This window comes from Ochotona curzoniae, unplaced genomic scaffold (assembly GCF_017591425.1).
Source record: "Ochotona curzoniae isolate NIBS_2020 unplaced genomic scaffold, NIBS_Ocur_1.0 scaffold_2587, whole genome shotgun sequence".
In the NCBI taxonomy this organism is placed as follows: domain Eukaryota; kingdom Metazoa; phylum Chordata; class Mammalia; order Lagomorpha; family Ochotonidae; genus Ochotona; species Ochotona curzoniae.
Genome location: NW_024467096.1, coordinates 2,435,363 through 2,505,700, shown reverse-complemented (window position 1 = coordinate 2,505,700; position 70,338 = coordinate 2,435,363). Strand labels below are relative to the sequence as shown.

General features: G+C 51.4%; 1 protein-coding gene across 2 annotated transcripts; it reads left to right on the top strand.

The window, feature by feature from the left end:
* The first annotated feature begins 27,494 nt into the window (after window positions 1-27,494).
* Window positions 27,495-69,824, top strand: SEMA5B (semaphorin 5B). Of its 2 annotated transcripts, none has more exons than XM_041002819.1 (21): window positions 27,495-27,699; window positions 32,897-32,996; window positions 37,753-37,798; window positions 53,566-53,628; window positions 53,911-54,009; window positions 54,778-54,991; window positions 55,531-55,816; window positions 58,385-58,520; window positions 59,457-59,664; window positions 59,764-59,971; window positions 64,543-64,660; window positions 64,805-64,986; window positions 66,023-66,166; window positions 66,318-66,465; window positions 66,575-66,800; window positions 66,917-67,135; window positions 67,655-67,825; window positions 67,938-68,087; window positions 68,476-68,520; window positions 68,940-69,145; window positions 69,303-69,824. In XM_041002819.1, exons 1-21 carry the CDS (start codon window positions 27,546-27,548, stop codon window positions 69,459-69,461), a joined length of 3,282 nt encoding a protein of 1,093 aa, XP_040858753.1. In that variant the 5' UTR covers window positions 27,495-27,545; the 3' UTR covers window positions 69,462-69,824. The 2 variants fall into 2 exon arrangements, with proteins under 2 accessions (XP_040858753.1, XP_040858754.1); XM_041002820.1 differs by having other exon boundaries at window positions 27,546-27,699; window positions 66,917-67,130; window positions 67,758-67,825; window positions 69,303-69,461.
* Window positions 69,825-70,338: the final 514 nt, after the last annotated feature.

The window sequence follows — 70,338 nt, the reverse complement described above, 5'->3', positions numbered from 1 at the left end:
TCTAAGCCATCACCTGTGGGTGTTTTCTAGAAGTTGTCCCAGGCAATCTGGCTGGGCATGACCCACAGCAGGGGTTAAGTCTTGCCCGTGGGGCACATGGGACAATGACGTGGGACACATGGGCTTCATGCCTCCCCAAAGGGTAGTGCCCAGATCCCTGTCCCCAATCTCACCTGGTGCACATTGCATGATGAAATCCTCTGGGGGGAGGTCTGGGACCTGCACAGGGAGTGCTGATCCCCCTCCCCAGGCTTGGTGGGGGCCTGTGGAGGGGTACATGCAAGCCTATGTACATGCACACATATTGGCCTGCAAGAACCGGGGACATATATGTGCTTGTGCATGAGTGTGTGTGCTGGCCCCCTTACTGCCTCCATACCTTCCTTACCATGTCCCCTCCCACATGCTACCTGGTAACATGCTGTAAAACCAGCCCAACGTCAGGTGCAACAGCACAGTGGGACTTTGCAGATGCTCAAAGTGAGTCTTTAAGGCACGAATGTCATATATTTGCACGTCCAAGAGGCTCCTTGAACAGCCAGAGTGTTAGAGGCAGAAGTGGTCCTGGGGTGGGAGGGAGGGGGAGTAAGTGTTGAACAGGCACAGCATTGGGAATGGAGGCGCTGTCTCTGAACTGTACACTGTGGGAAGGTTATTAAGGGAAACTGTCACATGTATTTTACCACCAAATAGATCCTGCCAACTGTTTGGGCCACTGCCCTGTCATAAGACGATCACTACCAGCCACAATGATGGCACCTGATCTTGATGTACTCTGCGGCTCAGCCCTGCCCTGTCCAGCAACCTGTAACCCTAGGTAGGGAGAGCCAGCATCCTTTTGTCCATGAGATGCACAGTCATCTGGGGACTGGGAGAGGCTTGGTGTCAGGGGTCAGAGACTGGCTTCAAAGCCAAGCCAAAATAAATGATCCCTCCTAGCACTCTTTGGTTGAGGGTAGAGGGGAAGTGGGAAAGTCAGTAGCAGAGACCAGTAGGAAAAAATAAGTGGTTGGCATCCAAAGCTTCCAAGGGATGTAATATCAGGCCCACTGGGGTATATGGCCCCCAAAAATGGGAGTTTCGGTGTAGCCTGGATGTTTAAGATCCCCATATTTCAGGAGAAAATCGGTAGAGCTGGGAGTCCCGAATACCCTGCCATGGTCTGACAGATCTCAGCAGATACTTAGAACCATTTTCCTACAGGCTTTGGTGCCAGCTGTTGTTTGGGTGAGGTGTTCCAAGTGATGCAGCTCCCGGCTCTGGCCTCTGGCCAAGCACATGTGTCCCTGGATGGAGGGATTGCCTTTCTGATGCTAGAGGAGAAACTTGCCCTCAGCTCAGCGCAGGAAGGGAGAGTGAGGAGGGGCCTGCCTCCTGGCCATGCACTCCTTTCTCCCTGTAGAGGCAGCAACCGGGGTGACAGGTGATTGTCAGCTCTTAGTGTCTGTAAGCAGAACATGGGAGGGATGTGGCACCGAGGCAGGCGAAGGAAAGGAAGTGCAGCAGGTTGTAGGCCTCTGTTGATCCGACAACTCCCAGAGGTGGCAAGAGCTAAATATAGGTCTTGACTTGGGAAGAGTGTATGGACATTAAGGCCACAATGGGTGGCCAGGGGGGTGCTGGGCCGTGGTGGGCAGAATGGCCCTTCTTGGGGACAGACACCCCTGAGTACTCTTGGGTGGGGTGGGTCAGTCTGCCATTTCTTTGAGGTAGGTCCCACATGTGGAAGGAGAGCCCTGCCCCTCCACTTCCCATCCCATTGGATCCCCTTCATTTTCCAGGTATTGTCGAGCCTCAGCCCTGTGTCCTCTCTTTGCTGGGCTTCCTTTGCATCCCATCTCTGTCTCTGGGCCCCCTTTCCCAACAAACACCAAGGAGGACCCAGGCGGGAGCACAGGGGTCAGGGGGTGGGGTCCCTCTGGAAGTGTGGGGTTAGAGCAGTCTAGAGCAGGACTCAGTGACAAGTGGACCCCGCTCCCCCTTCCCATAGCAACCCTCTTTGCTCCATCCCATTGGGGCTGACTGTGCATTTCTTGAGCTTGAACCCACTTCACATCAGGTTGGCTGTGGTCTTCTGATGGGACCATAGTTGTCAGGGCTCTTACCTGGCTTGCTTGGCTTCAGCCTCTGCCTCCTCCTCCCTGCTCCACTTTGTGGCATGGCCAGGTGGGTTAGAGAGATGGTGCCAAGAGATAGGGCCCAGGCAGTTAGCTGGGATGCTACACAGAGCTCTAACTGAAGAGTCTATTAGAAACACAAGCTGTGTCCTAATGGGCTTCTCCCGCCTCCAGATTGCCCCCAAGATCGCCAAGGATCGATTTTCTTCCTTTTTGTAGGTGTTTAGGATGCCGTGCCGGTCCCCATAGCCCTGCGCCCCGCCTTCCATCCCCCGTGTGAACGCTCAGCTTGCCTGCTCAGCTTGTCCCTAGCCGAGCAAGGGCTGCTTTTCAGGGGCAACTGACTGCACACAGATTCCTGAGCCATGATCTCATCGGCACATGAGAGGCCAGCACATCCACCCTCCTAAGGGGCACCCTCGGCTCTGGGGGCAAGGTGGAGGTATTGAATGAGCACGCCTGATTGGGGGAGGGGGTGAGTGTCTGGTGAGTGCCAGGCCTGGTGTAGGCACAGGTCTTGCCCTCGGCTGCAGCTCTGCCTCCTACAAGACTGGGAACAGGCCTGGCCATCCATCCCCACTGCCTGCCACGATATCTCCCGCATTAGAGACCACAGCCCAAGGCAAGCGTTGTAGGGTGGCCTGGCCCTGGCTCCAGACACCTTTCTGCCCACATTCTTAACCTCCTTCATTCCTGCATTCCTTCAGTTGGCAAATACGGAGCACCAACTGTGCTGCTTCCCAGAGCAGGCCCTGGACCCTTGGATTGGAACCATCTGGAATGATGGCTCCTGGGCACCAGGCCAGACCCTCATGCATCGAGTTCTCCTGGGTGGAGCCCCAGGGATTTGCATGCTAATTGGTCTCTCAACGGATGTTATTGTGCCCCAATGTTTGAGCCTGCTGATGCGGCTAGCTGTTATTATATGTGGGTCCAGATCTTTGCTCAAATGTGATTCTAAGGTGTTTCTGAGAGAGTGTTTGAAATACAGGCAGCCTAAGAGGCAGGCTGGGCAGAGCAGGGTTCCCTGTTGTGCAGCTTTGTATTTTCTCTGGATGGAAGGGTCCCAACCCTGCTGCATTTTTGGGACAAGGTAGTTCTAGAATTGCCAGACTTAGCAAATAGAGACATAAGATGTCTAGTAAGTGTGCATGTTTGATGGGCCACAGATGTTATTTCAGTATGAGAATACCTCCTGCAGTAATTGAGACATACTTGAGGTTGGCATTGTGGCACAGCCTGTTAAGCCACCTGCAATGCTGGCATTCTGTATGAGCCCCAATTCAAGTCCTGGCTGATCCAGTTTCATTCCAATTCCCTGCTAATGTGCCTAAGAAAGCAATGAAAGATGACCTGAGTGTTTGGGCCCCTGAACCCACATGGGAGACCTAAAGGAAGCTCCTGGTTCCTGACTATAGCCCACAGTCATTTAGGAAGTGACCCAGCAGATGGAAAACCTTTTTTTGTTCCTCCCATCACCCTCCCTCTGTCTCCTTTTCTCTCATTCTCCCTCCTCCCTGCTTTCCCTTTGTAACTCACCTTTCAAGTAAATAAAAATAAATTTTGAAAAAAATATTTGGGACACACTATATATACCCCCCCAAAAAAAAACATCCTTCATCTGTGATTGCTATTTCATCCTGTAGCCCTGTGACCACTCTGGCACCCTCTCCTCCAGCCTGCAGTCAGGCAGCGTTTCCTGTGCATCCCACAGCCTTTTTACAAGGTATTTCTCAAGTGCACAGTGCTGCTAGCCCCATGAAGATGAGACGGGCGGGTTGGATGGGCATCTGCCTCCTCACCCTCCTCACCCTGTCCTCATCCTGGCCTCATGGAGGGAGTTGAGCCCAGAGGCTGGCAGGATTTCCGGCTGGGATCAGAGTGGCCCTTGCTTCACAGTGTAATCACCTAGAGGGTTTTAAATGACTCCAGTGTTGGGGTGAAGTGTTTGATGCTGCAACTTTCTTTGAAATGCATCCAAAATAAAACAGATGAATGCGTGGATTGAGGGGTGATGGACAGGTGATAAAGCAAAACAGCTAAATGTTGATGAGAGAATCTAGGTGGTGGGTACACAGGTATTCACTGTACAGCTTTTTAGCTGTTCTGTGTGCTTGAAAACCTGCATCAGAACACACAGGCACCACTCCAGACCAGTGAATCAGGATCTCAGTAGGTTGGGCTCAAGGAGCTTTGGCAAAGCTGGTGAGGCTAATTGGACCCTCTGTGCCGTATGCATTCCTCTGTAGGTAGGGCACCAATGCTTCAGCAGTGGGGTCTGACCTGATCAAAGGACATTCTGGAGGGCCACTTTAAACATGAACTGCTGGCTTCACCCCGAGTGCTCTGATCTGACAGATCTGGGGCAGAACCTAGGAATATGCATTTTAAGCAGAGTATACACCATTGCCGCTAGGTCCCAGAGCACACTTGCCCAGCCCACCAGCACGGAAGGGGTGGGGGTTAAAAAGGCTGAGGATGGATAAGGCATCTGCTGCAGGGTCTACAGAGGAAGCTGGTAGGTAGGGTAGCTGAACAGGATCAGAATAACCTTCAGAGGAGGGCTGGTGCCTGTCTGACCCACTAAGGGAAGCTCGTAGGAGGGGAAGCAAAGGCATGGGGGCGGGCCAGTGCATGATGGGCAGCCAGGATTGGGGTGGGCTGGTGATAGGGGGAACCAGGCAGAAAAGGGGTTGCAGAGGGCCTGGCCAGAGAGGAGGCATGAGAGGCCTGGCAGAGCAGTACCTCTGATGTAACTGTGTAGGCAGGCAGTGGAAGGCTGCCAGCAATGATGGTAAAGTGATGGCAGACACTCACTGGTTGTTTTTTAAGGCCCAAGCTGGGCTGTGTGTTTTGCAAACACTGTCTGTCCATCTTCTTCCTTGAACTTGGTCTCACTGCAGAGAAAACCCTACCAAGCAGTTAAGGAACCCCCAGACCTTGCTCAGTGTGTGAATGCTCTGTGGACATCCAGGCTGAGCCAGAGCCAGGAGGAGCAGGAGGCCGGCAGGTGCCTCTTAAGTTTCCATCTCTCCAGGGCACACATAGTAGTGGTTCTGTGGTGCAGAATCTCAGGGCTTTCCTTCCCCTGCCCAGGCTGAGACTCAGCTGGGCAGCAGACATCCTCCATACCCCTCCTCCCAGCAGGCAGGGACTCTGCCAGAATCCTGGCCTAGTACCCCAACAGCTGCCTGTAGACCACACCTGCACACACTTGACTGAAGCTACTTGGGGGGAAAGGCACATGGCCTGCCCACACCCGGCCACATCCCAGCAGGCCTGTGTCATGGCCACGTTCCAGCCAGGCAGTGTCACCAGGGAAGAGGAGAGCTGGTGGGGGAGGGAGTGGGCTGGGGACTGGGCCGTGGGGTCTTGTGAGCCGTTATTCTTCCTATGACTGGGCCCCATGAAGGCGGAGCTCTTGGGGGCTTGGCAGCCATGGCCAGGTTGAAAGAGAGACATTCATCAAGCACTGGAGGGGTTTGTCAGCTCTTGACCATCTTTCTGCCCCCTGAGAAGGCCGCTTTTATCCTGGCTCAGAAAGAGCTCACTGTGCATCCCCTGCAGACGGCTCTCCTCTCTCTCTAGCCCTTGGCCCATAGCCCTCTGCTCTGCCCCCCACACCATGGCCCAAGGCCTGCTGGCCTCCTAGATACTGTCCACCTGGCGAGCACTTGAACACGTGCTCTTGCCTTAGTCTGCCCTCCCTGTCCACCCAAACCCCAGGAGCACCTGCAAGAGATGTGCCCAAAGCATGAGTATATAGATCCCAGGCATGTGCACAGTGATCACACGTGCAGCCATGCACACATGCATGTGTTTATTGGCCATGTGGTGGTAGGGGCATAGTCTTACTCGGTCTGAACACAGACCCATCTTTCACCTGTAAGTGAGGAGGGAGGGACTCACTTCACTTCCCACAGAGGTTTCTGGCAAGGACTGGACAGCGGAGCTGCCTGGGGCCACTGCTCTTGTCCTCAGTCTCCTCTCCTTGTCAGTCAGCACCCTGCTGCTCTCCCCCTGCCTGCCTGGCTACAGTGTGTGCTGGGTGCCAGAGCAGATGAGGGCATGGGGGTACCTGGGCTCTGTCCCCCCAGCCGGCCTCAGCCAACTGCTCTAGCATCTGGCAGCCAGGGGGTCATGCTTGAGGGATGTCAGTGGCGACTCCCTGCTGCCCCAGGCCTTGCTTTGATGAACTGGGAGGCAGTGATGTTCTGAAAGGTCAGGTAGGTGTCTGCGTCTGAATTCCAGATGCCAGGAATTCAGCTGGGTGAAGAACAGTTGTGTTCTCCCACCCCACCCCCCGGAGGGGACAGGAAGAGGGGAGGACATCCTGGAGACATTTAGGAAATTCTTCCTTTCCTTCTCCCCCACCTGCACACTGTGCTTTTGGTCCTAGCTGCCATGCAGGCCTCTGCAGTCCAGTTAGCATACAGTGGTGGGCTCCTCCAGCACTGAGCACAGGCACTTCACGCTTCCCTGTTTGTTGTGCAAGCACATCAGAACAGCAATGATGCAGACCCAAAGGAAAAATCCTCCCTTATCACAGCCGACTTAGCAGGTGAACTGTCTTTGATTTTCTTCCTTCCCATCTGGTCTCCCTCTCTGATTACAGCTTTCCTCACGGCCTCCTGTGTTTCCTTCCTCTATAGGAGGACACAGTCTCCAGCATCTTCCACTGCTTTCCAGTCTCTGCCCTGCTCACCTTGGGGTCAGAGGGAGGATGCGCCTGTAACTCAGGAGCATGGGGTTCTGTCAGGGCTGTTGGCATTGCAAAGGCTGAGCTGGGGCAGCCGGGGTGCCCTGGTGAGCAGCTTGTTTGGTTGCTTTGTTTGTGGGCACTGGAGACTCAGGTCTGGCACCCCATGTGAAGAAGCAGGGGTCAGAAGAGGAAAGAAAGATAGAACTGCAAGTTGAGCATAGGCCAGGGCCAAGGTCAGAGATGCAGACTGGAACACATCTAGTTTCTCTCTCCGGTTCCAGACTCAGTTATGGTTCACTGTGCAAAGACAGCATTAATGAGGAGTATTCTGGGGACACTGGAGACCAGTCATTTCTAGCCCCTAAGATTGGAGGGCTTCCCCAACAGGTTCCAGCTTATTCAGAGTGCCAGCCAGCCAACAGGAGCCATCTCAAGCTTGACTTGGAGTTTAGGAGCGTGAATAGAGGGAGCATGACAGTGGGAGGGCAGAAATGGGCTTGCTCCCCACACTGAGCGGTCACTTCTATGGCCAGGCCACTGTCGGGACCTCGAACTTTGCATCTGTTAAATGGCAGCCATGGCAACCTGCCAACAGACTTCAGGGTTGTGAAGAGCAGCAAAAACTCAGCCAGGGGCTGGGCATCCGTGTGACTCATGAGGCCGTCTGGCTGCTCATCCCCCATATGGCACCAGGTTGGCTGTTTTTAGCAGCTTAGGCAGGGGTCTCTCTCCTGGGGCAGGTGTGATGGCTTTTGTAGGATTGTCTGGAGCCAAAGGGGTGAACCGTAAGGAATTGGGGAAAGTCACACCTTAGCAGATGTGTAATCCAGGGATAACATTTTGTTGATTCCAATGGCATGGGTGGCTGGTACAGGCTGGATCTTGTACGTACAAGACTAAAGGAGGCAGGATATCCAGAAGGGGTTGGAGTTTGGAGGAAGGGCTGGTGGGCTTCACACAGCTGAGAGGGTAAGCAGCAGAGCCACATACACATCCATATGGCTTGTACTTTCTCTGACCTGGATATCAACTATCGCACACTCAGTATGATGTTAGTACACGGTGCCAAAAGGCCCAGGACTGCTGGTTTCTTAGACAGCAAGAGGAGAGCCAGCATTACAGAGACCCGCTGCAGTCACTATGGATGTGGCTTCAGAGTTTCAGTTGCTGCGGGGAGAAAGCACATTTGAGGACAGTGGAAGATTCTCCTATCTGAAGAAATAAGACACTTTTCAAATCTGTGCAGGCTGGAGAAGTGATCCAGCCAGTGCAAACCCAGCACGAATTCATTTGGTTAACAAATATTTTTTGAATGCATATCCTATTCGTGGTGCTACTGCTTTGAAAGATTTTTTTTCACAAGGCAGAGAGATAGAAACAGAGAAAGAGAGCTCCTACATCTACTAGTTCACTCGCCAAATGGCTGCAATTGCCATAACTAAGCTGATTCAAAGCCAGGAACCTGGAGCTTCTTCCAGGTCTCCCACACAAAGTACAGGGTCTCAAAGCTTTGGACCATCCTCTACTGCTTTTCCAGGCCACAGGCAAGGAGCTGGAAGTGGAGCTTCTAGGAAGTGGAGCAGCCGGGGCATGAACCGGTGCCCATATGGGATCCTAGCACTTGCAAAGCAAGGATTTAGCCATTGAGCCATGACGCCGGGCCTGTGCCACCTCTTTCACAAACATTTCATCCTCATGAGACATTGTTATTATTATTGCCCATACTTCATTTGTTTAACCTTTTGAAGGATGTTTGTTTATTTTCACCTACTTAAAAGGCAGATATAGATTGGTTGATGGTGGATCAAGATTTTCCATCTGCAGCTTTACTGCCTAAATGCCTACAACAGCCTGGCTGGGTCAGAGCAGAGCCAGGAGCGAGGACCTCCATCCTTATCTGCCACATAGGTGGCAGGGGCCCAATATCTAGAGTTATCATCTGTTGTCTCCCAGGGAAGGCATTAGTAGGAAGCTGGATGGGAAGCAGAATAACAGGGACTCAAACTGGTGGCATGCAGAGGTTCCATGTAGCAGTAACTCTGGCTGCACCCACAACAGCTGCCCTGATGTTCCTTATTTGTAGAGAAGGGGAAGGGACAGTGGGGCCCAGTGCATGAGTACACAGCACCTGCCTCTGAGCCTGCAGATGGGTTTAGGAATGGCTGGTGCTGAGCCTCCTGCTCAGTGTCTTTTTTTTCCCCATGTTTGGCCTGTTTTCCCGACATCCTTGGGGGAAACTCCCTGGGTGGAGGTAGCCAACATGCAGGCAGCCGTGAGCATGCGAACACTTCCCACTGAGCGTGTGGAGTGGGAGCCACACATCCGCTCTTTCAGCAGACACTGCTGGGCATGCAGAGGTGAACAAGACATTATTCTTGCCAATTCCTGGCAGACCCGTTAATATCTTTGTTCTCAGCCTTTGATGGATTTGGAAAACATTTCTGATCCATTACCTTGTGCAGAATTATCACCTGCCACACCTCCCTGCTCAAGGCTGGCTGCTTTATGTATATCTCAACTTTCAACCACGAGCAGGCATCTTAGCCAAAGTCCCTTTGCCGAACCGTGAAGATGCTCTGCCCTTTGTTGCAATCGTTCAGTCATTCTCACCCTCAGGAAAAAAAAAAAAATCCAGTGTCTGTGACTATGTCAGCCACTGGTTTAGCAGTTATGGACGTGGGGCTGAGCCACACAGACACAGTTGCTTGTCTAGATGAGCTTGAAGACTTGAACTAGACAGGGTGTCCATCCTGCTCAGACTAACGCACCTTGTGTGGGAATGACTTTCACAGGCAGGACATTTCTGGGACTCTCTACTACCCCAAGACCAGCTCAGACTGCCTCCTGGAAATTTTAGGCACCCAAGGACTGGATGGATCTTGGCTGATCTTTCCATTTGGAAGAAGGCAAAGGAGTTTCCCTTCTCCCAGCTTCTGGGCATGGGATCCCATCCTTCCCATGAGTTACCCTATGTGGGGCTGACATGTGGCACAGCATGTTGAACTGTCACTTGCAATGCTGGCCTCCCATAATGAGATACTGGTTCGAGTCCTAGCAGCTCTGCTTCCAATCCAGCTGCCTGCTAATGCTCTTGGGAAAGCAGCAGAGGATGGCCCACGTGCTTGGGCATCTGAAACCTAAAGGGGAAAGCCAGATGGAGCTCTTAGCTCCTGGCTTTGTTGCAGTGATTTGGGCAGGTGAAGCAGTGGATGGAAGATCTGTTTGTCTTATTCTCTCTCACACCTTCTCTTTGCCTTTCAAGTTAATAAATGACTCTTAAGGAGGAAAAAAAGGGGCCATTCTTTGCACAGGGAGCTTGTTTCTCTGTGCAGTTTGATGGCTTGGGATTCACATGGGTGTTGGAATTAGCTGCTAGGGACCTTAGAACCAGAACTTCCAACTGTGTGATCCTAAGAATGTCTTGAGCCCCTTTGCGCTCACCTTGCAGGGCTCTAGAGGGGCAGGAGAAGGGGTGCACGCTGCTGCTGTGAACTTGACCTTTCCATGAGTATTCCCCCTTCCTTCTGAATCCATCACTTCCACCTTCTTAAGGACAGTTACCTCTTGCATTGACACCCCCCACCCAAAGAAGGCTAGCAATCACTCAGAGGTGAACAAATAGGAAGTCCCCTGTTCTGCAGCTGACACTCTCTTTTGTGTTTCATGGCTGAATTCTTTTCTGGGCATCAGTGTTTGTGACCCGGGTTCTGGGTTGTGGGTATAAAATAGCAAGAGCTCTGCTTTGGTGGGTTTTACATGTCAGCTGGCAGCTCTGAGGAGCCAGTGGCCTGACAGGCACCCGGAACAGGGTGGACAGTTATCTGATTCCTAAAAGCCGCAGTTAGATCCCGCTGGCTGAGAGCGTCAGTGTTTGGTTTGAAGTGTTGTGAAATCCCAGCACCTCACACACACACCCACATTCAACTACAAGTCCAAAAATACCCTCCAGAGCCAAACAGAAATGGTTCTTGCCTTCCCCACTACCTTGGATTATCTGCCTTGCTGCTCGCAGCCACCCCCGCATTTGGCACAGTAATGAGTAGTGACTTTGCTGCAATGGCGCATAAGGAGGTGCAGAATGGGCTGCTGCACCTGCAGCCCTGAAGATGCTCAGCAGGACACAGAAATATCCAAGGCAAGCAGTGGGGATGGAGCCAGGAAGCGTCCCCCTGAGGGGGGACCCAGGCATTGTGATGACTGGGGGCGGAGAGGAGTGGAGTGGAACTGGCAGCTCTGGTTGGAGAAGCTGGGTGAGAAAATCATGATCAAAGGCTCTGGGAGCTGTAGGCATTCTAGCCCAGGAGAAAATGGGTGCAGGACCCACCATGGGCTGGAGAGAGGAAGCTCCAGGTAGAAGGAGAGGGGCTGAGCTGGGTTCTGCCTTGGATATAAACAGGGAGCGAGGAGTGGACCTGGAAAGCGTCTCTTCTATGTGGCCCCCTCACCTTCTTCCTCCCGGGAGGACTCTGTCCATAGCCATCCTGTAAGGCAGTGGGAAAGAGCTAGCTGAGAACACACACTCTGTCAGCCTCTGCATGGCCCTGGCCAATACCCCTAGTCCCTCAGAGCTTTGATTTTCTCATCCCCCAAAAGGCAATAAAGCCTCTTTTATGGGTATAGGGTAAAGATAAAATAGGATTGCAGGTAAGCGCAAGAAACATGATAAGAAACAGCCCAGAAAAGGCCATGGAAAGCTACACACTGGCATACAATTGGCAGACGTGGGGGCAGGACCAGGCTGAATTTGTCCACATCATCCGCTGGCAAATCCAGGCACCAGTGTGGGTTGACCCAGGTTCGCTCGCAACAAAGACTAGTGCACAATATGGAATGCCGAGGTGAGGTTGCCTGTACCGGAAGGGACCGCAGTGCCCAACCAGCCTGAGAACAAGAAAGGAAGTGGGCAGAGCCGGCAGGGGAATAAGGGAGGGTTCCTTTGCTGGACAGCTACTTCCACAGGAGAACATAGGCTGGGATGGGGGAAGACCAGACTAGGCAGAGCTACCACACCTGCGTGCCTCATGTGGACTACATCAGGGAAAAGCCGGGCTGGGCAGATTATTCCTACTGGTGCCAAAAAAATTAAAGTGGGAGAGGGTTGTTTGGGCTTAGACGCAGCATCAGCTGGAATCTGGGAGTGGGAGACGCCTGGGAGGGAAATAGTGGGCTCATTCCTCTTGGGTTACCACTTCCACAGGAGAACATAAAACTAAGATAGCGGCTTGGCTGGAATGGGGTGTGGGACAGACTGGACTACTGCTACACTTACTGGCAAACCAGGGTAGGGGTTGGGCCTGGTGGGGGTTATTGTGGGTCGCTCCAACTAGGCTGCAGCTCCCATGGTTTATGTGAGGGCCAAGTATGTGCTGGGCAGAACCAGGCTGGACTGCGACACCCATTGGTTCCAGTGGAAGTCGGGAGTGAAAACAGAACCAACCCAGCAATTGCAACCACCAGCTGATTGGAGCGATGGACGGTGCCAGGCCCTGTACTTGTTAGCACATACAAGAAGTTTCTTTGGAGATCTTCCTAATCTAAATGCTGGACTCAGAACCCTAACGAAGAAAAGAGAGAAGACAGAACAGGTCAACCAACCATCTCAGCTATGATGGACTATGTCAATCAGTGGATTTTTCAAAGACCTCATAGTGCTTGGAGTGGCAAGATTGACAGCAATTCATAACTGTTGCAATATCAAAACCACTTGAGCAAGAACCTCAGAGCATGCCCTACATCCGGGACCTGGGGAGGGTGGGAAAACGGGTGGGCCTTCTCCCTTCATACCCCCCTTTAAACATGAAGGTAACAATATGGAAAACATACTAGTCTTATCCACTTTCCTATAGCCCTTGAACCTTCTTACCCTAATTAACTATGTAAAAAATGCCAAAATAAAAATTTAAAAAATATATATTTATTTGGAAAGCAAAGTTACTGGGCCTGACGTGATGGCTCAGTGGCTGAATCCTAACCTTGCATGTTCTGGGTTCCCATACGGGCACCAGTTTGTGTCCTAGCTGCTCCACTTCCCATCCAGCATCCTGCTTGTGGCCTGGGAGGGATGCTTGTGGCATGGAATTTGGTCTAACTCCTTGGGACCCTGTATCCATATAGGAGACCCAGAAGAAGCTCCTGGCTTCTGGCTTTGGACTGACTTAGCTACAGCCATTGCAGGCACTTAGGGAGTGAACCAGCAGATGGAAGAGCTTTCTTTCTGTATCCCCTTTTCTCTGTAAATCCACCTTTCCAATAAAAATAAAGAAATCTTTTAAAAGGAAAGCTCTTCCATCTGCTGGGAGAGAAAACAAAAGGAAAGAAAAGAAAAGCAGATTTACTGAGAAAAGGAAAGACAGATCTTCCACCCTCTGGTTCATTCCCCAAATGGCCTCAGTGGCCAGAGCTGAGCAGGTCCGAAGACAGAAGCCAGGAGCTTCACGGTCTCCCAAGCAATTACAGGGGTCCAAAGATGTAGGATGTCCTCTGCTGCTTTCCTAGAAGCATTAGCAGGGAGCTGGATGGAAAGTGGAGCAGCCAGGACTTGAACCAGTGCCTATATGGGATGCCAGCGCTACAGGCTGTGGCTTTATTCACTATACAGTGCTGGCCCCTAAGATTGAATGTATAAAACAATCAGCACATGTCTGTCTTAGAATAAAGGAGATCAAATAGCAATCATAAGATAGCATACACCATGTGTTGTTACTAAAAGACCTGGTGCCAAGGATATGGAAATTGGGGTCACTGGTGACAAAAATGGAGTGGGATTTGAACCAGCCCACGGACTGCTCAGAGGAGGGATTCCCCCAAAACAATGACCACCCCAACACTGAGAGCCCTGGTGTTTATTTGGGCCCTTGGTAAATGTTGGCCCATGCAGCAGAAGGAGTGCAGATGTATCCTGCCAGGGATGGATCACCAAGAAGGAAGTGCTCCGACCCTCCCTACTTTCAGCCTCCCAAGCAGAGTGAGGAGCTGCTGGATCCATGCCTGGAGAGGGCTGGCTCGACCTCCAAAGTCCATACAAGGCCTGATGAACTGCAGGGTCATCCAGGTCCCCCTACTCAACCTGTGCATGTGTGATGGTGTTGTGGGGCCTTCCATCTCAGAGGCATAACCCCTGGGGCGGCACTCCACCCACTCCACTTCACCACCAGCAGCGGGGAAATGTCCAAGTTTTTCACCATCTCACAAAGTCTACGAGATCATGGGCAACAGAGACTAATTGCTGGGTAATCCTTCCAAACTCATTGCATTGGAAGGCTTTATACTAAACTTTCTCAAAGTGACTGAATTTCTACTTCAGCTGATGCGGCTAGCTAAAGTAGTTCACATCTAATGGCAAAAATTCAGGCAGTACCCCAGGCATCTGCCTCAACTGTTCTTTTTAGGGGGGCTCTTCTCCGAGCCAGTCTCTAAGTTCTCCACCTCTTATTACCCCTCCCAAGCATCCACCCCCCAAATGAAGATACTGATCAACCCATCTCCAGGGTTTAAGACAATGTTAGCTTTGGGACGGGGCTTAAAAGGGATGGCAGTGTCTGTCTGAAAGGGCTTATAATCCAACCAGGCAGCCAGACAGGGAGGTAAGAAGGTAGGTGGGCATCATGGGAATTGAGGGGAGCAGGAAACTGATGGAGGGGAGAGGTGTTCCAGGTGTTCCAGGAGCACCTTCCAGGTCTCCCGTGTGGGCACAGAGGCCTAAGGACTTGAGCCATCCTGCTCCACTGCTTTCCCAGGCCACCAGCTTGGAGCTGGATGGGAAGTGGAGCAACTGGGACCCAAAGAGGTGCCCATATGGGTTGCTGGCATCACAAACAGAGGTCTAATATGCTACAACACTAGTTCCTGAACTGTATTTCTTTAACTGCCTAAGAATCCCTTTCTGGGGAGCAGGTGTTTGGGACAGCTGTCAAAACACTGTTTGGGATACCTGTGTTCTTTAAGAGGATCCCTGGGTTAAATTCCTGGCTCCACTTCCAATTGCAGCTTCTGCTAATGCGGACCATGGGAGGCAGCAGGAGGTGGCTCATGTTCTTGGGTTCCTGCCACCCATGTGGGGAGCTGTATTGAGTTCTAGGCTCTTGGCATCCACCTAGTTCAACCCAGGCTGTGGTGGTCATTTGGGGAATGAACCAGCAGATGGAAGATCTCTCTCTCTCCCCTCTCCTCTCTCTCCTCCCTCTCTCCTCTCCTCTCTCTCTCCTTCACCCTCACCCCATCTCTCTGTGCCTTTCAAATAAAATGCAAATAAATAATTTGTAGAGTTCTTCCTGGCAGATGCCAAAAAGTGCTACCTCCCTCAATGCATTTATGGATTCATCCAAATTTGTGTTGACCAAGCTCCTGCTGCATGGCCAACTCTAAGAAGGCCAACTAGGAGCATCTGTGGAATACAGCAACACTGCTGCCTGCTTTCCCGGTCCCTGATCCAGAGCCTGGGCAATCCTGACTGGGAAGTACTCCGGGCAGCATGTCCACTCTTGCCTTTCTCCATTCAAAAACAACAAACAGTCATTTAACCTATATCCCTGGAGAGAAGAGGTGTTAGCCGAGGGAGTGAACCACTTAGGAATGCATTTGGCTGCACTAACAAAAAGCATCACCCATTATAGCTCTGAAAGCCAGGATCACTTTACAAGAGGTGGGGAAGTTGCATCTGCTCCCTGACTTGGCAGTATCAGGTCAGCTGTTGCTCTTGCTTCTTGTTTATGGCTAAACTGTAGCTGGCTGCTGTACTCAGAGCAGTGCATTTACATGCCAGGAAGGAAGGTGGAGGGAAGGCAGGAGCTGGTGCTGGCTGAATTGTTCTCTGGCAAGACAAGAGTCTGTAGTGGCTTTTGCTTCTCTCTCAAGGGCCAGATTGTGCATACAAACTACACTCCAATGCATCCAAGAGGCTAGAAAGTTAGCTGTCTAAGCTGGGCCTGAAACCTGCTGCTCAGTACCAAGTAGGAGTTTGCTATTAAGGCCAAGGTTAATCGCTGTCTAGGAGGCAACCCATGGTGTGTTTGGCACTAAGAGAGCAGAGACTCCAGTTCAGACCTAGGCCCTGGCCCAAGAGATTTCTGGCCTAATTGTAGTCCCTGTGGCTGAGACATAACTGCCTTTTCCTAGCCTGTGGAGACTGCAGAGCTGCACATGGGAACCCAAACAAGACCTCTGCATACACCTCCTCTGGCACAGCCAGGAAGGAGCCTGCTGTCTTAGTTTCTGCCCAGGGTCGCATGCCACCGTGAAGCCCTTCTGGACTTAACCAGCAGGGAGCATGAGAGAAGCAGGGGGGTGAGAAATAGACACCAATGCTTAACTATGCTGAGTAATGGCTGCCTTGACCTTAGTGGACCAGCCTCCTCTTCTCCCTTGCCTTCCGTGCCTATCAGGAGGGTCTTGTATCTAGAGCAATGGAGCTTGTTTGTTCCGGGGGCCTGAGATGAGCAAGGGGGGAGCTGGAACACTTGGGCCAGGGACACTGGCAGGAGGTAGGGCCTTCCATGTCTGGGAGGAGGTGTGGACTTGGGTCCCGTGGGCAGTGAGAACTCAGAGCCGAAACAGTGGGCAAATGGTCACAGCCTGGAGGTCATAAGCAGATATATTTTGTTTGGTGCATGTAAGATTCCAAAAAAATGCAACTGATTACCAATTTTTAAATGTGAGAGAATTCTCATAGATCCAAAAGTGTGGGTTTTCTTTAGAGATAGACATCCAAGACCATAGTCAGCCAGAGGACAGGAGAGCTGAGTAGCTGTTTACCTATCCCTATGGGTCCAGCATATCACCTGCTAACCCTGGGGATCTCTGCAGTTGGAACCTAGTGCTCAGGGACAAGTATACCAGGACTTGGCAGTAGATTGGGTGTGGGAGCTGAGTGACAATAGAGTTTGGATTTGCTGGGATGTGCATCAGGACCCCAGAGAGAACTGTGGGACACATGGCAGACATGGGAGTGTGGTGGGAGCAGATTCAGCGAGAAAGAGAGCAAATTCATGTGGGGCAGGCTGCAGGAGCAATGCCAGGAGTACTTGTATTGGGATGAACTGTGTGGTCTGTAGTCCAGAGGGATGCTGGAGAGCTGGACAGCTGGTAGAACAGGTGGAAGTGAAGCCCTAGGAAAGGGCAGACAGAGGCTGGGATTATCCAGAAACATAGGGGAGAGCGTCCTGGAGAACCAAAAATGGAAAGGAACATTAGGACAAATGGGACAGTGCAATCAGGGGGAAGACAGGGAAGTAAGGCCAGCATGTACATGGCCCTGCTAGTGTCACCTGTAGCAGTCCTTAGTATTTTCAGGAGAGTCACATATGGCCAAAGTTCCTGGTCTCTCTGATGCCTTGGTTGTCTGTCTCCTTGTCTCCCATGGTGGCTTCTCAAAGAGACACAATATCCCTCACTTGCATCCTAGCATTTTTACCTTGCTCAGGCATCTGGGCTCCTAAATTAGAATGAAAGTTTTGTCCCCATTCAGAAGTTTCAACATCCTACCAGAAGCCACCCTCCTCCTCCATGAGCGTGCAGGAGGAGGCAGCTGTTCCCATGACTGTACACAAAACACCCCAAGAAACCTCTATTATCTAGGGAGAGGCCAAAAGCACAGGGTTCTGGAGAGAGAAACCTGGTGGCAGCCCAGGCCCGCAGCTGACCCTCTGTGACCTGTCCCTTGCATGTGTGACGGGGAAGATTAAGCAGGGTGACTTTCATGCATGGGGGCACAGGGTGGAGTCTCCCCAGTTGGCGGTTCCTTCTGTCTGTCTATGCCAGCCCCAGCTTAGAAGGCAATCGGCAGATGTGACTGGTATCACTTCATTTCCGTGGATTTACAAGCATCCCGTATGTGTTACTGAGAAATTGGGTGTCAGACCTATTTTAAGAACCTAGTAGAACTCGTTACTGGAAGAAGGAAGCTTTGGAAAATCCTCCTGGGGAGTGAGCGATAACCACTCTTTGGGAGGGCTTGGGTGCTGAACTTCGTGGGTTTCCTTCTTTTGATGTGGGATTCACCTTTCATCCTGTGGCTTGTCATCTTTCCCATGGACAGACACTGTCATATGGCCTGCAGGTCCTCCTTCTCTCCATGCCTGCAATCAGCCCCTCTCTACCCCCGCCCCCGATGGTACCTTCTGCAGTTTAACATTCGGCTATCATGGAATTGTAGTAATAGACAAAAGTAGAAAATCTAGTATCCTATTGTCAAGACTGAACTGTTTCATTGGGAGTCCTCCTTTTATTCGGCAGTAGAGATGCATACTGCCATGGATCTTCCGTTCCCAGGATGGTAATCTCCATTATCCAGTTCATCCATGAGAATGTATGTATATACTTATTCACCTATATATCTATTGATTTTGTATTTTGCTTGAATATCAGCAAAGGGATTTTTGCAGATGTGGTTCAGGGAAGGGTGCAGAGGAGGGGAAGTAGTTTCCTGGGTTGCCTGGGAGGACATGATGTAATTACACAGGTCCTTAGCAGTGTGGCCTATCCCCAGCAAGGGAAGACTGGCTAGGGGCAACACAAGGGTGCTAGCTTGCAGGGGTCTGGGCTCCAAGGTTTGAAAGAGGCCAGGACATGGACTGTCCCTGGATGGGAGTTCCAGATGGGAGCGCAGCCCTGCTGTCACCTTTGAGAGAGTCACAGACTGGAATTCTAGAGAGATTATAGAGTAAGTGCACACTGTGTTAAGGCCTGGCTCAGTGACAATTTGTTAGAGGAACATAAAGAAACAAGTAGGAATTAGGCAATCCTGCGGACCCTTGCATCATATCAAACACTGCCTCTGTGGTCCATGGACTCACCCCAGAGTCTCCTTTTTTGCTTAGTGTTTTTTTTTTTTTTAAGATTTATTTTTATTATTTTTTTATTGGAAAGGCAGATATACAGAGAGGAGGAGAGACAGAGAGGAAGATCTTCCGTCCAATGATTCACTCCCCAAGTGAGCGCAACGGGCCGATACTATGCCGATCCGAAGCCAGGAGCCTCTTCCAGGTCTCCCACGCGGGTGCAGGTTCCCAAAGCTTTGGGCCATCCTCCACTGCTTTCCCAGGCCACAGGCAGGAAGCTGGAACAGGACCCTGGCCTTGGTCTCTAAAAGATTGTGTGGCTTCACAGACCTTCTTGTTGCTGCCTGTGTCCCAGTCACACATTTGGCTGTGGATGGACAATAAGGGCTGGCTTCATTCACTGGGCAGGGTACAGGTGCCCTGGGCAGACGCTCGGGGGAGGGAAAAAGAAGGTGCTAGCAGAAGGTGTCAGACTGAGTTGAGTGGCAGGGAGAAGACTGCATCACCCAGACAACCATTGACATCCCCCCAGGATCTCGGCGCAGGGTACATCAGGAGTTACTTAGAGGTAGGACCCTTTAGGACCCTAACCGTCTTCTAAGTGAACACTTCACTAGTATTTGTCACCATTCCTCCGTCCACTTTAAGCCTCTTTTCATCTTACTGTACACCCACCAAGCAATGCCGATCCCCTCTCTCTGCCGCTCAGCAGTCACCACTCTTCTTCCGTCTGTGTGCATTAGATGCAGGATCTCTTGTAAATAGTCACACGGTGTTTCCCCCTGGTGACTGGCTTGTTTCCCTTGGCATAGTGTCTTCAAGTTCATCTGCATTGTAGCATCCATCAGAATTTCTTTTCTTCTTTTTTTAATGTGTATTTATTTTCTTTGACTTGAAAGGTGAAGCAACAGAGAGAGGAGAGAGATCACGGTAGTCCAGTGTGGGTTAGGCTGAAGCCAGGAACCCAGGACTTCACCTGGCTCTCCCAGGTGGGTGGCAAGGACCTGTGTACCTGAGCTGTCCTCTGCTGCTTTCCAGGATGCCCCATCCAGCAGGAAGCTGGATCAAAAGCAGAAGTACTAGAACTTGAAGTGCAGTGGCCTGACTCTTGGCGCCACAAAGCCTATCCCTCTTCCTTGTTTTTTTTTTTTTTTTTTAAGATTTGTTTTATTTTTTATTGGAAAGTCAGATTACAGAGAGGAGGAGGGAGAGAGGAAAATTTTCTGTCAATTGATTCACTCCCCAAGCAGCCGCAATGGTCGGACCTGAGCTGATCTGAAGCCAGGAGCCCGGAGCCTCTTCCAGGTCTCCCACACAGGTGCAGGGTCCCAAGGCTTTGGGCCATCCTCGACTGCTTTCCCAGACCACAAGCAGGGAGCCGGATGGGAAGTGGGTCTTGCTGGGATTAGAACCGGCGCCCATATGGGATGCAGGCTCATGCAAGAGGAGGACTTTTAGCTGCTAGGCTACCGCGCTGGGCCCCCTCCTTCCTTATTAAGGCTGAATATTATTCTGTTGTAGGAATGTAGCACAATTTGGGATGCATTCACCTGTTGATGGAGGCTTGGGTTGCTGCCACTGCTTGGCTATTGAGAAGAATGCTATGACCATGGATGTGCAGACACTTCCTCAGGATCCTGCGTCCAGTTCATTTGCGCATGAACCCGGAGCTGGAAGGACCGGATCCCATGATAATGTGGTGTTGACTTCTTTAGGGAATGCCATTTGCCTTTCCATCAGCCCATTATGGAGGGAACCCTCCAGCAGCATTAAGTAAGTGTACGTGGATTGTTGTGCCACTATCACCATCGCCTGCCCTATGAGCTTTAGCATGAAAGGAAGGCCTACACATTAGGATGAACAGCAATGGGCGCTCCCGACTAAGGCTTGTTAAACAGAGATGCCTGTTCTAGAAAGCCAGAGGAATCCCCAGGTCCTTCACGGGATCTGTGGTCTGCTATCAAGCCACGGGCTTATTTTGCAGTGTGGTTTTTCTTTTAGACTGCAGCCGAATATCTGATCGCATAATATTTTCCCAGACTGAGGCTGCCCCGTGGGGAGGAGGAGAAGGGCGCAGCTCTAACGAGTAGATAAGCTTGATTTGTGTTTAGCAACATCCTTAGCATTTAATTCCTGTAATTAAAGTCGGGCAAGCCTCCTTGGTCTGCATTTTTTCTCGCAAAAAACAATCAAATATTTCAGAGTGTTTGGGGGACAGGAATTAGGACACCTCATTATCATGTCACCTTAGTGCACCATGGCCACCACTCTCCCTTGACCAGTGTGTGCAAGGAGCCAGCCACGTCGGCTCTTCCTCTGTTTTCATTGAAGCCATGTGTCAGGAGCTAGGGCTGTCTGTCTCCCTTTGTCATTTTCTCTGCTTGTCTGCCTTCTCCACAAGTCATCCTTCTGAAGTTCACGATGGTTGTCCCAGATGATGCGAGCCTGCCCTTCATTGTGTTCAGTCCTGCCCTTGTGCTGACCTTCTGTGTTCATCAGAGTAAGTCCCTGCTCTGTGATCACAGTGCACAGTGAACTGTGCATCATACCTACGAGCTGTTACCGACCATGGAGGAAGCCCTGGAGAGGCCTGGCCTTCCCTCTTCGTGCCAAATTATGCCATTCTGTGTGCTCTCCTGAGCCCAGGCAAGGGGCATGCTCTGTGGCCAGCTACTGCCAGCCTGGTCGTGGCTGTTCTTCATCTGCACATCCCCTGCCTGATCTCATACTTGGGAGTCTTGGTCTGTACGCAGTTGAACCAGATGACCTGTGGGAGCCCTTCCTGTTAAACTCCCTTGAATGTTTCTCTGCTCTTCTTGCACGGCTTTAATCGTAGTTGGAGAGATGTTGGGTGGGGCTGCAGGAAGTTGCTGAGCACAGCTGGGACTTGGCAGGGCTTGGTGGGTTTCTAGGAATCCAGGGAGAAGAAGCAGAGCCTAGGGACCCCTGCGGAGGCCCAGTCCAGCTCAGAGGCAGGAAGTGAACTTGTCTTTGGGCTAGAGAGGCATGTGAACAGCCTTACCGCAGGCCCTGGGGCTGCGGGGGTGCTGTGAATATTTTCTGCCCCTCCCTTGTCAGATCCCAAACTTTCTTGGAAGGGTGGAGAGGTGGACAGTCTTGCAGTCTAAATGGGAAGAAAAGAGGAAAATCCGTATCCAATCTGCTCTATTCAGAGCAAAGGGAAAGGATCTGCATCTCAATCTTATCTTTGTGCTGAGTTTGGCTGAGCTGGCCCCCCCAAGTAGTGAGAGGTGGGTGGGTGGCTGGGAAGCTGCCTCCATCGACTACCCCCTGAGAAGTCCTGGGCTGGGTCCTGGCCTGTGCAGGATTGGGGAAGGGGGCAGTTAGGGCACCCCCACATCCCATCCCCTCCCTGCCAAACCACAGACAAAATGCATTCTTTCCTCCTCTATTTCCTCTTCTTTTCTTTTTCTCTCTTTCTCCCCCTTTCCCAGGCAGGCAGCCAGAGGGAGGCTTGGAAAGAAGGCAAGGGGCCTAGGGCGGAGGCCCAGCCAGAGCCCCTTTTCTGAGGTCCTCAGAGGGTTGAGCTTGAAATGGAGACTGGAGGAAGTCTCTCTTGCACTCCCACCTGCCCAGCCCAATGACCTATGGAGGCCCTGGGCCCTGGCTGGTGGGTGCGGTCCCAGCCTGGGGAGGCTGCCAGGCAGCTGTCAGCACAGCTCCGAGCTCCGGACTCTGCCCTGTCCATCTGGAACCGCTGGAATTTGTTCTCAGAGCTACTCAGGACCTGGAAACCTGGCTTCATACAGCCCAAATTCACAGGAGGACACTTTACAGCAGGAAGTCAGCTGAATAATTGATAACCAGAAATCACTCTCCTTGTGCAGCGCGCCAGCACTGAAATCCAACAAAAAAAAAAGAAGTGCTAGGGCTGCTTGGAGCGCATGTGGAGCCAGGGTGATGACAGCCAAAGGCTCTGTCGGGACCTGGGCCCATGTGTCCTACAGGGAAGTGGCCAGAGCTGGGCAGAGGGTCTTGGATTCCAGTCCCAGCTTCACTGGAAACTGATGCTGGGGGCTTGGTTGCTCAGTTTCCTCCCAAGTTTTGCAGGCCAGAAGCTTTAGCAGCATGTCTGATGTGCTCACTGTTTGTAATCAGGCCTTCATTTTCTTAAGTTTGAAGACACCTCCCTTCCCATCTCCTAGTGAAAAACAAAAGAGTTCGCCCCCTGCACCTCCACCACCACCATCACCACCCTGGCCGACTCTGGAAGGGTGCTTGGGCTGCTGGGACCTCTGCTGAGAGCCAGGCTTGCATTTGGGACACCATCATATGCATTCTGCTGATACCTCCTGGCTACTCTCCTCTGGATGGATGCCCTGCTGGCCCTCCTTGCCACTGCTGCCATGCCAAGGAGGCTGGTTCGGGCAGGCACTGGGCTCTCTGGCCAGCAGGCAAGGGCACAGTGGTGCCAGGGGAGCCTGGATGGGTGACTGACATGCACACTCTACAGCCATCGCCGGTTCCAGCTGTCTGGTCTGGCCCTTGGCTCTGTGCTGCTTCCCTCTCCCATGTAGCTGGTCTTGCTGCTCCCATCTGTGCTAGCAAGGTGAGCCCTAGAGAAAAACCTGTAGCAGGCAAGCATCCTCCACAGGCACCTGTGTGACTGCGTGCTTCCTGGCCTGCAGGCACATACGCTCCCTCGCCTGCAAGCACTGCCCAAGCGACCCTGTGTCCAAGCCCCACATGAAACTGGGGCAGCAAGCAGACATAGCCAGTGACGCTCTGATTGGAGAATGGGGCAAAGGCTTCTCTTGTCCCTAAGAGTTTCCCATCAGGCCCCTTGTCTGCTCCCAGGGCTCTCTATGCCCCATGCCATTGACCAGTGGCTTGAGACAGGGCAGCAACGTGTAGGCGGTATCCCCTTCCCCAACTGTGCTCCAGGTCACTGTCTCCCATTTGGGGACACAACTTGTCTTCCCATTAGAAACTCAGTGAAGACAGGGACCGTGCTTTTGTCATGCGAATACCCTCTGTACTTCTGCATCTGAACAGGACCTGGCATGTAGTGGGTGTTGAATAAGTACTCAGTATAGCATTTTATAATAACTGAATGGATGAACATGGTACTGGCTGCTCAGGTAAGTAGCTGAAGGTTTTCAATACACTTTAACAAGTTGCTTTAAACACTAGTTTTGTTTCTTTGAATGGCAGAGGGACAGAAAGAGAGACACAGAGAGATCTTTCATCTGCTGGTTCATCCCCTAGGTGGCCACAGTGGCTAGTTCTGAGCCAGGCCATAGCCAGCAGCCAAGAACTCCATCCTGGCCTCCCATGCGGGTGGCAGCAGCCCAGGCACTTGGGCCATCTTCCACTGCTTTCCCAGGCATATGAGCCAGGAGCTGGATCAGAAGAGAGGCAGCCAGGACTTCAGCCCACATGCTAATATGGGATGCTGGTGTTGCACCCAGTGGCTTAACCCATTGCACCACAGCGGTGGCCCCAGGCTGTACGTATGCTAAGAAACTTATGGGAATGGGCTTGATAAAGGGCCTGCTCTGTGCCAGATTGAGTGCTGCATGCTCCAGAATGTTATCTTCAGGCAGCTTTGCATCCAAGTGTGACAGCCTTGCAGGTGCAGTGCCACCTCAGGGAAATCGGCTGACCACCTGCTGCGCTCTGCCAGTGGCTACACTCTGTGATTATTTTAGCATCAGGTCAGACAGACATATCAGAAATAGAAATTCCTGGGAATCGTAGGAGTATTTGGTCTGAGTATGAGAAATTGAAGTGTGTGGGCTAGATGTGATGTTTGATTAATAATGGAGGCCCATAAAGTAAGGACTTAAACTAGGAATACCTTATTCTGTAGTCATAAGAGTCAGCATTTTGAAAATATGTATTCATCTATTTGATTTGAAAGACACAATTACAGAGAAAGGGAGATACAGAGATCTTCCATCTGCTGTATCATTCATATGGCTGCAACAGCTAGGCTGGGCCAGGATCCCTGAACTTCTGAACTTTATCTGGGTCTCCCACATGAGTGCAGGGGCCCACACATTTGCACTGTTCTCCACTGTTCTCCACTGTCTTCCACAATATATTAGCAGGGAGCTATGCCCTCCACCGGGTCAGGTCCCTGGAGGCTTGCAGCAACCTGGCAGTAAGCATTATCCCACCTCACCCACATGTGAGGAAGTGGGGGCAGGAAGGACAGCACCCTGCTGGAATTTTCCAGGCCTGAATTGAAGGAGTGGCACTGAGAGGGGAAGAGGGAAGAAGGCTGGCGGTGAAGGTGTTCAAACAGGAAGACACCCAGGGCCCTCCAGTCCTCAGCTGTCAACCTGGAGAGGCTTCTCAGAGTCACCTCTGGACTCTTTGACCTGCCCCCCCAACCAGGTCTATGCCCCCAGGGCAAGTAATCCCCTGACCTAATGCAATCTGACCTTTCACAGAAGAGAAAAGCTTCTCCCTTTTCAACGGCTGCATAATATTCCTTTAGGTAGACACATGTTTCTGGCTGTTTGGCCATTTTCTGTCCTATCATTTCAAAGAATGCCACCAGGAGGCATCTCATCTCCAAGTCCCTTTGCCTATGCGCTGTTGCCTTTGTCATCTACTGCTGCCTCTCAGTCCTGTGCCAAAGAAACCCATTCTGGTTTCTCCATTTCAGATCTGTCACAGATGGATACTTATGTGAAATTCAATAAAAAGTGAATTACTATCGAAAGGAATTGGAAAAATAAGCGCATGCAAAATATAGGCTCAAATATTTTGTTATTCAATTCAGTACACATAAAACCACTGTCAAATCACAATAAAGGTTTTTATACACCAAATCCTAAGTTTCTGTATTTATCTTACCAGAGTCAATACAGGATGTGAATTCATGTCAGTTTCTGGACCGCACTTTGAGAAGCCTGGGTCTTCATTCCCAGGACTGGGTTGGAGGTCAGTATGTATGTAGGTGGTTCTGCCAGTGGCTGTGCCAAGTTGCACAGTGTCTCTTTCTCCACAACCATATAAAGTGTGACTTGGAGCTCTGCTGCGCCGATATGTGACAATTTGTGTATTTGCCCATTTGGGCTTTCTACACTGAAATAGCCCAAGTTTGTTTAGGTCAGTCTTGGAGTTTAAGGGGAAGGTGCCAGTATTTGGCTCTGGTGAGGGTCCTCTTGGCTGTGCCATATCATGGTGGAGGTACATGAAGCCAGGATCCTGTCTAGAGACAGAAAGCTGGAGTGCAGACCTACTCCAAAGGCACTCCCAGAGGTACTCCAGGGCCCTAGGGCCTTGCCATCAAGCATCACCTTGTATTAGAAAGATTTATTTATTTGAAGGACAGAGGTACAAAAAATGAGGGAGGGAAGAAAAGAGAGAGAATCTTCCATTTGCTGGTTCATTTTCCACATAGCCACAAAAGCTGGGGTTGGTCCAGGATGAAGCCAGGAACCTGGAATGCTATCTGGATCTCCCACCATGGGTCAGGGATCCAAGCACTTGTTCCATCTTCTGCTGCTTTCCCAGGCCATTAGCAGGGAGTGGGATAAGAAGCGAACAGCTAGGATTCCAGCAGTTGCTCATATGGGATGCTGGGGTTGCAGACAGCAACACAATGCCAGCCCCTGGCCCCTGAATCCATGTCTTACAAGTTCTGTCACCTGTTGAATCATCACAAGTGGGGACTAGGCCTCCAACTCATGAATCGTGGGGGACAAACTGCAGTCAAGCCAAAAAGGGGGTGTCTACTCTGCATGTAATTGGGAGCAGCTGTCTTTCCTGTTTCAGACTCTGTTTCATTTCTGTTCTTTGTGCATTTTTTTTTCTTGTGAATTGTTCGTCTTTTTCTTCTTGATCCTCAGAAGTTCTTCGGGCATTAGGAATATAATACATAAATAACTATCTTAGTCCTAGTCCTGCTATGTCCCAGCGCAGTCTTGTGTGATCCAAGGCTTTGAAGGCATTGTGTCTGTAATATGAATTGGAAAAAGCCGTGTATGATATGTCATTTGTGTTTTGATTCTGCCTGATGATTTTCAGAAGGAAGAGGGCCCTCCACAGGTTTGTGATTTTTCACATGGTTAAAATGTCCATCTTTTTCTTCATTGGCTCCTGGATTTTGAGTTGTGTTTTTCCTCTGCAAGGTGTAAAATATTCTTCCAAATTTTCTTCTAGCATTTTAGTGGTTTCATCCATAGCATTCAGATCTTCTATCCACTTGGAATTTTTCTTAGTGCATACAAAGTGTGAGATGTGGATCTCAGTCTATCTTTTTACAAATAGCTTCCCCCTTATCCTGCTCCATGTATTTAAATCACTAAGATAACCACCTTTATCATTAAGACTAACTTTGAGCCATTTGGGATCATAATGGAAAGGTTTTATAATGTGACAGAGTTGTGCAGAATACCATTATGAAGGAAATTAGCTCTCGAGTTATGATCTACAATTTTGCATTGCTGGAAAAACTGAGTGAGATAAATACAATCTAAATTTATCTTTAAATCCTGTGGAGGGGCAGTGGGTGGTAGGTATTTGGCACTGTAACTCAAGTTGCTGCTTAGGATATTTGCAAGAGAGAGAGAGAAATCTTCCATCTGATGGCTCACTCTCTAGATGGCTGCAGTGGCCAGAGCTGAGCCAGGCTGAGGCTAGGGCCTGAGCTCCATCCTGGTCTCCCATGTGGTAGCAGAAACCCAAGCATCTTCTGCTGCTTTATCAGGCACATTAGCAGGAAATCAGATTGGAAGTGGAGTAGCTAGGACTTGAGCCAGTGTTCATACACGATGGTGGCGTTGAAAACATCTTAACCTGCTTTCCCATAACACCTGACCCCCAAATAAATCAATTTACTAAAATCTGAATGTATTATATATACAGGACTAACAGTCTCCACATGGGAGGACATGTTTGGCAACACTGAATGTTTGCATTGCAGGTCTTCCCCCAAGCTCGCCTCTGGGAGCTAGGACGGCCGACGGGCCCACCATGGTGATTCCAGGACCCCTGGCTGTGTCGCTGTTGCTGCCCAGCCTCACTCTGCTGGCGTCCCATCCCTCCAGCTCCCAGGATGTCTCCGATGAGCACAGCAGTGAGCAGCAGCTGTGTACCCTGAGGGAGCACCCCATCGTGGCCTTTGAAGGTGAGCACCTCCTGCCTGTCCCTTATGCAGCCACCAAGACCTGCCATCCATCCTTCCTTCCTCAACAGGATGTGTGTGGCAGGCTGGCAAGCATAGTTGGATGTCCGTGTTCTGCAGGGTCCTAAGATCCACCCTCTCTGTGGGTGAATGTTCCATAAGAGAGGATTGCAGTGGGTTGTAAGGTCTCATTGGCGTGTCCAGATTGCTATTCAGTCTCCCTCTGTGTTTACCTGGGGAGAAGGGTAGAGGACTCTCTCTCTCTCTCTCTCTCTTGGGTTCCTTTACTGCAGAGGAAAGTCACATGTGGACAAGCTAGGTGTAGGGGTAGCTGAGAATTGGTTGATGGTCTTGACTCTAGCCTTCATGGAGGTAACAGAAACTCCTCAATATCTTCTTGGCTTCTCTCGGAAAGTTTTCTGAGCTCAGAGCCAGCAAGGATGCCTAGCTGGAGGGGTCTGGGAACCCACAGCCAAAGGGGCCCTGGTGACTAATCAAGGAGGGCGACCTGAGAGTGTCCCAGTAAAGTATTTCCCAAACTGGGATTATGAGTCCTTGTCCGTGTTCCAGGGGCCACCCCCGTCTCTCACCCGTGTGAGCTTCTGAAATCAGCATGTGCATTCGGTGATAAGCTAAGAAACAGAATACACACACCCCAGCACTCCAGATGTAGAAGGTTGGGGAGCCTCTGGCTGTGATCTGACCACATACACACTCCAGGAGCCACTGGCTACGTAACAACTCGCATGGACCCTGCAGGTGTGGCCTCCAGTTCCCAGGTTCTGAAGTTGATCAGCGCTGGCTCTACTGGTTGTTGTGGGAAAGCAGGGTCTAAGGATTGTCACCTCCCTGTTTCAACAAGTAGACTGAGGCACAGAGGGTGGCAAGAGTGGCCAGTGCCTAACTCCACAGTTCTGCTGACTTCCCACATGCCACACTTTCTGTCTCCTTCTGGCTGAGCAGTCAGCCTCTGTGGCCCCTACTTCCCTAGGCAGGAGGCCCTAGCCCAGAGAATGCGGGGCCAGAGTGTGGAACCAGATGCAAACCAAAGTGGGAGAATTCATCAGTGAGCCCAAACCTGTGTGGGGTTTGTAGAGGCAGGTGGAATGGTATGGGTACCATGTGGCAAGGGGGCTGGGCTTGCTGGAAGCATGGATTCCTAGCTGTGGACAAGCCCTGTGGGGAAATGAGGTTTCCTGCTATGTCCCAGCGCTGTCTTGTGTGATCCAAGGCTTTGAAGGCTTAAATGGATTAAAGGAAATTAGTGATGTCCTAAGCCTGCAAAACGTGTGCACACCCTTAGACTCCTGATGGCTGCTGAGAGAGGGCCAGTGACTGTCGCTGGAGGGGAAGACAGAGGACAGGAAGGGAACTGGGCTGTGTCGGGCAGTAGGGGTGTGGGGGTGGAGGGCTGCTACTGGCCTGATTGATTCTGAAGCAGGGATCCTGGGAGTCTGGCAGGGAGGAATTTCTTATAGCCTTCTCTACATGCTGACCTACACTGGGCAAATCGGGTGAGGTGGGAACTGGCTGATGAGGTGGAAGGTACATCCTCAAGTGCCCAGGTGCCTGGAGTCATGATTGATTCTTCAGATATGGGCCTGAGTCAACCTGGCCTCCCAGCCCCCCACCAACCCTCCTCTGGTCTGGTAGCTTTGAGTTGTTCCTGTCTGGGCACTAAATTTTGACTGAGCCCTGCTTGGTGCTTGAACACTATGGGCCCCCCTGGAGGTGAGCAAAGGTTTCCTCATAATCCTCTATTTTGTTCTGTTGTACATTCAATGTCTTATACATTCATAATCCTCTATTTTGTTTTGTTTGTACATTCAGCCTTGACCTCCCCGCCTCCCTGGTGGCCTCCATGCTCCTGGGCCAGGGCTGGCTGTGTTCTCCCTTGCATCCCTGGAAGGGCCAGGTATGCAGTTAAGGACTCCCCCAAGCTGTGTGGCCCCTGTGCAATGGGTGGTGCCCTGTTTCCCAGGAGCTGTTGCCCTATGGCCGGGTGGCTTGAAGTTCCAATACCCCTGTGGGCTGTGACCCCTGGCTTGTGACTGGTCTGCAGCTGTGAGCTCTCTGTCCCCTTCCGTGTGGCTGATGGGCGAGTAACCCCTCAATGCCCTCCAGGAGCTGCAAGCTGCAGCATCATCCAGTCGTGTCTCTTGCAGGTATCTGTGCTTCTTGCCAGCCTGTGGGCTGCTCCATCGGTCACCAAGTGGCCTTCCTAGGTGGCAGGGAGAAGCTGGCCTGGAGTTAACACCAGTGGTGGTTAATCCACAAAGTGGGTAATTGAACTGACTGTAATTAAAATCATGGGCGCTGTCATGGAGAATGTCATTTTTCTCTTCAAGTTGCTGTCCCAAGCCTGAGCTGCACAAGGAGCTCTGGACGTGCTTGGTGTTTCAAAGACAGCCTTCCCTCTGGTTCCCTGTGCCTGTTGATGAAGTGGAGGCTGGCTCCCTTCCTGAGGCTCCCCAGATCACAGCGCTGCACCCAACTGCAGTCCGCATGCCTCGCCCCCTCCTACTTGCCACTGCCAGTTCCTCTGAGGCTGGGGCAGAGGGACTGAACCTGGAAGGGTCCCCACACCTTCCATGCCTCCCCACTGGCCTTCTCCACTCTTGCAGTCTTCTCCCTAAGAAAGGGTGTGAATGAAACCCTGAACCGCCCTACATGGAGAATTTGCTGTAGATTGTCCATGCCACCTCTGCCCCTCATTGCTGTAGACTGTCCATGTCACCTCTGCCTCCCACCCTGGCTGGTTGCCCACATTTGGAGTATACCCCTGTGAGAAGGGAGCAGAGGAGAGAGTGCAAACAGACAAGCATCCCTCCCACTCCCAGCCACAGACACACATGCACAGAGAGAGAGAGAAGACATGAGTGCAGGCAGAGTGACAGTGACATACAATGCGAATGGAATACAGAGTGACAGTGACACACAAAGAGACTGGAACACGGTGCCTACCGTGCAGTGCAAGTGTAACCTGGAGTGACAGTGACATACAGTGCAAATGGAACAGAGGTGGCTGATAGAATATGGAACAAGGTAAGATCAGGGTAGAGGGACTATAAACCCAGAAGGCATCCTGGAGGAGGTGGAAGGGGACCCTTGGTTGAGCCTCCAAGGTAGGATAACATCCTGCCAGGATTTCTGATCCTGTGGCCTTGAGGTCAGCCAGACACCAGGCCTACCAAGCCCAGACCCTCTGCTTTGTCCCTCCATGACCCAAACACCGTGGTGGCTTACATGATGATTCCTGCCAACCTACCCACAGTCACCTGCTGGGGACAGAGGCAGACCCAAGGGCCTGCCTCATCTTGCTGCAGAATTTCTTGCTTTTTTTTTTTTTTTTTTTAATGGCGCACATCACAGTTTTCTGAAAAACATCCAACTCGCAAAAACCTCCCGGTTCTCCAGGGAGCGATTAAGTGTTTGCCTGTCGTGCAGAAATGAAGGGCTGCTTTTACTCGGTAGTGGAGGGATAATGAGCAATGATTTATTTCCCCTGGATTGCGCGTGCACACACATGCACACACACACTCACTCTCTTCGGGGCCGTGTGTGAGCCAGCCACTTAGGTGCTGTGGGCACAAAGCCCGATACTTCCTTGCTCCCCCCTTCCTCTTAAGACCCAAGTGTCAGAAAGCTTGCCCTACCACACAGCTTTCCCCTCCTGCTGCTGCTGCCTTCATCCCTGAGTCATGGGCCGTGGACCAAAATGGAAGAAGCAGGTGTCTTGTGGACATGAATGAGGGAACATTGGCTGGTGCTGCTGAATCAGCTCTCGGCCATGCAGAGAGCTGCGAGCTGGCCTCTGCCCACCCAGACCCCTCTGCCCAGGGGTCGGCCATAGCTTAAGAAGGGTCTCATTTAGACAGAGGGCTTGTTGCTGACCAATACTCCCTGTGCCATCTCCATGGGGCGTTGTCCAAAAACCTGACTCTCCTTATTATTAAAAAGAAAAAAAAAAGGAGGCTGCAGATTATTCACAGTCCTTCTGACACTGAGATGCTGGGCTGGGCCTGGAGGTCCGGGGCTCCCAGGTGAACCATCCCGTGAAACCCAAGTGTGATGGGCCTTGTAATATTCAGAAAAGCAGACAAACCTTGAGTCCTGACTCTTAGGAGTTCAGGAGGGCTTCTTGGAGGAGGAAAGGTGGTGTATCACTCTTTTTTTTCTTTGTAATCTTTATTATTATTATTATTTTATAACAGCCTTAAATTTACAGAGCACAAATTGTGACATATTACATGAAGTTCTTATGTATCCACATCCAAGCTTCTTTATTCATTGACATCTTATGATATAACATTATGTTCTAATCAGTAGCACCTGCTTTTTATTTTTATTTATCAAAAGATGTTTTTCTGAGCTCCTTGAGGAAGGGGAGCATCTGCTGGGTCACTTCTGCTTCCAGCCGTGTCTTCTACACAAATCAATGGGTGTTGCAGCCCAACCCTGTCCTGCCCACCACACAGTCAGCCTCGTTGGAGCAACTCGCAATAACCTCCTCCTGGCCTGTTCCCTGCCCTGGTTTGCATGCTTGTCAGTATGTACAACAGATTGGTCTAGTGTGATGTATCATTCTTTAGTGATGGCTACAGAATGCATGCACCAGGCCTTTGATGTTGGAAGCCAAGGGGACCAGAACTTACAGGCCTTCGAAGAGGCAGGACTTTTTCCTGGGGACAGCCAAGAGCTGTCCAAGCTGAGGATGCCATAACCACATTTGCCTTTTGGAAAGATTGCTTCGAGTTGCACTGTGGGAAATGAGTCAGAAGCCAGCTTGGTTAAGAGGTGGTTTGGCACTGGTCCAGGCAAGGGGTGATGGTGGCTTGGATGGGGGTAGGGTCCAGAGAAAAAGAAGTTGCGGGGAGGGAGTGTTAGTAGAGGACAGTTCAGAACTAGGACAGACAGGCTGTGCCAGTGAGGTGGCTACTGAGTGTCTGTGTGGGCCTGGGGGTTGCTGAGCTTCTTCGAGCTGGGAGGGGACAGGGCACAAGAAGAACAGTGACCAACACAGCTCCTACAGGTCATCCAGCAGGTTGCCCACAGAGGTGGACAGGTGAACTCCAGATCTCCTGGAGGTTTACCCCCTCCCAACCCTGAATTTCACCCTCTTTGTTTCTTTGGTTGGGTGCTGGTGCTGCTGGGAGCACCTGAGCCAACAGTAACCTGAGGGTGCCTCTCCCTCTACCAGATCTGAAGCCATGGGTTTCTAACTTCACCTACCCTGGAGCCCGAGACTTCTCCCAACTCACTCTGGATCCCTCCAGAAACCAGCTCATCGTGGGAGCCAGGTAATGAGATGCACGTGGGCCGGGACCAGGAGTGGGGTGCTTGGAATTGGATGCAGGGAATATTTTGGGGAGTGTGAGTTCCACAGTGAGCAGGTCTGCCACCTGGACTGCACTCCTTCCTTGTCCCGCATGGAAGGAATCAAGTGGAAACCACACGGGGGTGCTGAGTGAGGGTGACCCCTGGACCTCCCAGATGTCAGTTACTGCAAGCAAGGCCACCTGCTGGCTACCTCCTGCCCCTCTCCAGGCTGTGCTGCCAGGACCTGCCTAGTTGGCCAGCTCCCTGGAAGCTGGAGCACAAAAAGTGCCCAGGAGCCCCCTGCTGGCTAGCTGGCCATCTGCACCCAGGATGCCCCGCACAGACCTGGCCTGGGAGGGCACTTCGCTGCATTCTGCCCAGTCCCAGGTTGCAACAGAAAATCCTCTCTGGGGGAGGCCATGTGGAGTTTCTGGGGGGAGGAGCAGGGGAATCTCCATCCTGACAGAGTCCTCAGCTCTGGAAGGGAAGGCAGCTGAGCGGGGGTCAACCTGGGATCTTAGTTGGATTTCCTGGAATGGATTCCAGTGCAGATTCTCAGGTCCCCCAGATCTCTTTAATCAGAAGCTGGGGGAGCAGCAACTGTGTTTTTCAAGTTTTAAAACATTTTGTATTTGTATTCATTTAAAAGGCAAAGAGACAGAGAAAGAGGGAGAGACACAGAGAGACATGCCTTCCATTTGCTAGTTCATTTCACAAATGCCTGGCCCGGGCTGAAACCAAGAACTCAGAACTCGATTCGTGTCTTTGATGTGGAGGCAAGGACCTAGGTACTTGAGTTATCACCAGATGCCTCCCAGGGTGCACATTAGCAGTAAGTGGGAACTGGAGGTGCATCCAGGACTCCAAACCAGGCTCTGATATGGGAAGCTGACATAGTTGTTGCAACATATCCTCTAGGTGACTCTGATGCAGGCTCAAGCTTGAGAATTGCTAGTCCAAAGCCAACCGCCCTCCTTCTAAGCACTCAGAAGCAGGTGTTCTGGCCAGGTGAAGGGGAAGAGGACAGGCTTGAGGGGGTGGGGGGAACTGGCGACCCTTCCAGGATTACATAGCAAGATGACAAGAGAGAATGGCACCAGCAATTAGGACTTCATGGTTCAGGGCTGGAGTTCTTTCTGCTAGCCTGTCCATGTTAATGCTTCTGATAACTCTCACACTTAAAAAGGGAGAGAGTTATTTATTTTTATTCGAAAGGCAGATTTACAGAGACAGAGGGAGAGATTGTTTATCTGCTGGTTCACTTCTTAAATTGTTGCAATGACTAGAGTTGTACCTATCCAAAGCCACGAGCCAGGAGCCTCTTCCATGTCTCTCACATAGAGAATGGTCCCAGTCCTTGGGCCTGTACACTCGTGTTGGGGATTTGGTGCTGGACCCTTTGGTACTTTTCAATTCTCCACCCTAGAGGTTTGGATGTGGCCCACCTGCGTGAGGGAGAAAGAAGTGGCCCTGAGACGGGGCACTTTTAGGCTATGCTTGGTCATTGAGCATCCCTGCTGTGGCCTGCCCTTGGGCTTTCTCCCTTCCTTTGCTGTATGAAAAGCAGGCAAGTCACCAAGCCCGGCGTGATAGCACAGAGGTTAAGGTCCTCGCCTTGAATGTGCCGGGATCCCATATGGGCACTGATTCTAATCCCGGCAACCCCGCTTCCCATCCAGTTCCCTGCTTGTGGCCTGGGAAAGCAGTTGAGGACTGCCCAGAGCCTTGGGACCCTGCACCCACGTGGGAGACCCAGAAGAGCTCCTGGCTTCAGATTGGCTCAGTACCCGCCATTGCAGTCACTTGGGGAGTGAATCATCTGACGGAGGATCTTCCTCTCTGTCTCTCCTTCTCTCTGTATATCCGCCTTTCCAATAAAAATAAATGAATCTTAAAAAAAATAAATAAAAGAAAAGCAGGCAAGTCATGAACAGAGCTCTGGAGTGGGATCGATGGGCTGGATTCCTGTTGTCCTGCTGGCTAATTGTAACCTTGAACCTCCATTTCTTGTCTGTCAAATCTGGGGCATATTCACACCGGCTAGGGCTGACAGCATTTCCTTTTCCTTTTGGTAAAAGGAATTCTTTTGCATTTGTGTTATGTGATGTGATACCTCAGCCTCTCTGAGAAGGAACAGGGCCATGGCTCACCCAAGCAGGAACCCTCCCCGAGGCCCACCTGGCACAAGCGTCCCTCCCACTCTTCCCGTGGAGGGCTTCTGCCCCCCGGCATCTCCCAAGGAGGAAGGACACCTGTCTTACTTTATGTTCTGAGCCGATGGTCCCTTCATATCTGGTTATAAGAAATAGTAAAGACAGCAATGCCACCCACTCTCACCTGGTGAACCAGTGGGGACATCATGCAGAATGGTGCATCACAATCAGAGCATTGACGTGGAGGTGATTATCCAGCGAATCCAATTAAAAACATGAAAGGCAGAATTACAGAAAGAGAGAAAGAGATCTTTCATCTGTTGGTTCAGTTGCCCAAAGGGCTACAGTGGCCAGGGCTACGCCAGGTTGAAGCCAGCCATACAAGTACTTGAGCCATCTTCCACTGCCTTCCCTGTCACATTAGCAGGGAACTGAATTGGAAGTGGAGCAGTTGAAATGCCAGCTGATGCTCATGTAAGATGTTGGCATTGCAGGCGGTAACTTAACTTATGCCACAATGCCAGCCCCACATGTATACTTTTAAAAACCCTCAAGATAGAATTCTGAAGGTTCTGCTCTAAACACTGAGAAAACTTTTGGGAAGCTGCCATTCATTTGGCACCTGCTATGTGTCAGGCACTGTTTTATGTACCATATGCACGTGCATGGTAAATCATGTATATAATGTCACATAGGCAACAAACCATCTCATACACACAGCAAATCGTGTGTGTAGTATATTTCATCTTCATGAGAACCCCAGAGATGGAGTCCATGGTCACCTCCACTTCTTTAGGGACCAGGAACTGAGGTCCAGGGGCTGCAGTTGGCTCCTGTGGTTTACACAGCCTTTCCAGGTCCCACCTGTAACTGGTGGGCATGTCCTCTGAGTCTGGGGGCCTCACTCTCACAGGCACAGCAATCTTTGGTCTTTGAGCCTGACTCTGTGCATCCTGTGCTTGGTCCCTTACATCCCGAAGAGCTGGTGTTAGGGCTCCTTGGCATATTTTTCCATCAGAACACTTTCCTTCCCCCTTCTTGTGCATTCCACGTCTTTTTTCCTGTTGCCTCATTTCCTGGGCCTCTGGGATGGGCTTTTGGTATTCATTTATAACCCTGCCTCATTCCATCAGGGATCGAGAGCCTTCCAGACTACAGAAATATCTCTCTGTTCTCATCTCCCAGTTCCCCAAAGAACCCACTGCAGTGTTGTAATGAATGATTTTTGATGGGCTACAAATGGATAAAGTGATGCAATGTTTTCCCTAATTTTTTAAAGCTGTGAGCAGATGCCTCTGTTACCTGAGCAGACAGCTGGGGTGAAGCCACAAGCTGGAGCCCAGCTGTCCCCAGGCCTGAAGGGTGGGGCTGGGGGCCGGAAGAGCTCTGCCAATTACTGGAGCTGAGGGACAGGAGCCAGGGTCGCCAGGTGAGGCCCCAGGACAAAGGAGCCAAGAGGGGCTTAGGCCAGGAGTCAGGCCTAGGAAGGAGTCGGCTTGCTGTCTTCCTCCACAGGGCACCTCCTCCTCTCTCTGGCCCTCTGCATCACCTTCCCTCCTCCTTTCTCTTCTCCACACAGCTGAGAGGCCAGGACAAGTTCAGAATCCAGGGGCTGGCACCATGGCATAGGAGGCTAGGCCTCTGCCTATGGCAGTGGCATCCTAAATGAGCACTTGGTTCGTGTCCCAGCTGCTCCCTGCTGAGGGCCTGTGAAAGCAGCAGAGAATGACCCAAGGGCTTGGGCACCTGCACCCATGTGGGTTACCCAGATGGTGCTCCAGGCTTCTGGTTTTGGATCAGCCCACAGTCGTTTGGATCATTACAGTCGTTACGGCTGTGTGGATACCGGTTCCTGATTTCCAACATGAGTGTTTCATGAGTGTCTGACTAGTTGTTGGCAGCAATGCCAGTGTCATTAACAGCGAAGGTTTCTGAGCCACGGACTGATCAGAGGACATCAGGGCTGCCGGAGGCTCTGCAATCCAGACTATGGGGAGAAGGTCTGTGGGCTGGCAGATGGCACAGTGGGGCTCAGGGAGGTGGGAAGTGGAGTAGTACAGGGGTGTGGCCTGCAAAGGGCAGATCGAGGGACCTGGGCTGCAGGAAGGGACTGCAAGAGATGAGGAAACAGAACAGGGATCCAGGGTCCAGGGCACAGAGCTGAGAAATAGCCTGAGGAAGGAAATGAGTGGGCCAGATTAGGGGGCTGCTGGGCTGAGTCCTTGCCAAGAGTTCTGCGAGGTTCTGACAGAAACAGTCTCCATGGCTGAAAAATGCGGCATCAGGGGTTCCCTCCCCAGGCCTGGCAGGTTGGCTGGGAACACTCTGCATGAGACATGGATGTGGACAGGCTGGGAGTTACCCTAACTCCTTCCCTTACTCTGTCTGCAACTTGGGCCGTTTTCCCAGCCTCTTGGCTCATCTGCAAACCCTCCCAGAGTTGTGTGAGCATTCACCGAGCCAGCGGGAGTAGATAGAGCTGTCTGCGGGCCTGCCTGTCTTAGGATCCCCCCCAAGAGGCTGCTTCCTGAGGTTCTGCCTGCAGAGCCAGCTCAACTTACGACTTGCGTTTCTCTTTCCACAGGAACTACCTCTTCAGACTCAGCCTTGCCAATGTCTCCCTTCTTCAGGTACATTCACTTTTCTTCCTTGTCTTCCTGGGATTTTTTTTTTTTTTTTTGGCCTTACCAGACCAACTAGGTTTGCTGGTTATCCTATGTCCAGGGTCTCAGGTCACTGGAGGGTCTTTGAGTTTGGGATTCAACAGAAAAGATATTCCCCATTCCTTTCTTTGTGTGGTCCACCGATCCCATTTTCACTCAGCCTTTAAAGTGAGCAGTGATTGATTGATTTTCTGCTGCCAAGAAAGACTTTCCAGGCATAATTCCCTAAGTGCTCTGAGAGGCATTTTAATGAGATTCCTGGATCCAGAGTGTTTATCCCCAGTTGAGGGGCAGGTGCCAGGCCATCCCTACAGAGACTAGACATCTGGAGAAAGGATGGCCAGCTCTGTCTTTCCTCCTCACACCATGTGTCTGCGAGGATTCCCATTGATCTGGTGCTCATTGGAAACTTGCTGTGGACCAGAACTGAGCTGGGGGCTAAGGAAGTGCAATGGATCTCTTGGCCTCCAGGAAAAGATGGTGAGTGATACCCATGACCTTTTTAGAGCTGGTCAAGTGCTGGGTTGTTGGATCTGGTGTTTTCCCACATCAGGGAAGGCTTCCTGGTAGGTGGGGATGGCCCCTGGTCTGCTTCCTTCTCATAATTCCTGGGTCTATCCCCTGAGATGCCATTGCAACTGGTAGCAGGCCACCCCAGAGGAGGACTCAGGGAACAGAAATGGAGGGGATCAGGAGGAACAGGCTAAGTTGAGGAGAAATGTCCTTCTGTCCTCTTAGCCATATATGGACCAGCCTGGCTTTGTACCCATCTTTCCAGCCATCTTCCCAATAAACACTTGGTGAGCACCTGCTCCAGGCCAGGTATTTGAGATCCAAAGGCCAATCTGGCTGAGCCCTTTTTGCTTCAAGGAGCATGCTCATAAGAGATCACCTATGATCCTTTCCCTGGAGGAGAGGACCATGTGGCCTGTCCTAGGGCAGGGGCAAATCCTCAGAGGCAGCATCCTTTGGCATGCCAGCTTGGCTATAAGCAGTGACTCCAGAGCCCTGGTTCCACTTGACATCCACAGAAAACAGAGCCCGTGATGCCAACTCAGCATGGCAATGCCTGGGGGATAGCTGATGCAGAAGTGGCTCAATGTGAGTGGGAGGAGGTGGGGTAGGTCCTGGGCTCTGGCTTTCCATGTGTCTCCCATGGCTTGTCAGTGAGTATGGCGTGGCTGCGGGGAGTTAGAGAGGGAACTGCACAGAGATAGCAGCAAGCTGTAGGGGGCTGTGGGGCCCAGCAGGGGCTATGCAAAAGTCCCCCAGGGAGCTGACCCTGGGCTAGAACCCCATGGATGTGTTTGGTGGACAGCAAAGGGTGAGAACAGAGGTGTGGGCAGTGTGCAACCCTGGGCATCCCGATCAGAGGCTGAGAGAGTATTAAGGGGTGGGATGTGAGGCCATGTGGCAGGGCATCCTTGCTGTTGAGCTGAGGAGTTCATATTTGATTGGGAGGGCAATGGGATTCATCAGGAATATGAAGCAGGCATTAGGGTGGGAATGAGGCTAGCATGACTCCACACTATTGGGTGCCCTCTTGGCTGTACACTGTAATCTCCAGAGGGCTTTTTAAAAATGCAAGCGGGGTGGGGAAGGGTTGGTGGGAGAGGGGGAGACCAGTGCTGTGGTATAGTAGGCTAAGCGTCTGCCTGTGGCAATGGCCTCTCATATGGGCACTGATCCAATCCTGGCTGCTCCACTTCTGATTCAATTCTCTGCTCATGGCCCAGGAAAGCATTGGAGGATGGCCCAAGTTCTGGGGCCTTTGCACCCACATAGGAGACATGGAAGAAGTTCAAGGCTCCTGACTTTGAATCAGCTCAGCTTTGGCCATTGCTGCCATTTGGGGCGTGAACCAGCAAATGGAGGAAGATTTCTTTCGTTCTTTCTTTATTTCTTCTCTCTGAAACTCTACCTTTCAAATAAAAATCAAAATAAATCTTTTTTTTTTTTTTTAATTCTAGCAGGGGCAGACAACTGGCATGGCCATGAGGCACTGTATTGAACTACCTGAGCGTGAGTCCTGGCTCGGCTCCAGTACCTATTGGCCTGCTGAGTCACTCCCTGCAGGCAGTCGATCCCAGGCACTGGGGAATGAATCAGCAGATGGGAGATATCTCTCTCCTTTGAAATAAAAATAAAATAAGGTAAAATAAATTTAAAATTACCAGTGCCTTAGCCTTGCAGATTTTTTACTTTACTGATCAGAGGTAGAGCCTGGGCACTGGGATACTAAAAACTTCCAGGGGATTCCACTGTGCAGCTAAGCATAGCTTGGGGGACCCCCTGCTCTGGCATGTCACTAACGCCTTTTGTGCACTGAGCCTCCACTGTGACAGGTGGCACCCAGGTCACAGGTCACACACATTTCAGATGTAGGACAGTACCAAGGAAAGGAAGAAATATATTTTAGCTGCACATGCTCACCCTAAAGGAGAGAAGTAGCCAGAGGCTGGGGCAGGCAGTCTGCTCTCACTGTTGGCCTCTGGAATTCAGTGTGGGGCTCTCATGCTTCTTTGGACAGAGAAAGTCTTGACTTTTTTTTTTTTTAAAAGATTTGTTTATTTCATTGGAAAGGCAGATTTACAGAGAAAGGAGACACTCTCCACCATTGTGTTGCCACAGTGGTTAGAGTTGAGCCTATCCAAAGTCAGGAGCAAGGAGCCTTCTCCAGGTCCCTGACATGGGTGCAGGGCTCCAAGACTTTGGGCCTTCCTGTGCTGCTTTCCCAGGCTTCAGACAAGGGGGTGCATGGGAAGCAGATATGAACTGACACTTGTAGGGGATGCTAGTACCTATAGGTGAAAGATTAGCCAATTGAGCCATTGCACCAGCCCCAAGCCCTGACTTTTGATGACAAAAAGCCCAGCTTCACTGAATGTCCTACATTTACCCTTCTGGGAGTTTCGGGAAGCTGATACTAGGCTTGCTGTCCTCAGTGTCTACTGCCAGCATCCAAGTGCTGAGCTGCACCACCCTGCTGATGGGGGAGCCAAAGGGAGGCCCCACCCCCAGCCAGCTTCCTTTGCTCCCTCCACTGTGGAGCCCTCCAACCCTCCCATTTGGTCCCAGGGTATGATTTAAGCAAACTTAAAACCCAGTGCTTTATTGATAGTTTAAATAATTGATGTTCCTTAAAGGAGAAGCTAAATGCAAACAGTTTACATAAGCCGGTGTCTATTAAAGGGACTTCCGAGTACCCAGCCCCTATTAAACAATTAATGTAAATGACAATTCTCTGAGGAAAATAGAAGTAGCCTGCTAACTCCTTCCTATATTCTACCAAACACTGAAGGATGGATGGGGGGTGGGGAGCAAGTGCAGCTGGGAGCAGATGGGGCATGGATTGGGGAAAATGAGGGGTGGATGTGGTGGGGGACCAGGAACAGGGGCAGCCCACCTGCCATGGTTTTTCAGGGCCAGCTTCATAAACTGGTCTTGGGAGAGAAAAGGAGGTAGGTGATCAACAGCATCAGGGGCTGTGGCGAGGACCAGCATGGTGAGCGATCTAGGATTTGACCATTAGGAACTCAGCACTGACCTTGGCCAGAGCACTTGCAGGGGGTGTCACCACAGGAGGCTTAATTGCAACAGATTGTTGAACTAGGGTTGCAAGTGTCCTGCAAGAACAGAAATGCTAACCCTGGCGGGGCTTTGTCTGGGCTGGGCAGACATTGAAGGTGATCCCGGAGCTTCTCTCTACAATGTCCAAGCTTGAACCTGACCATGCTACATGGGGGACTCAGTGCACAGAAGTTGCCTTCAGACCCATCCAGTGTCCCTGGCTCCTGAGTGTCTGGGGGAGCAGCTGGGTGAGCAGTTGAGATTGTATCCATGATCATGTCACCAGCGGTCTCTCCTGACCCCAGGAAGCGACGCAGCTGCTCTGTCACCAGCCTGGAATTTCCAGGGCAGACCTCATTGAAAGTACTTGGCATGCCAGATGCTGGAGTAGTTATCAATGTATATATCCTCATGTTCTCAGCAATCATGAGAAAAAGTGAAAGATTGGAAAAGGCACACATTGTAATGACATAATGAAAGAGGAGATGGCCACAGATGCAAGATTAAGCACCTTCTGGGGTGGAGAAAGAAGATGGTGCCATCACAGTGCCTAAGTAGGGGGCACAGCTGTAGGAAAGGCATGGAGGCAAGCTGACTTCCGGAGAGTTCAGAACCTGGAGTGTCAGAAGAGGTGGGCATTTGGCCTAGTGATGAAGATACCTGGTGGGACTCCTACATCCCTCAGTGGAGCACCTGCATTCCAGTCCCAGCTCTACCTCTGATTCCACCCTCCCACTAGTGCATGTCCTGGGAGGCAGCAGATGATGGCTCAGGTGGCTGGGTCTCTGGCATCCATGTGGGAGACCTGGATGGAGATCCTGGCTTCTGGCGTCAGCCTGTCCAAGCTCTGGCTATTATTGGCATTTGAAGAGTGGCCCAACAGATGAAAGATCTCTCTCTCTCTGCCTTTTCTTTTTTATTTAAGAGGAAATAAAAGATGTCAGGCATTGGAGAGTGTGAGGATAAAGCACAAGGCCATCAAGAGGAACTGGTCACATTTTTCTAAATGCCAAGATTGGAGCCCAGGTCTCCCATTCTATCCCACACAGCAATCCTGTCCTCTACACCCTTCCTCCTTTGCCTAGTGAAGAGCCAGGACTCACCTTCAGAGCCTGAATTTAGGGACCCCAGGAAAGATTAGAGGTATCAAAAAGGTGGGGGCTGGAATCAAGAGCTCCAGTGAAAGGCTGCCTTCCCCCAACAGCCTCAGCACATGTACCAGACCATTACCATTCACAGGCTGGAGCCTGGAGGGTTCACACTAGAGAAGCACAAGGACTCTAGGCACCATCCTCCTGGAGGCTGGCAGAGACAGGAAAAGACTGTGTTACAGAGAGAGAAAAACAAGAGATGGGGAGTGAGAGAGCTCTTCCATTTGCTGGATCACTCCCCACATGGCCACAATGACTGGAACTGGGCCTGTTTGAAGCCAGGAGCTCCATCAGGGTCTCCCACATGGATGCAGGAATCCAAGCACTTAAGCCATCTTCTGCTGCTTTCCCAGGAGCATTTACAGGAATATTGGATCAGAAATGAGTTAGCTGGGATTGGAACCAGAACCCCTGTAGGTTGCCAGCATAGCAGATGGAAGCTTAGTGTGCTTTGCCACACACACACACCACACTGTACTCTTAAAACAAGTTAGAGAAATGTAGTTTTCCTTGTGCAAAACTTCACACTCAAGTCACACAGTTACCAGCAGCCTCAAGAGCTGCTACTTAAGTTTCTCACTCATAGGTTTGCTTCCCTCCTCTGCTTTGAATTATGCCTTAACATTGATTTATTTTCATTGATTTGAAAGATGACAAGAGAGGAAGATCTTCCATCCTCTGATTCATGCCCCCAAACCTGCAACAGCCATGGTTGGACTAGGCTGAACCAGGAAGCAAGAACTGACTGACATCTCCCGCAATACTCCCTATGCTGCTTCCCAGGGTGTGTGCTAGGAAGGAGCTGGAGTGGAGTTGGAGTTGGGACTCAAGCCCAGGCTCTCCAACGTGGGCTGTAGCTGTCACAAGAGGCCCCTCTCCTACTCCAACAGATGCCTGCCTCTTGATCATTTTATAGCAAACCTCAGACATTTCCATAGGTATTTCTGAAGACAAGGGTTTTAAAGATTGATTTATTTTTATTTGAAAGGCAAAGTTACATGGAGAGGGATAGAGAGGAAATGAAAAGACAGAAAGCTTTTCTATGCACTGATTCACTTCCCAAATGGCTGCAACAGCTGGAAATAGGTGGGTCCAAAGCCAGGAGGCAGGAACCTCCTCCAGGCCCCCCACATGGGAACAGGGGCCTAAGGACTTGTGCCATTGTCCACTGCTCTCCTGGGCCACCACAGGGAGCTGGATTGGAAGTGGAGCAGCCAGGACACAAACTGGAGCCTATGTGGGATGCTGGTGCTATAGGAACGACTTACCAGCTATACAACAGCACCAGCCCCAGGATATTGTTTTTAAGATGATCTAAAGTTAATAAGAATTTCCTGTCAGTAAATGTCCAGCTAATGGGTTTTACTGACTGCGGTCCAGGTGACACGTCTCATGGTCTTCTGGTCGCTCTGTTGCCTGTGCATTGTTAAGGCCGAGAACTTTATTCAATTTACAAGCTGGGGAGAATCAAGATGGTGGAATAGGGTAAGGACACGTTTAAACGGACGGAAAAAATTTAATCAGGATGAAGCAGAGACAACATATTCCAAGAAATAGGAAAGGACAGAACAACAACAGGGGTACCTAGAGACTGACAGACACAGGAGAGCAGCGGACACAACGGTGTAGTGTTGTGGTGACTGATATTCCAGCAGCATTCAGCTAATGGCGATCTGAACTCCACCAGCAGCCAGAACTCCACCAGCAACCAGGTGGGAAGGGACTTTCACTGGGAGCTTGGGAAGTGAGCCCAGACAAAGAATTGTCCATCCTGCTGGTCCCTTTGATTTGACCAGGAGCAGAGACAGAGCAGCAGATCCCAGATGGGCAGTGTGTGAACAGGATGGATTTCATAGCCCAGTCAGCCCCCTAGAGCTGAATTGGGGCTCCAATTTGTGTAAGGAGGAAAGGGCAAGGGAAAGGACTGAGCATGTGCTGAGCTGGGAGTGAACTCATTTCTGACTCAGTGAACTGCAAAGACGTGGCATTCTATAGGTTCCACCCCAGACAGGTCTGGGTAGCCCTAAGACCTGATGACCAGCAGATCAAGAACTCTAGTGGTGGTACGTCAGGCACCATTTTGTACACTGTGGCAACAGCTTTAGGACTGCAGGGGACAACAGTGAACTGCGCATTGCTGAGCTCGCAAGAACTCACTGAGCTCCGTGGATTGCACTGGTCCCACAGGAAAATAATACAAACTGTGGCATCGTGCAAGTCAAAATAGGTCCGTGTGGCGCCCAGACCTAATGTCCAACAGGTTCCGACAAGATCAGCGCTACCAACAACCTAACTAGATAGGACACCTGGTGTCTCTCTAATCCTGGGACCTGCTCCAACCGGAAGTGGGAGAAAGGTTGCAGAGACAACAGTGCAGCCTCAGCATGGTATCAGAGGAGGTGGAGAGTGATGAGCCAAGAGCTGGGGCTGCGGAGACCATTGTGGATATCTGACATAAGAAGCCAGACCTGGAACTCGCTGGAGGTTGTGGCACAAGTGGCTGCAAGCAAAAAGTTGTGTGCCAACTGAAATAAGTAAAATCGCATTGTAGACCTGTGGGTTACACAGCTTAGAAACCTACCACAAGGAGACGACTCTGCTAACCAGAAGTACAATGATCAAGAGCAAAAGATGAGACAAAGGCACAATGAATATTACTGAGCACTCCCCTGCAAAGGAGCAAAACCCTATGCCAACCTCAGAGTTAACTGAGGAAGACATTGAGAAAATGGGACACACAGAATCCATAAGACTCATTTTGAAGATTCTGGTCAAAAATGAGAAGCTCATGCAAGAGTTCAAAGAATTTAAGGAAGCAACAAAGCAAATCAAGGCTGATATATCAGAAATTAAGAACACAGTAGAGCAAATTAAAAGTACAACAGACAGTCTCCAAAATAGAAGAAAGCAAGCAGAAGAAAAAATCTCAGAATTGGCAGATATCTCCTGTCACCAAGGGGAAGCAAACAAAAAGCTGGAAGCAGAGCTGGATCAGGCCAAAAAACGTATTCAAGAATTAAAAGATGCTATTAAGAGGCCAAATATAAGAGTTATGGGAGTCCCAGAAGGTGCAGAAAGAGAAGCTGAGTTTGCAAATGTATTTAATGAAATAATCAAGGAAAATTTCCCTAATCTGGAGAAAGAATTGGGAAACAAGATCCAGGAGGGACACAGAACGCCCAAGAGGCTTGATCAAAAGCGATCTTCACCAAAACACATGATCATCAAGCTCTCTTCAGTTGGACAGAAGGAAAAGATCCTTAAATGTGCACGTGAAAAACATCAATTGACATATAAAGGAATGCCAATTAAACTCATAGGAGATCTCTCACAGGAAACTCTATAGGCAAGAAGAGAATGGAGTGACATATTCCAGATTTTAAAAGAAAAAATTGTCGGCCTAAGATAACATATTCAGCAAAGCTTTCTTTTGTCTTTGAAAATGAAATAAAGTTCTTCCACAGTAAAGAAAAGTTAAAAGAATTTGCCTCTTCCAAACCTGCCCTACAAATGATACTTCAACATGTTCTCTTCACAGAGAAGAGGAATAGCACCCACCAAAACCAAAGGCAAATGGGAAGAACATCCCAGTAAAATGACAACAGAAGACTAAACCAATGAACAGCCCATTCCTAAAAGGACAGGACCAAAGTACCACCCATACATATTAACCCTGAATGTAAATGGCTTGAGGTGAATCAAACATCATAGATTAGTAGACTGGATTAAAAAACAAAACCCACCTGTTTATTGTCTCTAGGAGACACACTCCAACAAAGATCAGTGGAAACTCTATCACATGGGTTTTGTTGTTTTCTGTTAGTGTCATCTCTTCAAAACACTTTCTTCTGATTAAATCATTCAATGACTCATAGATCATGCAGTAACATCACTTTCTTCAAGAAGGTTCTTGATTTTCATTTCTTTAGCTACACGTTAGTCATTTAGTAGCATGTTATTTAACTTCATGGTGTTGTTAATTTCTTTTTTTCTTCCTCATGTTGATATTGTTTTGTGGCTTTCATTTAAGGGAATGTATAGTAGTTGTGTAATGGAGACTGTCATATCTAGTAACATGTCATTTAACTTCATGGCATTGTAAATTTCTATTTTTCTTTCTATTGTTGATTTTGTATTATGACTTTTCATTTGAGGGGATGTACAGTAGCTGTGAAATGGAGACTAACATCCAGATGTGAGGATACAATGTAGTATGCATTTCTACTTCCAGACAAAGATGGACTTAAAATGAAACTGTTCACTATATCTTGACAATAGGATGCTGAACTCTCTGCCATTGTCCATGCCCGCAATGATGAACATATGACTGAGTATGAAGAACTATATTTTAGTAATGATAAAGAGGAATTAGGTGGGAGGGAAGGAATTGGGTAGGGGATAAGGGAAATGCCAGGAGCCTATGGAATTGGATCATAAAATAATAAAATGTTCAAAATAAATAAATAAATAAACAGTCTAAAGAGTAAAAAAAATTTAGGAGCTGAGGGATTCTTCCTGCACCCTATTATGCATTCCTTTGTGGGAGGGCAGGATGCATGCTGTCTGATTCTCCCCCTTCTCTCTCAGCATCCTTAATGGCCATGTCCTGGACCCATTTGTTCTTTCAATGTTACACTGTCTTACTAAACCACTTCTATGAAGAGAAACTTGTCTTCACTGCTAACTCAGTGATCCAGTCAGATAGTAAAGGCACCATCCGCACATTTATTTACCAGTTTTCAAAGAATGAGCTGTTTTGCTGGTGCTTTTTTTTTAAGATTTGTTTTATTTTATTGGAAAGTCAAATATACAGAGAGAAGGAGAGACAGAGAGCAAGATCTTCTGTCTGATGATTTCACTCCCCAAGTGACTGCAATGGCTGGTGCTGCACCAATCCAAAGTCAGGAGCCTGGAGCTTTTCTGGGTATCCCATGCAGGTGCAGGGTCCCAGGGCTTTGGGCCATCCTCAACTGCTTTCCCAGGCCACAAGCAGGGAGCTGGATGGGAAGCGGGGTTGCCGGGATTAGAACCGACACCCATATGGGATCCCAGTGTGTTCAAGGCATGGACTTTAGCCGCTAGGCTATTGTGCTGGGCCCTTGCTGGTTCCTTTTAATACTACTCAGTTAATTTTATTTTATGATCACAAGAAACTCATGGATTTAAACATTGTCAATGAGCATCCTTTATGATAAACCAGTCTTTGATGTGTAGGAGTCTCTTGGCATCAGCTGTTAGATCATTCTGACCTTGACCTCGTCATTCCTTGTTAACGTGGATGACAGACAAGGTACACTTGCTACCCCAGACCTGGAATCCGCTGTTTTTCTGGGAAGCCCTGGCTCTTTTCGGAGGGAAGTGGTTAGTGATTTTGGATTACGATTTGTTTCTTTAGAAAGAGTTACAGAGACAGAAGGAGAAACAGAGATCTTTCATCTGCTGGTTCACTCCCTTGATGACCATAACAACCAGAGTTGGGCTAAGCCAAAACTAGTAGCCAGGAGCTCCTTTCTGGTTTCCCATAGGTGTGCAAGGGCCCACACACTCAGGCCATTCTCTGCTGCTTTCCTAGATGCATTAGCAGGGAGCTGGATTGGAAGTGGAGCACTAGGACTCTGACCAGCATCCATTTGGGATGTTGGTATCACTTAACTCACTGTGCCACAACAAGAGCCCCTCAAATAAATCTTTTAAGAAAGAGAGATAATGTGAAAAATATAAGCACACATTTTTAGGAGTGGGTGTTCGCCCAGCCCTTGTGTCCTACCTCTGGGTGCCTGAGTTCCATACGCAGCTCTGGCTTTTGAACCTGACAGCTGCTTTCTGCTACTGCAAACCTCAGAGGGCGTCAGGTGATGCCCCAAGTAGCTGCTTCCTGCCACCACCTGGGAGGCTTGGGCTGCACTCTCTACTCCTGGCTTTGGCCCCAGGTTCATCCCAGGATTGCTCTGCATGTTTGGGAGGTGAACAGAGGATAGGAGCGCTCTCTCTCTCTCTCTCTCTCTCTCTCTCTCTCTCTCTCTGCCTCTCTCATGCTCTGTTCCCAAGTAAATAAAAATTTTGAATTAAGGCACTTTTAATTATAACCAACTAGTATCTTCTGCAATATAAAAATGTTTTGTTTATAACACAAAAAACTTTGAAATAGGGATCTTAAAAATATGATTGGGAAAAATAAAATTTGAATCAAAGCATCCAAAGATAAAAAACTTGGAAAAAAACTATTAGAACTAAGAATATACAACTAGACAAGCAAACATGAAAAATGGGAGAAATATTAGAAGACTGGAGGATCCATACATGAGGGCCAGCAGCAGACTGGATGAATAAGAGTTTTACAAGAGATGACACAGGCGAAGGCGAGGATAAAATCTAAAACAATGTCACCTAAGAAAACGTGCCAAGACAGAAGATTTAGTCTACAAATAAAAAATATTGACTGACCTTCCAGAAGAGACCGACTCTCACCATTATGGCATTCAAGACACTCTTAATAAGAAGAGAAGTCTCCATGGGACTGGTGTGGTGGCTTGACTGGATGAACTTCTGCCTGCAGCAGTGGCATCCCATCTGGACACTGGTTTTAGTCTTGGCTGCTCCACTTCCAATCCGTCTCCCTGCTTATCGACTGGGAAAGCAGCAGAGGTTGGCTTAAGTCCTTGTGTCCTTACATCCATCCACATAGGAGACTCAGAAGAAGCTCCTGGCTCCTTGTTTCAGATAGGTTCAGCACCAGCTGTTGTGGCCATCTGGGGAGTGAACCAATGGATGGAGGATCTCTCTCCCTCTCTCCACCTTTCCTTTCTCCCCCCGCCCCGTATCTTTCTCTATATATAAATCTACCTTTCAAATAAAATAAAAGAAAAATGTAAAACAAAAAGAGAAGACTCTAGAACCTTCCAGAGCCTATAGGAGCAGAGAAAAGAACAACTCCAAAGACTGGCAAATACAGTTACATCTTATTCATCAACAGCAATATTAAAACCTTGAAGACCATGGAGAAATCAATGCCCTTAAAGCTTTTCATGAAAATTGTTTTCCACCTAGAATGTTGCATCACAAATATCAATTAAATATGAAGAGCAAAAAAAGATCAGACATGGCAAGAGTTTTTAAAATGGGCTTACTGTGTGCCATCTCTTAGGAAGACACTGAGGATGTATTCACCAAAGCAAGCAAATCCAGAAAGAGGGGAAAAAGGGACTCAGAAGCAGGAGAGGAGAGGCAGGTGAGACGCAGGTCAGGTGCCAGAGGGTGACTCTGACCCAAATCGTTTGTGCGTGCATCCTCAAGAGGGCTTTGTCAGGGTTGTGGGACCGTCTGAGCATCATCAGTGATAACCACACACCATGCTATCAGATGAATATGGCCAAGTTAACTGTGCTGCCTGAGAGAAGCAGGAAGTTGTTCAAGAAAGGAAACCTCATAAGATTCCAGAGATTGCGCTCATGCACACGTCTGTCTTTTCCTGAGTCTCAAATCAGGATGTGTCTTGTGGTCACCCTTGGCCACACCGTATCTTGATGGAGTTGTTGCCACCTGTGCAGACATGGACTTGGATCTAAGTCCTGGCATTCTGACCCAACAGCAGCAGCAGCTAGACATATTGGTGCACAGAACACTTTAACACCTCATGAGGAAGCACAAGGGGTCCTGGTTAATCAGAGAACTTTCTGTGGGCACCTTCTGGTAAGATCTAGAAAGTGTTAGCATCCAGATTTGCAGAATATGGTGAGCAGCTTGGCAGAAAATCATAGATATCGGAGTGGACCTGTCTGTGAGAATAACTGCTTCGGGGCTGGTATTGCGGTGCAGTGGGCAAAGCTGCCACCTACCAAGTCCCTAGCATCCAAACGGGCACTGATCAAGCCTTGGCTGCTCTGCTTCCAATCCAGCTCCCTGTTGACACACCTGAGAGAGCAGCAGAGGATGACCCAAGTGCTTGGACCCCTGCATCCACGTGGGAGACCTGGAAGAAGCTCCAGGCTCCTGGCTTCGGTCTGGCCCATAGTGATCATTAGGAGAGTGAACCAGTGGATGGAAAATCTCTGTTTATCCTCTCTCTGTAATTCTGCCTTTCAGATAAATAAATATTTTTAAAAACAAAACAAAACAAAGAATTACTGGGACCAGCATGGTGGCCTAGCAGCTAAAGTCCTCACCTTGAACACACCAGGATCCCATATGGGTGCTGATTCTAATCCCAGTGGCCCCACTTCCCATCCAGCTCCCTGTTTGTGGTCTGGGAAAACAGTTGAGGACGGTCCAAAGTCTTGGGACCCTGCACCCATGTGGGAGACCTGGAGGAAATTCCTGGCTCCTGGCTTCGGATCAGCACAGCTCTGGCTGTGGCGGTCACTTGAGGAGTGAGTCATCAGACAGAAGATCTTCCTCTTTGTCTCTCTCTTACTCTCTATATATCTGACTTTGCAATAAAAATAAATAAATCTTTAAAAAAAATTCTTTAAGAAAAAAGGCTTTCTCTTTAGGAAACCAGAAAACAAAAAAGCTTTGAAATGGGAAGGCAGTCCAGAGGAGAGCGCAGAAGGGTTAAGGATACTTAATCTTGCTTACATTTTTCTTTTTTTATGCACAAGATTGATACATAATAAAATATATGTCTAAACATGGGCACTTTCAGTAAGTTGACATTGAAAATTTAACGTTTCATTGACAGCAAATTTCCTTTCTTATAGGAACTTGGTGGCGTCTCACATGCAGTGAAGTCTGTGGTTCTAGCTAGTAGCAGTAAGCAATTTTTCCAAATTGACAGCATTGCAAATTTCAATATTGATTTTAATTTAAAATGTGAAAGAATTATAGTAGGAGGATGGAAAGGGGCAAATGCATGCGTGCTTTGGGGTGGGAGAGATTAGAGATGGGTGAGTGGGAAGACTATTCACCTCCACAACAAGAATTCAAAGGATGAAGTCTGATTGATGCATATTTTTGAGAAAGCGATTTAAACACACACATCCACACATTCACACACACACACACACACAGCCTGGTGCAGTTGTTAAGTTAGAGCTTAGGATGTTGGAGTGCCTGATTCCAGTTCCAGCTTCCTGCTAATCCGCACCCGGGGAGGCAGCAGGGAATGAGCTGAGGTCACTGTTAACCCCGCAATAGGGAGGCCTGGATGGAGTTCTGCATTTCCAGTCTTCTGCCTGACTCTGCTTCAGCTGTTGTGGATATTCAAGAAGTGAGCCAGCGGATGGCAGATGGAAAGGCTCTGTCTCCTTGCCTTTCAAATCAAGTGGAACGAAGCTTTCTAACTCTTAAAAAGAGCACATGGAGAACTAGTCAAAAGAACTAAGTTTCCTTGGGTGAAGGGGTTGGAGGGTGGGCGGAGTGGGTTGTTGAGGTTTCTATTAATACACTTTTCATACTACTTTACTTGTAACACTCATCATTACTTTGATTAAAAACAATTTTAAAAATAAATAAACTCAAAAAAGCTCATTCTGTGTTGTTGTCATTATAAATATATGTACTCTTTGGGGGCCATATGGTCTAACGTTTGGTTCAAGAAATCTGTTTGCTGTGAGAGGCTGCAGGGTATGGCAGAAAGAGCTTCTCTGCTGAGTGTCTGGTTTTGCATCTTGGTTTAGTTGCTTACTATCTGTGTGACCTTGGCCAAATTGCTCAGCCTCTTTGGGCTTTAGTTTCCTCTCACTGGCAGTTGAGAGGCTGTCAAGAACGCAGATCTGAGGCTGCTTGCCTACTGCCTGTCTTGCTGCGGAGCTCAGGGTCATGTTAACTACTTTCTGGGGAATACATCTGCCTGCCCCCTGAAGAACAGGGCTGACCCTTCTGACCTGCCCTTGTGCTCAGGGGTACCAAGGCCTCATCCCCACAGTGCCACTGTCCAGAACTTTCAGTGTGCTGCTCAGCATAGCCCCCCAAAAGCTCCCATATTTATGCCCTACTCTCATGCCAGGCTCAGCCTGGGAACCTGATTATGCTCAGTTGTGCGAAGCCTGCCCTTCTGTGGCCCAGCTCCAGGGCTTACTTTGCCTTTCTCTGAGGTCTGGGAGAAACAGGGCCTGGGCTTCAGGCTTGGCCTGCAGGAAGGATGAGCTTAGTCTGGCCCCAGGTCAAATCTGAAGTCAGCCTGCCCTCACCCAGAACAGCCATCCCTTGGCTCGGATCTGTTGCTGTCTGGAAAGCAGAGCAGATTGGCTTGGCTAGAAGCAGCCTTGATCATGGGCAAGCCAGGTGCACTCCCTTTTGCCTGGATGAATGGGATAGCTGCTTGCCCAGGGCTTGCTCTTCCGGGTCAATGGGGCTGTTCATGTTTATACATGTGACCCAGAAATACCAAATGAGTCATCCAAGGCTGCTGACACTGCTGGAATGGGAAGGGTGTCACTGCTTCCTGAGGGCAGAGGATGGCAATAGAACCAGCAAAGGAGGATTGTGAAAGGCACAGGGCAGGGTGGCAAGACCACTCCTAATCATGGGCCTAAGAGAACATGGCACTATCCCCAAAGTCCCCAGACAGCCTGAGTGGCACTTCCAGGGAACAAAAGGGGGTTGCAGACTCATTGGGGATGCAGCAGCAGCTAGGGAGGGGGGCATCTGGGAGGCAAAGGGATGAGTCACATGGGGGAGCTAAAGGGATATGGATCCAAAGCCTGCTCCCCCACCAACCAGCTGCAGTGCTGGGCGTTGTATCAATGGCATGGAGCCTCCGCTTTCCTGTGGGCAAGAGGAGAGGCACCACGGTGCAGGGCTCTCCTGAGGTGATTCCACATCTTGTCCTTGAAATTTGTAAAGCTTGGCCTTTCTCTAAAGCTGCTCTCCTGCCTCTGACTTCCTGGCACATACTAGAGGCCTAGGTCTCTCTCTCCAGCTCAGTGCCTGGGTGGGTCAAAGGCCCGCCGTGCTGATGTGGGGACATTGCTATTCTAGTCTTCACTGCCCCGAGCAGGAAGGGAGGGGAGAGCAGGCAGTCCTAGCAGGTGTCACCCCTGTGGGCCACGTCATGTCTGTGTGCTCCTCCTACAGGCCACAGAGTGGGCCTCCAACGAGGACACCCGCCGCTCCTGCCAAAGCAAAGGCAAGACTGAGGTACGTGGTTGGGACTGGCGAGGCCTGTGGTTGTGGGGACTCATGGCTGAATGTGGACATGTGGTCTCCTGACCCAGGTGACCGGGGTCCCTTGTGTAGGGGCACATGGAGCTGCGCCCCAAACCCAAAAGGAGGGGACATCCAGAGATATAATCTGACCATTGGGGCAGGCTGGATGTGGGCAGATGGGATTGTGCTGGCACGGTGGGCAGGATTTCCCTGGTGCCACCCCGGGGGAGGAGTGTCGGGGGGAGCCTTTGGTCACTCAGCTTCATCCCTTAGGAGGAGTGTCACAACTACGTGCGAGTCCTACTCCTCACCGGTCGGAAGGTGTTCATGTGCGGGACCAATGCCTTCTCTCCTGTATGCACCAGCAGACAGGTGGGCAGCTCAGGATGGGACTGGCAGGTGGGGACACCAAAGGGGCTTCTGTCACCCAGCCCCATACTTTGGCATTGCCAAATCTGGCAAAAATCCTATTGTCAGAAGCAAATGGAGAAAAGGAGCCCCGGATGGGTGTTGTGTGGCAGGTTAATCCACCTGCATTTATTTTGTTCCTGCTGCTCCACTTTCGAGGCAGCTTCCTGCTAAGGCACCTGGGAAGCAGTGGAGAATGGCCCAAGTGCTTGAGTCCCACTTAGGAGACCTGGATGGAGTTCATGACTCCTGGTTTCGGGCTGGTCCAACCCCAGCCATTGCAAGCATTTGCGGAGTGGCCCAGTTAATCGAAGCTCTCTGTGTCTCTCTCTGTTGTTCTGCCTTTCATATAAATAAATAAACCTTTAAAAAAAAAGATGGGTAGTCAGGTGTGAATTTTTGGAGCAAGAACAAATGATATTTTAGCATATGTATATCATACACAGCATCTGAGACAAATTTCTGCTAAAATGTTATTCATTAGTCATCACCAATTCACATTGAATTAGAGTGCCTGGATTTACTGGGCTACTGATCTATCTTCCTTGGGACGGTTCTGACTATGGGTCAGTCTAGTAGACCCACAACTTCCATGAAGGCTGCTCCAACCAAGGGACTATGGGAGGGCAGTGAGGAGAAAAGAAAAGCTCAGAGAGACCAGGGGCCCAGGAGGAGAAAACAGGCAGCTCCAGAGTCTCAGGGAGGTGTCCCCCTTGTCCCCACTGTCCTCAGGTGGGCAACCTCAGCCGGACTCTAGAGAAGATCAACGGGGTGGCCCGCTGCCCCTACGACCCACGTCACAACTCCACGGCCGTCATCTCCTCCCAGGGGGAGCTGTATGCAGCCACAGTCATCGACTTCTCGGGTCGGGACCCTGCCATCTACCGCAGCCTGGGCAGCGGGCCACCACTCCGCACCGCTCAGTACAACTCCAAGTGGCTCAATGGTAAGGAAGCCCTGGCTGTAGCCTGAGTGAGGGGCAAAATTCCCCCTGCTTCTGCCCCTGCCAGTCTACTCTCCCCCCACCCCTTCTCCTTCCTGCCTGATTTCTGAAAGGGTCACCCTTGTTCCCTGAGACAGGACGGAACTCCGGATGGATGAGAGTGAAACATCTGGGAGAAAATAGAGGGTAGTGGGAGTGGGGTATGAGTCTCCCATCCCTTTGGATGGAATCCTCACTTCTCTACGGACTAGCCATGTGCTGGAGAAGGTGTCTGATGTTTCACCTGCAACATGGGCACGGGTTGCTATGAGGACCTAGTGGGTTGATCCAGATGAAACACGTATGCTCAGTAGCACATGTGTAGCAGATGCTGTAGCTGTCCTGAATGCTGCAAGTGGAAAAGGGTTCACTCCAGCTCCCCAGGTCATTGCGCTGGGAAAACCAAAGTCCCTGTGCTCTGACTCCGCCTTCTTCTTTCCTGCTGACCTGACCCACCCCTTGTGCCTCTTCTGTCCCACCCTGAAACCTACCCACGCCCCAAGAGCCAAACTTCGTGGCAGCTTATGACATCGGGCTGTTTGCCTACTTCTTCCTGCGGGAGAACGCAGTGGAGCACGACTGTGGGCGCACGGTATACTCCCGCGTGGCCCGCGTGTGTAAGAACGACGTGGGTGGCCGGTTCCTGCTGGAGGACACGTGGACCACCTTCATGAAGGCGCGGCTCAACTGCTCCCGCCCGGGCGAGGTGCCCTTCTACTATAACGAGCTGCAGAGTGCCTTCCACCTGCCTGAGCAGGACCTCATCTATGGAGTCTTCACCACCAATGTGTGAGTCCCTGCCCCGCCTCCTCCACCATGGCGTCAGCACTGAGTGCTCTGGCCCAGTCCCATCCCAGCCCCGTCCCAGCCCCGTCCCAGCCCTTGTGGCTTTATCCATAGAATGGGATGAGGATGCAGACTGGCTGAGGATGCTGCCTCCTACACTGGGGGGGGGGAAGCTCGGTTGGGTTGTAGGGATGGCAAGTCCCTGGCCAGGTGTGTGCAGAAAAGTGAGAGCATCTACAACTCCAGCTTGCTGGTGGTAGTGAGCATGGGGGTCTGCCTTGAACCAGGGAATGTGGCAGCTCTTGTGGAAACTGTGCAGGGATTCTTGGCAGTCCCTTCCAATTGTGCAACTCCTCGATTTTGCTAAAGCTAACCCTCCCAGTGTTCAGGCAGTCCAGTTGTCACCCTCTGTACTGCAGGGTAAAGCACAGGTGCACATTATAGCCCATTTTACTTCCTTAGTGTGAGGAAGAGCACTTCCCCACAGCCCCCCATGGAAATCAGGGCACCCTCCTTTCACCGTCTCCTTCTGGGAAGCAGGTAACCCACACCAGGGACTGTAATATAGATGAGAACAGGAGCATTTGCTTCCAGGGTGCTGCTCAGAGTTCTTTGTGAGCATCCCAGAAAGCTAGGAGCCATAGAGTGGTGCCTGATGACCTGGACCCCCAGGGAGCAGGCACCGAGTGAGGGCTAGGTCAGTTACAGGAAGGACAGTGTTGGGAGCATCGGCAGAGGTGAGAGTAAGGCAGGAGCAGAGAGGCATGCTGAGCCCCAAGGACAGGCATGCAGCAAGCGTAGCCCACACTGGGTCAGGAGTGGCGGAGAGCTGGCTGGCAGGACTCGGTGTGCCCAGTACTCAAGATGGGCAGTGGCAAGAAGGGGACAGGAGTAGTAGAGGGGAATCAAGAAAACGTGGCAATGCCAGTGTGGATTGAAACTGACACACCGGCTGCCTGCTAGGTGAGTTCTGGTGGGGGTGGGGCATCAGTGAGCAAAAGCAGATGTGGCTCTGGTAAGACAAGAAGAGCAGGACAAAGAGGAAATGGAACATGGACTCACAGCCAAAATGGGCTCATATGCAAAACTGAGAGGGTCTCATGCCCAGTGAATGCACCACTGAGAGCCACTTGTGAACACACAGCAGAGACAGCACCTGCTCAAGTGACCCAAGGGCATATTGATCAGAAAGTAGCTGCGCAATGGGCTGGCTGCTGGGTGTGGCTTGGGAGAGTATGGACTGAGGTTGGATGCTTCCAGTGGTTGGGAAGAGCCTGAGTGAGGCAGGGCTGGGCTGGGCTGACCCAGCTGAATGGGAACCCTAGGAATTTGAATGGGGGCACTGCTTTTACGCAGGTGGGAGGCCAAGATGGTTTTTGTCCATGCTGTGCTCCATCAGCCCCCATGCTTAAGGAGCCTGCATTCTAGAGAGGGAGATGGATATTAAACTGCCCATTTTAATAGTGATAAATGCCGCAAAGGGAAGGGCAGTGGGTGGGAACATTTATGGCGATATGGAGGGGTAGTGATCAGGGACGATTTTCTGTAGGAAGTGACATCTACAAAATGAGGAGGGATTAACTCGGGGCAGAAAAAGGCTACTACAAGGAGACAACAGCTCTTTGGGAGGGAAGAAGTGTTTTAGGACCTGATGGGGGAGTGGTGTGACCAGAGCTCTGAGGGTGAGGAGGGTGAGGAGAGAGGAGGCTGAAGTGGTGAGGCTAGAGGCATCAGGTCTCAAAGAGCCTTGTAGACTGCTTTCTGGGCTTTGATCTTCATCTGGGAGCAAGGAGAAGTTGTTCAAGGGTTTGAAGCAGGCTGGATATGCCTTGGGCCATGCTCACTCTGGCTACTGCGTGGAGAAGGGACAAGAGACCACGGGGGTGATAATGTCCCTTCCAGAGGGAGTGGAGGAGACAGGTGTGCGACAGGGCAGGTGCTGAGAGCAGGCAGAAGTGGAGAGAAGTGGGCACACTTGGGAGGGGGATGGTATGTCGCAGCCAGAACTGGGTGTTGTGTTGTCTCTGTGAGGCTGGGGTTGCCAGGGGGCTGGACGGTCTTAGAGGTTCCCTGGCTTAGGCCAGAGCTGTGGTTTGGCAACCAGTCTTTCAGTAAATTAAACCTAAGAATGGAATAGAAGGAAAATATCCGATTGTAGCACATTGGTAAATATCAGTTCCTCAAACTTCAGTACAGGTGCATGGTGCTGAGCTGTGATGTGAACGGGATTTTTTTCCCCCTGGGGCAGGGCAGGAGGAGCTGGTGTGCATGAATTGTGATGCTTAGAAACCACCGGGTGCTTTTCTACCCCCGCCTCCCATACTAGCTGAGAGAGGGGGGTGAGAAGGGGCCTGGAATATCACCCCTTGTTCTTGTGTCAGTGGGTTTCTCAGGGCAGGGGTGGGGGGGTAAGAGATTTGCAGACTGTGAGGCCCACCTCTCCTCTATGATGCACCAGGCCTCAGGGTGAGCCCAGGGGCTTAATAAGCCTTGCAGATTGGACGTGACCACTGGGGAATTTCAGAGGCTAAGGTTGGGAGTAGGGGGTCCCCACCATCTCTTGCCTTTCAGAAACAGCATTGCCGCCTCTGCTGTCTGCGCCTTCAACCTCAGTGCCATCTCCCAGGCTTTCAACGGCCCCTTTCGCTACCAGGAGAACCCTAGGGCTGCATGGCTCCCCATCGCCAACCCCCTGCCCAATTTCCAGGTATCACCTCTCCCTTCATGGTCTTGGCTTCTCCCCAGTTGAGCCCACTACAAGGCAGTTCCCAGCTGCTGCTTAGCACAGACTTGTCCCTAAGGGCCCTCCCCCATCTCTGGGGTCTGCCATGGTTCCCTCATAGCATGGTAACAACCTGTAGGGCCCTGAGCAAGAAGGCAAGAGTGGGCAGGAGGCAGAGCAGGGGCACATAACTTGGAGTCATTGCAAACCTCCTGGGAGACAGGGACGTGGGACCTCCATATCCATATGGGACAAAGAGCCAAGGCAGTGCTGAACAGCCTCATGCATTGTGTCCAGCAGGTGTCCAGTGTGTCCAGCAGGTGAGCATTGCCCCTGCTTGGATAGAGGAGACTGCTGGTGGATGACTTTCCATCCAGATCCCCCAGCAGGCACTGGGACAGAGCTGGGCAAGAACTCAGGCTGTGTGGACCTAAACAGCCACGCTTGTGTCTATACCACTTGGGACAAAGTCCTCAGCCCCGTTACACCAAGGAATATAGATAATACTCCATAGATGTGTGCAAAGGCTGATTGCCCAGAATACAGGAGAAGTGGCTGCCCTGCTCCCCCCTCTCCACCTTCAGTGGAGTCATTGGGAGAGCTCTGAGCTGATAAAGACCAGGGAAGGGGAAGGCAGGCCTTGACCACACATACAGAGGGAGAATTAAACCACAGCATGGCATTATGGACATAGATGAACGTATTCATGGGATTGGTTACAGATTATCAGTCCCCTCTGCTCTCCCAACCCCTGAAAGGCCCCTCTGCCCTCATCCCCATTTCCTCTGGTTACCCCAGGAAGGGTGCAGGGGTTATCTCGCAGGTAGATATGCCTACAGGTCAGGGATTAGAGGATGTTAGCCTGCGGCCACGGACCCTAACACCAAGCCTGGGTGCACTTGATTCGGCTCCCCACGGCAGTGCGGCACCCTGCCCGAGACTGGCCCCAACGAGAACCTGACGGAGCGCAGCCTGCAGGACGCACAGCGCCTGTTCCTGATGAGCGAGGCAGTGCAGCCGGTTACGCCAGAGCCCTGCGTCACCCAGGACAGCGTGCGCTTCTCACACCTCGTGGTGGACTTGGTGCAGGCCAAGGATACGCTCTACCACGTGCTCTACATTGGCACCGGTAAGCCGGCCTGCCCCCCACCCCCTGACCTGGGCTGCTGTGAAGAGGGGCCTTCAAGATCACCTGCATCTGCCCCTCACCGCATCCTTTTCCCTCCAGAGTCGGGCACCATCCTGAAGGCGCTGTCCACAGCGAGCCGCAGCCTCCGTGGCTGCTACCTGGAGGAGCTCCATGTGCTGCCACCGGGGCGCCGGGAGCCCCTGCGCAGCCTGCGCATCCTGCACAGCGCGCGCGCGCTCTTCGTGGGGCTGAGCGAGGGCGTGCTGCGCGTGCCGTTGGAAAGGTGCTCCGCCTACCGCAGCCAGGGGTAAGGCAGCCACACCCCGGGCAATTGTGGGGCTGGGATTCGGGACTGGTCCCAAGGTCTCTGAACCTTGGCTTGTGCCTCCTATAAGCTGGCCCACAGGATCCCACGGGGGAGGGGAGGGACTCAATGGGGGCAGGCTGCATACACAAGCTTCTCTGTGTGGAGAAAGTGTGCGCTTAGCCAGTTGTGAGTGCTGCAGCACCAAGCGCCTGAAGCTCCAAGAGCACTTTATCTGCAATTCTTGCCCGGAGTTGCGAGTTCAAGGGGAGCTAGTGCTTGGAGTCCTCTACCAGCATTTGCTGCTCCAGCTTCGTCCCTGTTAAGCAGCAGAGAAGGCTGGAGTGCAGGCAAAACACCATTTGGGGAAGCTGTGCTGTGGCGTTACACATTTTCCCACAGTGGGACACCGGGGTGAAAGGGGAAAGCCAAGGTCAGGCCAAAGCCTGCTGGCCAGGCTGCATCTGCTGCCACCCAGCCTGCATCTCTTCCTCGTTTGCTGGCATAGTCACAGCCATGCGAGCTTTCATGACCTTTGCACAGAGCCTTCCCCGCTGTGCCATCTGTCAAGAGCTGGGGGACAAATGGCACTCCTGCTGCCAAGAGCTGTTGCTCAGCCACTGAGGGGAGGGCTGGCAGCCGGGTAGAGGGGACCAGGCAAGCTCCTCATTAGCTCCAACATGCAACTCCATCAGCAAAACAGCACCGTTTTACAGTGCCCAGCAATTTCAGGCCACTTTTCAGGGTGTGAGAGGAGCTTGGTAAGATGAACAGGCCTGGAATGTCCCTTGAAGTTTCCAGATGTCTGCTGGGGGATTGGAGGCTGGCTGATATCTGACACTGGGTGTGACAGGTGGAGTTGGATCCACTTGGCCTATCTTAGCTGTCCTCAACCGAGCAGGTGGCTTTGTGAGCACCTGCTCTGTCTTCCAGGAGATGGGGGTGGGGAACTTGTGTGCAGCAAATGGTGTGAGCTTTTGTCAGCAGAGGCCTCACAGTGCTCATGAAGCACCAGGTTCCGTGAGTCAGCAGTGGCAGCCAGGGTCTTCATTCCTGTTTTATCTTCCCGAGCACATTCCAGAGCTTTCCAGCCTCCTGAGCTGTCTGGAATCTCATCATTCATGACACAGATCAGGGGGCAGTGCTGGGCAGTGAATCACCAGCTAACGGTTGACAGCATTGCCCCCACTTCTTATGTTTTTGAACTCTGTTATTATTCAAATTTCCACAAATGTCTTGTTCTCTAAGAGGCTTTTAATCTCTTGAAGGCAAAACCTGATGTCTCAGGGATTTTTTTATGCCACCCCAGGGAGCCCTGCTCAGCACAGGATACCTCTGCAGACAGCGGCTTAACTGGCTACACAGCGGCTTAACTGGCTATGCCATGATGCCACTCCTATTTATTTTGTAAGTCAGAGTTTCAGAGAGAGAGAAAGAGATTCCATCCACTGGTTCACTCCCCAGTGATCCCACTGGCTAGGGCTGGGTCAGGCTGAAGTGAGACAGGAGCATTTTGATGCCTGTCATGGAGACCCTGCCAAGAAACTGTACATAGAACTTTTTAAAAAAAGTATTAAGTTACCTCCAGGTTAATAGAATGAGCGAGCAAGTATATGCATCCACCAACCCTAAGGCTCCAGGGTTCAGCAAGCTAGCTGTCCATGTACGAATATTAGCATTTGCACTGGGGAGGGGTACCAAAACTGGTAGGAGGGTGAGGGTGGGTAAACATGCCACCCACTCTGCTCAGGTTCAAAGGGCTTGTCTCCAACCAGCGTCTTTCCTTTTTTGTTATTGTCTTTAAAGATTTATTTAATTGAAAGACATAATGTCAGAGAGGAAAGAGAGACTTTCCAACCTCTGGTTCATTCCCCAAATAGGCACACAATAGCCAGAACTGAAGCCAGGAGCCAGGAAGTCCATCTGGATCCTCCCATGTGGGTGACAGGAGCCAGCACTTGGGGCATTTTCTGCTGTTTTCCTGGGCCATTATCTGAGAGCTGGATCTGAAGTACAGCAGCTGAAGCAGGAACCAGCATTCTGATATAAGACCCTGTGTCATAGGTGATGGCTTAACCCTCTGTGGCAGAACTCCCCCTCCTCCCACCCCCGCAGCCATATCGTTTCACTTAAGTGCACCGGAGTCCCACAGGCACCACCAGGACCCTGGCCTGGCTAGGAACCAGGGTTCATCAAAAAGGAGCCGAGGAAATGGACTGCTGTAGGCAGGAACCGCCCATCTGCTCCTTCTCACTTGCCTTTCGCCCTGGCCATGGGAGCTCTTCTCCTCCCCTGCCTGTCCCATAAGCGCCTAAGTTCAGACAGCCTTTTTCTCTGAGCTCCCTTTGCAGCTGAAGACCACAGGTTGCCTGGGAACCTGTGCAGCCTTAAGCAACATTCCCAAACTCCACTTCCCCCCACCCCCTGCCGCCCTTTCTACCTTGGACAGCTCCTATCCTGAGACTTGTACATTTGTCTCTGTCCCAGCCTATGGAATGAACCCCATTCCCTTTTGTAATGCATATTTGCGACAGAGCAGTTAAAAAAAATAAAAAGACATGGTGATATGTTATTGGTCTGATGGCTGCTTAAGAATTCTAAACTGTCATCCATTTGTATAGTCAGAGATACGTTTTCTCTTCTGTTTGCAGCTTTCATTTACTTAAGAGTGTGGTTTCTGTGTAAGCTTTAATGTGACTTTTAGCCATGAGTGGTGGAGCTGGAGTCTCAGGGCTTGGGGAGGGTCCCCTTCAGCTTTCATTTGAAGACAGGTCAGGCACTGGCTTTGGGGAGATCTCCAAGGGCCCCTCTGCCCAAATACTCTGGTGATACACACTTGTTTTTGGTGGGAATAAGCTTATGTGTTACTACTATTAGTGACTAACCATGGCAAACTATTTTCTTGCTTATAAAGTGTCCCATCAGCTGCTTCTACACCCTGGGTTGGCTTCCTTGCTGAGGGCAGGGAGAAATAAACTCAGGAGTGTGTTTTCCTGTGTTCCAATTGGTTGGATTTGTTAGTGGTTATCTTTTTTTTAAAGATTTATTTTTATTATTTTTTATTGGAAAGGCGGATATACAGAGAGGAGAGACAGAGAGGAAGATCTTCCATCCGATGATTCACTCCCCAAGTGAGCCGCAACGGGCCGATACTATGCCGATCCGAAGCCAGGAGCCTCTTCCGGGTCTCCCACGCGGGTGCAGGGTCCCAAAGCTTTGGGCCGTCCTCAACTGCTTTCCCAGGCCACAGGCAGGGAGCTGGAAGGGAAGCGGGGCCGCCGGGATTAGAACCGGCGCCCATATGGGATCCCGGGCGTGCAAGGCGAGGACTTAACCACTTGCGCCACCGCGCCGGGCCCGTTAGTGGTTATCTTTACCCAGTGTTGGCAAGGAGTTGAGGCTGGAAGCCACAGGGTATGGCACTGTTTTGCCCAAATATGTGGTCTCAGGATGTCCAGTGTGGTGGGTTCTGTCCATGAAAGTACCTCATCTCAGACCATGATCCCAGGTGAGACCATGGACAGTTCACAAATGGTCTGAGGTGAACAAAGTAGAAATAGATTTGCCAGCAGCATCTGACTGTTCTGGATCCCCAGGTGTCACCTCACCTATGCAAGGTCACAGGTCGGCCAGAGCAGGGGGCAGAGTTCTCTTCTCCCACTTCCTCCACCCTTTAGAACACTTTTCTTGTGAAGTCTCTCCTTGGTCCTTGCAGCCTGCTATGCCACTGTAGAGCTCTGTGAAAAATAGAGAATTCATTGGACAGGTGATGCTCCTTAAAGCTTCCAGAGGAAAGAAAAGGTCTCAGTTGGAGAAATCAGCAGTTGCACCCTCTCGTCTCTCTTGTGTGGCATCTTAACCCTGGGCATCCTTGCTCTTGAGCCACTAGGAAAATCTCTGAAAAGGCACATGATGATTATGTGACTCCTCCCCTAGTCACCCCCTCCTTCCTGGCAGTCTGACACCCTCTTTTCTGTTTTCTCACCTCCAACTTCTGAGTCCCTGCTCATGTGCTATTACCAGACCTTTTTCAGCAGATTTGGTCAGAAGTGAATAGAAATGGTGTTAGCAGGTGGGAGGGATTCAAGTCTGCCCTGGCAGTGGCAGTGAGCTCTGTGCGTGTGTGGGGAGCCCTTCTCTAGCTCCCTTCAGTTAGCCTTCCAGTTAGCCATAGACAGCAGATCATGATGCCACAGTTGCCATAGCCTCTTTCTGCTCCTTGAAGTCCTAGTAGACGACATTGAGGTTTTTGTTGTTGTTCAACATGCAATCCATACTATACATAAATCAGAAGGAGAAAAGAGAGGACCCCCGCCTCCCAAACATGAGCAGAGGAAGCACTGGGGCATACCTGCATGTGTACCTTTTTACTAGGTGACACAGAGAGACTAGCCCGGAGGCAGGGTTACCCAGGACACCTGACACAGAGTAGGAGTTCAGTGTCCTTGGTTGTTATCATAGAGGGTCTACCAGATGGACAGAGCTATCCAGGGGGTAGTGTTCAGGTGCATGCTTAAGATGTAGATGAGACTGGGGAAACAGCAGGCATGAGTCTGAGTGCTTCTGTCCGGCAGGGCATGCCTGGGAGCACGAGACCCATACTGCGGCTGGGACGGCAAGCAGCAACGCTGCAGCACGCTAGAGGACAGTGCCAACATGAGCCTGTGGACCCAGAACATCACAGCGTGCCCAGTGAGAACTCCTTCACACCCTCATCTCCAAGCCTTATGCCCCTCCCATCTCTGCCTCAGGCTGGGACTTCCCATCTGTATCCCCAAATTCCCCTAGGGGTTCACACCCTCCCTGCTCCTTCCCACTCCCTATGTGTATCTACAGGTGCGGAATATGACACGGGACGGAGGCTTTGGCCCGTGGTCACCATGGCAACCATGCGAGCACTTAGATGGGGACAGCTCAGGCTCGTGCTTGTGTCGGGCCCGATCCTGTGACTCCCCACAGCCTCGTTGTGGGGGCCTCAGCTGCCTGGGGCCAGCCATCCACGTTGCCAACTGTTCCAGGTATGTGCAGGGACAGCACTTGCACAGTGTCTGCCTCGGACCAGGTGGGGCGACCTGGAGAAAGGAGGCGTCACCACCTCCTTTTTGCAGGTGTTTGCAGCAGGGGATGGGGAGTCACTCCAGGCAGGGCAGCCAGGAACTGCAAACGTGGCTGATGTGCTTGGCTAGAAGCATAAGCCTGGTGGGGGAGGGGTGTCCCCATGCTGGGTGCTCTGGATGCAAAGAAGGCAGGCATAACAGTCACTGCCAGATAAGGGATGGCCTCACTGTCCCAACGTGAAGGACAGCATAGATGCAGTGGTGAGACAGATTCTGTGCCCATCCTGGACTGCCCATCTGGAGATGTGACCTTGGCCAAGCCATCTAATCCATCTGAGTCTCTCTGCGGGCCCTGGGCCCCACTGGAGAAAGGCTAGGAGATGTGAAGAGGATACCACGTGTGGCCAGTTTACACTCTGCCTGGTGCTGGGGCTGCCTTCAGATTGCTACAGTATCAACTCACAAGTAATCCTGGGTGGTCTTAAAATGTCTATCCTATATATGTTTATTGGCTCCACTCTCGCAGCCGCTTCATGCGGCAGGTGCTCAAGGAAAAGGAAGGTGTCTGTAGCTTGTCCAGGGTTAAACTGCTCAGAAAGTAGGAGAGCCTGGATTTGAAAATTGATGTCGAAGTAGACAAGAGGGAGCAGGTTCTGAGGTTGTACGAAGGTGTGTGCAGGGGTGGGGAGGGTGGTGGGAGAGGGGTGGGAGGGAGGCCTGGGTATAAGGATGCAGCTTGCAAAGGCAACTACAGTTTGTCTTTATGGTCCTTAACTGGGAGGGCTGCCCGTGGAAGGAGGCTTTCCTTTAATGTTTGAGGAGGAACACAGTGAATGAAGGCCTGGATGAACTGAGTAGGCCTCAGGGGAGCTGATGTTTTGTGTCACTGCTGCAAGCCCTGACCTGTCCTGACAACCCCGTCAAATCCTTCCCAGACTAGCTGTAAACAGCTGGGACTCAAGCGCCAACCCGGCTCTGTCCCCTTGCTTCCCACCAGGAATGGAGCGTGGACGCCATGGGCATCCTGGGCACAGTGCAGTACGTCCTGTGGCATCGGCTTCCAGGTCCGCCAGCGAAGCTGCAGCAACCCTGCCCCTCGCCATGGGGGCCGCATCTGCGTGGGCAAGAGCCGTGAGGAGCGGTGAGCAGAGCGGGCATCCTGTGGACACACCTGCCTTGAGACCTCTGAGCCCACCAGAGGCTCCAGTCTCCCCTGGGGAAGGTGGCTGCACCTCGCTGTTCTCCCCAGACTCCGCGTGTCCAGGTGACGCCTGCTTCCCGTCCCCTCGCAGGTTCTGTAATGAAAACACACCCTGCCCGGTGCCCATCTTCTGGGCCTCGTGGGGTTCCTGGAGCAAGTGCAGCAGTGACTGCGGTGGTGGCGTGCAGTCCCGGAGGCGGACCTGCGAGAATGGCAACACCTGCCTGGGCTGCGGCGTGGTGAGCTCTCCTGGCTGGGGAAAGGCGCATGCAGGCGCAAGCCAGCCTAAGACCTGGGGACTTGGGGACGCGGTGGCTCTGAGACTCGCCCACTGTCGCCCCCCGGCAGGAGTTCAAGACCTGCAACCCCGACAGCTGCCCCGAGGTGCGGCGCAATACGCCCTGGACACCGTGGCTGCCCGTGAACGTGACGCAGGGTGGGGCGCGGCAGGAGCAGCGCTTCCGCTTCACCTGTCGCGCGCCCCTGGCCGACCCGCACGGCCTGCAGTTCGGCAAGAGGAGGATGGAGACTCGGACCTGCCCCGCTGACGGCTCCGGAGCCTGCGACACCGACGGTATGGTACAACGGATAACGGCGGGGGTGGGGAGTTGGGGTAAGCGAATCGTGCTAGGGAGGGCACCGGGGCCGCGCTGGAGCCCACCTCGCTGAGGCCCCGGGTGCCTTCCCCAGCGCTGGTGGAGGACCTCTTGCGCAGTGGGAATGCCGCCCCGCACGCAGTGAGCGGGGGCTGGGCGTCCTGGGGCCCGTGGTCGTCCTGCTCCCGGGACTGTGAGCTGGGCTTCCGCGTCCGCAAAAGAACCTGCACCAATCCGGAGCCCCGCAATGGGGGCCTGCTGTGTGTGGGAGACGCAGCCGAGTACCAGGACTGCAACCCGCAGGCTTGCCCAGGTAACCCTGCCGGCACCCAGGGAGTCTCTGACCGTGGGAAAACCTTGCGCCCAGGGGACCCTGTGCCCTCCCTCCCCCCGGGGATGGGTGGGAAGGGGCGCCATCTGCCCATGCAAAAGTCCCCAGGACAGTTTTTCCCTCGACTCTGGGCACAGTTGGCCTTTCCTCATGCCTTGTGTCTCTTCTCCCACATCATGGTGGAATGGGTATGTCTGTCTGTCTCTACCAGCACACACACACACACACACACACACACACACGGAATGGATATGTCTGTCTTTCTCTACACACACAGAAATGGGTATGTCCGTGTCTACACACACACACACACACACACACACACACACACACACACACACACACACACACACACTGCGTTTCCCTGTCAGCCCAGTTTCCTACAGGATGAAAGTGGGGTGGCTGAAGGTTGAGGTCAGTCCCTGCCAGTGTGTCCCCAGTGGCCTGACTTGGGATGGCACTGGCTCCTCTTGGACTCTGTGCTCCATCCCCTTGCTTCAGTTCAGGGAGCCTGGTCCTGTTGGACCCCATGGTCCCCGTGCTCAGCCTCCTGTGGCGGGGGCCACTACCAGCGCACGCGGTCCTGCACCAGCCCCGCGCCCTCCCCCGGCGAGGACACCTGCCTTGGGCTGCACACGGAGGAGGCGCTGTGTGCCACCCAGGCCTGCCCAGGTACTGCGAGCTTCCAGCCCTCCCCGTCTGCCCGCTCTCCCCAGGGTAAAGGGGCGGGTAGGGGTGGGGGCCTCAGATCCTCACCGAGGAGGACCCCACCCACTTCCCACAGAAGGCTGGTCACCATGGTCTGAGTGGGGCACATGCACGGAGGAAGGAGCCCAGAGCCGCAGCCGGCACTGTGAGGAGCTGGTCCCAGGGCCAAGTGCCTGTGCTGGGAACAGCAGCCAGAGCCGCCCCTGCTCCTATAGCGAGATTCCTGGTAGGCCAGCACCTGCACATCAGCACCAGCCCCCTTCGGTAGCATGTATCCTGGGTGGGGTGTGGGGGGTGCAGGATGAAACCTCTTGGCAGTGGGGTGGGGGTGGGGATAGGGTGGGAGGAGGTTGTGCAGCCTGGAACCACCAAGAGAAAAACCCATCTCCTCGCCTGGGTGCATGCACTTGGGGTTCTGGCACTTCCCATTCAAGAGGGGTCAGCCAGGAGTAAGTCTAGGGGACAGAGGAGATTAAAGGCCCCCAGGTGACATCCTGTGGCTAGGTATTGGCCCTGGGCTCCTCCGAGCAGTGCATGCAGCTCAGGAAAGTCATGTCTCCCCTCCTCTCCTCTTCCCTCTGCCCCTTACCCCCTCTCCACTTGTCTTCCTGCAGTAATCCTGCCTGCCTCCAGCATGGAGGAGGCCACTGGCTGTGAAGGTAAGAGGAGCCAGTACCACCCCCCAGGCACTGGCATTCTGCCCTTCATTGTGCTGCATAGCCTAGAGTCTTCCCCTCTCCCAGCCCAGACAGCCAGCTCTTGCTGGGAGTTCACAGTTCTGAGGCTTCACAGGCAGGGGATTCTGGGGGATTCTGGGGAATTCTGCCCTTGCCCACAACTAGAAGCCATCAACCCTCTGCCCCAGGGACGAAACCTCTAACTCCAGACCCTCTGACTCAAACCCCAGGGTGTTATGTGGGAGAGGTCCCTGTGGCAGGCTACCCAACCTCTGCTGCTCTCAAAACCCTTTTCCTTGATGTCCCAGAGGTTCCTGTTGCTGTTTCTGTTCCCCAGAGAGGCGGCTAGGAGTCCCTCTATTCCTTTTGTCTCACTGTCCATCATCTCTCCTCCCCACCAGGGTTCAACCTCATCCACCTGGTGGCCACTGGTGTCTCTTGCTTCCTGGGCTCGGGGCTCTTGACCTTGGCGGTGTACCTGTCCTGCCAGCACTGCCAACGCCAGTCCCAAGAATCCACACTCGTCCATCCCGCCACCCCCAACCACCTGCACTACAAGGGTGGGGGCACCCCTAAAAACGAGAAGTATACACCCATGGAGTTCAAGGTGAGGAAGCAGGGGGAACAGGGTGAAGCAATTACTGGCTTTGGTGCTAAGCCAGGTATAACTGGACAGGGCGCTTGGTGTGATCCTTCCTGCTGTCCTTGCCCTGCTTGTCCCCTTTCTCCTCACCCTGCCTCTCTGTCCCTTCCTCCTCACACAGACCTTGAACAAGAATAACTTGATTCCTGATGACAGAGCCAGCTTCTACCCACTGCAACAGACCAATGTGTACACAACTACCTACTACCCGAGCCCACTGAACAAACACAGCTTCCGACCTGAGACCTCACCTGGACAACGGTGCTTCCCCAATAGCTGATACGCTGCCCTGGGACCTTGGGCTCCTTGCCTTTGTAAGGCACAGAGAAGGTGCAGGTGGGACCATGGAGCCAGTTTGCTTTGCTCTGTGTGTACCAGGCCAGGGACTTGCTACCTTGGCTGTGGGGTTCCCACTTGACTACAGAGAGCTCTGGCTGGCAGTGACCATGGGCGAGAGGACTGGCTTCAGGCTGGCACATGGCTGTGGTTCCAGTACAGCCCCACTGTCTCATGGCCTCCCTGCGACCCACGGTCATTTTGACCCTCCCCTGCCGTGTCTGGGCTGCAGACCTACTGGCATGTGAGGAACTGGAGGATGGAGATGGCCACAGGGCAGTCTGTTGGGTTTGGGTTGGAAATGACTCATTGCGGTCATCAGGAACTTGAAAGGCCTGGTTATCTACATTCTGATCAGCCCTGTAAGGAACTAATCAAATGGCCCCAGTAGATCTTGAATCTCTTCCCTACAACTGGGCCGTTGTGGTGCTGCTGCCATGGTGTGACCTAGGGGACCAAAACTGCTCCAGGTTGTCCATCTCTGTCTAGCAATCCATTCTTTCCCTGGTCAGAGGCAGTGAGGACTGGGAACTGGAATGTGGAGCTTTGCTGAGAAGCCCTTTTCATCTGGGCTGGCCTTGCCCCCTCTGGATCCACAAGAAATGGCCAAGAAGAAAGGAAGGCTCAAGGCCAGTAGAGGCAGAAGTGCTGCTTCTGTGTGTGCCTGGAGACTCCCTTCTAGCGGCTGCTCACCAGAGTGGAAGCTAAGACATGCTTGGGAGTCTCTGCTGGCCCCTAACCTATTCAGGAACGTGTGCACATGCGCACACACACGTACATACACATGCAATCACCATCTGTTACAGCAACAGAAAATGGTG

What these genes read in the sequence shown, in the direction of transcription:
- SEMA5B (XM_041002819.1), top strand. Translation starts at nt 27,546, where the DNA reads ATGGTGATTCCAGGACCCCTGGCTGTGTCGCTGTTGCTGCCCAGCCTC. An exon ending in TCCGCCTACCGCAGCCAGGG is followed by an intron (nt 59,972 to 64,542) that starts GTAAGGCAGCCA and finishes TCTGTCCGGCAG; the next exon opens with GGCATGCCTGGGAGCACGAG. An exon ending in GGCAAGAGCCGTGAGGAGCG is followed by an intron (nt 66,167 to 66,317) that starts GTGAGCAGAGCG and finishes GTCCCCTCGCAG; the next exon opens with GTTCTGTAATGAAAACACAC.